The sequence below is a fragment of the Haliotis rubra genome, unplaced genomic scaffold (assembly GCF_003918875.1).
Source record: "Haliotis rubra isolate DU_JTF1 unplaced genomic scaffold, ASM391887v1 Scf115, whole genome shotgun sequence".
NCBI classification, from domain to species: Eukaryota; Metazoa; Mollusca; class Gastropoda; order Lepetellida; family Haliotidae; genus Haliotis; species Haliotis rubra.
In genome coordinates, this window is record NW_025765059.1 from 765,395 (window position 1) to 837,483 (window position 72,089).

General features: G+C 40.3%; 1 protein-coding gene across 2 annotated transcripts; it reads right to left on the reverse strand.

Moving 5' to 3' along the window:
- Positions 1 to 26,261: 26,261 nt before the first annotated feature.
- LOC124254421 (SKI family transcriptional corepressor 1 homolog-B-like) lies at positions 26,262 to 46,093 on the reverse strand. 2 transcript variants are annotated; one of them, XM_046688282.1, is made up of 9 exons: positions 45,739 to 46,093; positions 37,155 to 38,671; positions 35,686 to 35,716; positions 35,181 to 35,231; positions 31,938 to 31,985; positions 31,514 to 31,588; positions 30,540 to 30,614; positions 29,268 to 29,333; positions 26,262 to 26,921 (listed from the first exon to the last, which is right to left on the reverse strand). In XM_046688282.1, the coding sequence occupies exons 1-9, from the start codon at positions 45,770 to 45,772 to the stop codon at positions 26,827 to 26,829; spliced, it is 1,992 nt and encodes a 663-aa protein (XP_046544238.1). In that variant the 5' UTR covers positions 45,773 to 46,093; the 3' UTR covers positions 26,262 to 26,826. The 2 variants fall into 2 exon arrangements, with proteins under 2 accessions (XP_046544238.1, XP_046544237.1); XM_046688281.1 differs by having other exon boundaries at positions 35,172 to 35,231.
- Between the last annotated feature and the right edge of the window lie 25,996 nt (positions 46,094 to 72,089).

The window sequence follows — 72,089 nt, forward strand, 5'->3', positions numbered from 1 at the left end:
AAATTGTGTTTCTATTTTAATCGTTGCCAATAGTAATATCACGATTCACCGATGCCCCAGTGCATCGCCGGCAAGCGTGGCACGACACGATACACGATTCATTTGCTTTATTTTCGATTCCGATTTTGACGTATATCGATAATTATTTTTTTATTTTGCACAAATGGCTCACATAAAAACTTTTATAATCTATTTGGCCATATGACGAATACGACACCTCCCTGATAACGTCTTGCTAGCTTTCCGTTTTTGCCTAAGATAATGCATTGCGCCAAATATGACTGAAATAGGCCAGACCATGCTAGTCGACCATAGCCAATCAGAAACATGTAGGCGTCTTAATACCAAAGTAGTGACATGATTCATGCTGAAGGCGAATTTGAGAACCCGTCTGAGAAAGTAAGACTCCTGTTTGGAAATATTGTAAGTTTCCAGTTTAATATGAAGCTGGCGAGCCATGGAAACAGCATGTGTGATATGCAAAGCCCATGTTTTGTATTCGGGAAATACAACTCATATGAACGCACATTTGAGACGTCATCACTCTCCCACCACGCTCAAGTTACAGCAAAACAACGACTAGACCCAAGTCATAATGACAGCCTGTAAGAGATTTGTATTGGGAAAGAGTACTCTGGGTACATTTGCCAATTTTAATTCTGAACGTCATAAAAATATCACCAGATATGTTGTAAACTTGAGAAAACATTTGATGCTTGTAGTTCATATGCAATGAGACGTTCAAAGTCTTAATCGTATGTTACATTCTGGGGAAAATAAACTGGTGCATGTTAAGGTTTTACGTTATTGGCTAAGTATGTTTTACATGAGTTAGAACAGTTAAATATGAATGATGAGTGAGTGAGTGAGTGAGTTTAGTTTTACGCCGCACTCAGCAATATTCAAGCTATATGGCGGCGGTCTGTAAATAATCGAGTCTGGACCAGACAATCGAGTGATCAACAGCATGAGCATCGATCTGCGCAATTGGGAACCGATGACGTGTCAACCAAGCTAGCGAGCCTGACCACCCAATCCCGTTAGTCGCCTCTTACGACAAGCATGGGTTACTGAAGGTTCATTCTAACCCGGACCTTCACGGGTGTATGAATGATGAGATTTTAAGCTGTAACATTTAAGCAAAAACGTTTTCAACTTTCAAGCTTATTCAACTTGTTGCTTTGGTAATGTAAGTTGTCTACATTAACACTTGTTACAATTATTTGTACTTTGTTGCATTCTAGAGAACATGAGCAAGTTCAAGTTACTCTTTTACTTTATTGGTTAAAAGTTTGCCAAAGAGTTCGCTTACATGGAATTCTGCAATCTGCAAGGTTAACTGAACTGTCAACTGTTTTGGCTTCACTGAATATTTACTAGTGGAAACTGAAGAACGTGTATTTCTTGTAAAACCTAAAGTCGTCCATGAAAATCATCACTAAGAATGGGCGCCCTTACCTTTGCCACCGCAAAGAGCTAGACAGTGTAGTCTAACCATGGCAGAACTCTTGGTCTGTTAAGTCCTTATCAATACCAGAACTGATCCAGAGAAAAGGTGAGTGACCGAGGGTCAAATTGCTAGCAGAAGAAAGTAGCAGAAAGTAGCAGCATCACTGTCTCGTTATGATTTATTTGTGTCTGAATCTGATCAGAAAGGTTCTTGCAACGGTTTGTGACATTAAATGAAACCTCCGTTTACCTCTTCCAACAGCAACAATCAAAACAAAAGAATGAATCCAAGATGCCATTGGGAATGTGGTGAAATAAATGTAGCACATGTCATTGAAGAGGAAAGTGTAATCCTAAATATGTCATATGTTATATTTGACAACTTCCTAAACGGCATTGTGTATTCATAGTTTTCGGTCATGTCGATATACACTTGTCTGACTTCCAATTTGTGGAAGCCCCGGCGTTAGTTCGCTGACTTTGTGTGCTGGCGATCAGGTGCCTGACTCTGAGAGTTTGGGTTCGAATTGCGGAAGGGATTCAACCAAACATATGTATTTAAATCCGTACTGAGAAAGTGTAATCCCAAATATACCATATATAACTACAAGGTAGTCATGGGCAGTCCCATCAGCTATTAAGGGTATGACCTTCGTGTTCTGGGTTTCTGAGAGTGTCATCATGGTGGACTTTCGAAAAACCAGACAATGAACGGAATCTTGACAATGTAATGAAGAATTTAGACGAAATGACCGGAGTAGTTGAGAACAAAGTGTGCTCTCCTATCCTATTATGGCGTCGTGTGTTCCTGTGCGCAGAGCTCAAGTCACAATCAGTTGAAGCATAGTTGGGCGCGTTGAGTCCTGGGTGACGATGTTTGGCAGCTTGACTCCTGAGAGTTGTTTGGACTTCAGTCCTGTCCCACTTCGAAGCACACGTGATACATGTGGTCTCATCTTAGGCAAGTGAGTTTGTTCAAAATTGCCTCTGTCCACCCAGCAGTAAATTGGGTATGATACGATGGTTGTACGATGAATTTGGACCTTGCGCGCCTGATAGGGGACCGGTTGTATTCTCCACAGGGAGTGTTCTGTACTCGTTGACCAGGGTTAATATGTCAGCGCTTTGAGCATGCAATGTGCATGGATAAATGCGCAATATAAATGGACTAATATTATTATCTTCCATCAGTATAGTTTTATCATCACCCAGTTCAGCAACCAGCCCTTTCTGATCTGGTTCCGTCTTAAATCAGTTCCCTACAAAAAGAAGCTCTAGATGGAATCCAGTTCGACCCAAACGATGTAGCAGTGTGGAAGTGAATTATGTGAAACATTTGTGGATAAACAAGGCGTTGAGGTCAAGTCTTCGCTTTGAAACTGGGAGGCACCCACTAACGTATTTTCCACATCATAATTCATGTCACATATATTCTGAAAACTGATAATTTAAAATGTGGGACATATACTATATGCCGTAAGGGGAAGTCAGTCATGACGTGTTCCAAAGACGCCAAAGAATGTAATGGGATCAGAACTTTTGACTCCCAACAATGTCAAACCTTTTTACCTCGTCCATCTATCTTCTTCTTCCTTCTATCCATCTCCTAAATCGTCCTTTCTATCATCTCCTACATCGTCCTTTCAACCCATCTTCTACCTCGTCCTTTCTATCCATCTACTAAATCGTCCTTTCTATCCATTTCCTACCTCGTCGTTTCAACCAATCTTCTACATCGATCTTTCAGCCCATCTTCCACCTTGTCCTTTCAATCCATCTTCTACCTCCTTCCTTCATCCCATCTTCTACCATGTCCTTCCACCCATCTTCTACCTCGTCCTTTCATCCCATCTCCTACCTTGTCCTTTCCACACATCCTCTACCACGTCCTTTCAGCCCAACATCTACCTTGTCCTGTCAACCCATCTTCTACCTTGTCCTTTCAACCCATCTTCTACCTTGTCCTTTCAACCCATCATCTACCTTGTCCGTTCAACCAATCTTCTACCTAGTACTTTCAACCCATCTTCCACCTCATCCTTTCTACCCATGGCATACCTCGTTCTTTCTGTCCATCACTCATTTGGTCCTTTCTATCCATCTCCTATATCGTCCTTTCAACCCTTGTCCATTCTATCCATCTCCTACATCGTCCTTTCTGTCCATCAACTAGCGCGTCCCTTCTGTCTATCTCCTACCTCGTCCTTTCTATCATCTCCTACCCCCTTCTTTCTGACCATCTCCTACCTCGCCATTTCTATCCATCTCCCATTTCGTCCTTTCTTTTACCTCGTCCTTCTATCAACATCCTACCTCGTCCTATCTATCCAATTCCCATTTCGTCCTTTTTGTCCATCTCCTACCTCGTCCTATCTGTACATCTCCCACCTCGTCCTTTCTATCGATAACCTCGTCCTTCTATCAATATCCTACCTTGTCCATTCTATCAATCTCCCATTTCCATCATTTCCATCCCCTACATGATCCTTTCTATCCATCTCCCATTTCGTCCTTTCTGTCCATCTCCCACCTCGTCCTTTCTGTCCATCTCCTACATCGTCATTTCTGTCCATCTCCAACATCGTTCTTTCTGTCCATCTCCTACATCGTCCTTTCTGTCCATCTCCCACCTCGTCCTTTCTGTCCATCTCCCACCTCGTCCTTTCTGTCCATCTCCAACATGATCCTTTCTATCCATCTCCCATTTCGTCCTTTCTGTCCATCTCCAACATCGTCCTTTCTGTCCATCTCCCACCTCGTCCTTTCTGTCCATCTCCTACATCGTCCTTTCTGTCCATCTCCAACATCGTCCTTTCTGTCCATCTCCATCATCGTCCTTTCTATCCATCTCCCACCTCGTCCTTTCTGTCCATCTCCCACCTCGTCCTTTCTGTCCTTCCCCTACATCGTCCTTTTTGTCCATCTCCTACATCGTCCTTTCTGTCCATCTCCCTACTCGTCCTTTCTGTCCATCTCGTACATCGTCCTTTCTGTCCATCTCCTACATCGTCATTTCTTTCCATCTCCCACCTCGTCCTTTCTGTCCATCTCCCACCTCGTCCTTTCTGTCCATCTCCCACCTCGTCCTTTCTGTCCATCTCCTACATCGTCCTTTCTGTCCATCTTCTACCTCGTCCTTCGATCAACATCCTACCTCTTCCTTTCTATCCATCTACCTCGTTCTTACTTTCAGTTTCCTACTTTCCTATCTCATCTCATTTTCCCTTTCCCCTTTCTTTCCATTTCCAACGACTGAAAACAGTCTCCCAAACACTGCATACGTAAGGTCCGAATCCATCGCCATCGAATAATCATTTCTTGTTTGTTTTGGTTTAGCCATAATTAGCCATCAAACATAATAATAATGATAATAGTCCATTTATCATGCGCATTTCTCCATGCAAAATGCATGCTCGAAGCGCCAAAACAATCTGATTATTATTACCCCGGATAACCCAAGCTGCCTGTTAGAGGCTAGAAGGTTATAGCCACATGACTTTATTGCACCGGGTACCCATTTTCTGCTTGGTGAACAGAGGCAATTTTGAACAAACTCACTTGCGTAAGGTGAGACCTCATGGATCACATGTAATTCGTTGTGGGGCAGGACTAAAGTCCTAGAAACTTTTAGGAGTCAAGCTGCCAAACATGGGTGTGCACCTCTTTTCAGTAGAGCTGGGGTAGCCTAATGGTTAAAGCGTCCGCTCGTCACGCTGAAGACCCGGGTTCGATTCCCCACATGGGTACAATGTAAGAAGCGGATTTCTGATGTCTCCCTCCGTGATATTGGGGGAATATTGCTAAAAGCGGCGTAAAACCATACTCACTCACTCAGGTAAAAACATTGACATAACAAATCATTTCTGAAATCACATTTCTTTATAAGCCATTAATTACTGACATACAGATAACTTTATATGAATCTACTTCGGTAACTTAGGTTTTTTATATCTAAAGTCAACCCATTGACAAACTAATTTAACGTCATTTACAAAACCAAAATGTATTGTTCCGTCTATTCAAAAGATGGAGAAATTGAAAAGTGCCTTCAGAATAATGATTCACAAGTTGATTCACTCACACGAACGAATATTTAAACTTTTATCGCATATTTAATTGTTATTAACATAGCAGAATTTGTCGTTCCAATTATTGCGCATCTTGCAGACCTGTAAAGACTTGTTTCCTAGAAAACATCAACCATTTAACTAAATTCCTTAAGAAACTCGTGAATCATTTTGCTCAGTGGCACCTATACTGCACGCAATAGAGCATATATTATTAAATTAGCCTATATAAGTCATATTGTATACAGTCTTTGAATGGTACTAAGAAGTGATATGCATAAAGGGGGAAAAGTATGGATGTCTTCTGTAAGTGCGAAACACAAAGTCCGGAACGACGTCCAAGACATATAAAATTGTATTTAACACATGTTGGATAATACCTGAGACGATAAAACAAGGTTCGTAATTGTGGTAATTCTCATCGCCCCCGACCCGATAATAAAAAAAACAAACTTCTTTTATTTACGCCAACTCGAATTTGGACACTGGTGCAATTGCTTCCTTCCTGTGTCAGTGCTGGAACGATGGATGCAGGTAGAGGTCAAGTGTAAATTTACAAGAAAGCGTTTAACATTCTTCTTGCTTACACTCCATTCATCAATACACCATGTATTAAAGAATAAAAACCTTTAAATGACCGTTGTGTCTAACTATGTGACAGTAACGTCTAATTTAATCTATTTGGATGTTTTCTGCTGCTTTTCTTTGTTGTTCTCTAATGTTTTTGCTTGCAGCACAAATGGTTAAAAAATCTGCAAATTTGGCAACAAATGATCTTTCTGTATGTATTAAGTTTAAGACATGTCTTTTGTATTTGTTCCATGAGCAGATTTCACATAGCCACTCCTAAACAGGCAAATACAGCGGAATCAAAGCTACAGACATTTTTGTCTTCTTTTATTATGTAGATATAAACAAAATTTGATTTTTAAAGTTTTGTTGGGTTTTGTTTATGTTAAACCGATTGTCCGACCCATCTATACACCTCAGTGGATACTTGAAACACATGCTGCCCTAATTGTCGTAAGTGACTATCATCTCTTTCAGTCTCACCATCCTCCTCCCCTCCCAGACCCTCAAGGCGGCTGTCCCTGATGGGTGAGCACATTGCGCCCGCTAGATCACGTCGAATTCTCGGACAACCACGTGACCAGTAATATTCCCGTCTCATCAGCGCGCTACTTGAAAACATTAGCCTAATGCTCCATCCGCAATTGGGTATTATTCTTCATGATCTCCATCTTCATCAGCCCAGTTAAGACTGAACATCACGTGGGAGCGGTGTCCCCTTGTAACTCTTGCCGACCCATCTTCAGCTGATAATCAAACAACGGTCAAATCTCTCGGCCTAATCGGATATATGGTTGTGGGGTGCTTTACCTCTGAGGGTCGAATCCTCTCCCCGGAGGGGTCACCTTTACAGAGGAAGGGTTGAGCGGAAGAGTGCCACAGACCCGAGTGATTAAATATTTATACCAGCGTTATGATTAGCGAAAGAATAGGCGCCAAAAGCTTAATATTCGTGGGAATATCCATTTAGTAAATTAAAATTGATTAAACGTTATGCATTGTCACTTCCCATTGTAACAATCGAGCTAACAAGTACTGTCTGAGAGCCAGTGGCCCGTGACGTCACCGCCACTGGGGGTGCTTTCGGTGCCGACTGAGCAGGGAATCACACCATTGCAATAAATGCGATTGGATCATTTCCCTGGCTTGTAGCCTCGCCTTACATATGTAACAATTGAGTTTCTAAGGCAACGGAAGCGTTGAGAACATTATTTGGCGTTTATCGGTTCAAGTCGCTGCTCTTTAATCAATTAATTGGAGATGTTATCTGACGTATTGGGTGAAAGCTGACGTCCTAGCGTGCGTCTTCATGTGATGGCTACAGTTACACATATAATCATGAATAAATATCTTTCTGCATCGCCATACAGTTACATTTAACTCTTACAGCGTTAACATCGGTGCAGTTTAAGCATGTTAACTAATATTGAGGCAAACATACTGGAACCGTTTTCATTAATTCCGGAACACATGGGAAAACATTTTACACGGCAAATGTGGAGCTGAAACTATTTTGATTAAACAAAACCCTGTTTTGCTTATGCTTTGTAAGTAGCATTCTCACTCAGATCAGTTTCCTTAATTTCTACAGTATTTCAAACTTTAAGAATCATCACGAAATTCTTTCTTGTATTCGAACATCTATTTCGGTGTTTCAGAGGCTGGACCTGACAGCTGGTGACAACTGCAGTACTGGTGGCTGGCCCTGACAGCTGGTGACAAGTGCAATACTGGTGGCTGGACCTGACAGCTGGGGACAACTGCAGTACTGGTGGCTGGCCCTGACAGCTGGTGACAACTGCAGTACTGGTGGCTGGCCCTGACAGCTTGTGACAACTGCAGTACTTGTGGCTGGCCCTGACAGCTGGTGACAACTGCAGTACTGGTGGCTGGCCCTGACAGCTGGTGACAACTGAAGTACTGGTGGCTGGCCCTGACAGCTGGTGACAACTGCAGTACTGGTGGCTGGCCCTGACAGCTGGTGACAAGTGCAGTACTGGTGGCTGGCCATGACAGCTTGTGACAACTGCAGTACTTGTGGCTGGCCCTGACAGCTGGTGACAACTGCAGTACTGGTGGCTGGCCCTGACAGCTGGTGACAACTGAAGTACTGGTGGCTGGCCCTGACAGCTGGTGACAACTGCAGTACTGGTGGCTGGACTTGACAGCTTGTGACAACTGCAGTACTGGTGGCTACCTAGGCTCTTTATATTGTACGCCTACTGACTCTTCTATCATTGACAATAAGAACGTTTGTCAATTATATTATCGCTTCAAATACTGCCCGATACATCGTGATCGGCTTGCTATCAGTTGTGAAACAACTTTGATAACTATGATTTCTGTCGAAGAGTATGCCGAAAAGAACCCGAGCAAAGAATAGTTGTACCTGTTGAATGTTTTTGTTTCAAAGTCAGTTGAATGCACAAGCTTAACACTGAATTTGACTGAATACTTTCGGTCACAGCCAGCTGCCATCCAACGCTCAGCTGCCCTTTATAAATTGTAACTGGTTGTTCCAATTTCCCATGTGTATCACTGCATTAACTGTTTGATCAAAGAACTTGGTATAAAGAACATACGAAATTAACAACGTCCAATGTGCTTTTTCAATGAAGATTTCAAAAAGTGCCTTGCAATTCTTGCTCAAATCTTGTTTGACCATGGCTACAACATTCAAGGCCTAAGCAGACATTTCAAAAGGTTTTATGGTAGACATGTAGGGGAAATTTCCGTGTCTCAGGCAATTCCCAATGTTTTCTTGTACCATAAGCTTCCCTGTTGCTTTGGCAAACAGTTGACTGGCCTGCCCCTGTGTTTGTGACAGGTGCCATCGGTGGGATAAAACACGCTTAACCTTACGGCAAACGTGTTTTCTTCTCTATTTCATGGTGATTTATGTGTGCTTAGGATAGAATCATATAGTGGATCCTGGTTATCGCTTTTATTTACATGAAACAGACCGAACATTCGTTTTGTTTTTGTAAAAAAGTGTTCGCTGATACTATCTAATTTGAGTATTTGTCATGTTATGACGAAAATAATATACATACTGCTTTCATGATTAAATTATGAGGACTTAACTCCAACTTAAAAGGATTAAATTGGACATTATTCATTTAAATTGGCTTTAGATGTAGGCTAATTTATCAAAGGATCCGTTTTCCATATTGTTCAATCTACTTTGGTTAGCATCATCAGTCATAATGTAATTGATAGTGGTACAATGTGTATTATATATTTATTTATTTATTTGCCTAGTCAGTATTTCTGAAAAGCATGGTACTGTCATTCACATATTTTAGACTTTCCTTCAAAGCTGTTTGATACAGTTTATTTCATCGTCACCATATGTTGTGTGCAAAGTTATGAAGGTATAGACCAAGCCGTTTTCAATCGTAGGTATACATATAAATGTTAATGGAAGCTTATATGTAAATATAGGGCGAGCCAGGGCGTCCGCCGTGATGGTGGGATCAGTTTTAAATGTATCATTAATACATTTGTACAAGAAAACAAATTAATATGATAATTGTCGGGGTTTTAACATTACAAGGGCGGTGGGGTAGCCTAGTGGTTAAAGCGTTCGCTCGTCACGCAGAAGACCCGGGTTCGATTCCCCACATGGGTACAATGTGTGAAGCCCATTTATGGTGTCCGCGCCGTGATATTGCTGGAATATTGCAAAAAGCGGCGTAAAACTAAACTCACTCACTCACTCACACTAATATTACAAATTGTCCGTCCTGCATCGTCTCCCTCTCCAACAACAAAGGCATGGCCGCCAGTTTATGCCTATATACAAACAGAGTCAAATAACAACTAACATGCATGTTATTCTCTCTAGGTCACCCTCTCCTGTAGTGACACGTCAGTGAGGACAATGGTTGTCCATAGTGCTGTATCGTACGTAGATGGGAGTTAGTGACTGTTGGTAGGTGACTAGTGACGGATGAACGATGGATAGTGACGGTTTTTAGTGATTGGTGACGGATGGATGGATGGTCGTTAGTGTCGGTTTGTAGGTGACTAGTGACGGGTGGATGGTCGTTAGTGACGGTTTATAGGTGACTAGTGATGGATGGATGGTCGTTAGTGACCGTTTGTAGGTGACTAGTGACAGATGGATGGTCGTTAGTGACCGTTTGTAGGTGACTAGTGATGGTTGGATGGTCGTTAGTGACCGTTTGTAGGTGACTAGTGAAGGATGGATGGTCGTTAGTGTCGGTTTGTAGGTGACTAGTGACGGGTGGATGGTCGTTAGTGACGGTTTATAGGTGACTAGTGATGGATGGATGCTCGTTAGTGACCGTTTATAGGTGACTAGTGATGGATGGATGGTCGTTAGTGACCGTTTGTAGGTGACTAGTGACAGATGGATGGTCGTTAGTGACCGTTTGTAGGTGACTAGTGATGGTTGGATGGTCGTTAGTGACCGTTTGTAGGTGACTAGTGAAGGATGGATGGTCGTTAGTGTCGGTTTGTAGGTGACTAGTGACGGGTGGATGGTCGTTAGTGACGGTTTATAGGTGACTAGTGATGGATGGATGCTCGTTAGTGACCGTTTATAGGTGACTAGTGATGGATGGATGGTCGTTAGTGACGGTTTGTAGGTGACTAGTGACAGATGGATGGTCGTTAGTGACCGTTTGTAGGTGACTAGTGACAGATGGATGGTCGATAGTGACGGTAAATTTGTAGGTGACTAGTGACGGATGGGCGGTGCTTATTGCCGGTTTGTAGGTGACAAGTGATGGATGGATGGTCGTTAGTGACGGTTTGTAGGTGACTAGTGATGGATGGATGGTCGTTAGTGACGGTTTATAGGTGACTAGTGATGGTTGGATGCTCGTTAGTGACGGTTTGTAGGTGACTAGTGAAGGATGGATGCTCGTTAGTGACCGTTTATAGGTGACTAGTGATGGATGGATGCTCGTTAGTGACCGTTTATAGGTGACTAGTGATGGATGGATGGTCGTTAGTGACGGTTTATAGGTGACTAGTGATGGATGGATGGTCGTTAGTGACGGTTTATAGGTGACTAGTGATGGTTGGATGCTCGTTAGTGACGGTTTGTAGGTGACTAGTGAAGGATGGATGGTCGTTAGTGACGGTTTGTAGGTGACTAGTGACAGATGGATGGTCGATAGTGACGGTAAATTTGTAGGTGACTAGTGACGGATGGGCGGTGCTTATTGCCGGTTTGTAGGTGACAAGTGATGGATGGATGGTCGTTAGTGACCGTTTGTAGGTGACTAGTGAAAGATAGATGATTGTTGGTGACGGTTTGTAGGTGATTTGTGAAAGATAGATGATTGTTGGTGACGGTTTGTAGGTGACTAGTGACAGATGGATGGTCGATAGTGACGGTAAATTTGTAGGTGACTAGTGACGGATGGGCGGTGCTTATTGCCGGTTTGTAGGTGACAAGTGATGGATGGATGGTCGTTAGTGACGGTTTATAGGTGACTAGTGATGGATGGATGGTCGTTAGTGACGGTTTATAGGTGACTAGTGATGGTTGGATGCTCGTTAGTGACGGTTTGTAGGTGACTAGTGATGGATGGATGCTCGTTAGTGACCGTTTATAGGTGACTAGTGATGGATGGATGGGAGTTAGTGACTGTTGGTAGGTGACTAGTGACGGATGAACGATGGATAGTGACGGTTTTAGTGAGTGGTGACTAGGATGGATGGATGGTCGTTGCTTGTCGGTTTTAGGTGACTAGTGATGGATGGATGGTCGTTAGTGACGGTTTATAGGTGACTAGTGATGGATGGATGGTCGTTAGTGACGGTTTATAGGTGACTAGTGATGGTTGAATGCTCGTTAGTGACGGTTTGTAGGTGACTAGTGAAGGATGGATGGTCGTTAGTGACGGCTTGTAGGTGACTAGTGACAGATGGATGGATAGTGACGGTAAATTTGTAGGTGACTAGTGACGGATGGGCGGTTTATTGGGTTTGTAGGTGACAAGTGATGGATGGATGGTCGTTAGTGATTTGTAACTAGTGAAAGATAGATGATTGTTGGTGACGGTTTGTAGGTGATTTGTGAAAGATAGATGATTGTTGGACGGTTTGTAGGTGACTAGTCGATGGATGGTCGATAGTGACGGTAAATTAGGTGACGGATGGGCGGTGCTTATTGCCGGTTTGTAGGTGACAAGTGATGGATGGATGGTCGTTAGTGACGGTTTATAGGTGACTAGTGATGGATGGATGGTCGTTAGTGACGGTTTATAGGTGACTAGTGATGGTTGGATGCTCGTTAGTGACGGTTTGTAGGTGACTAGTGAAGGATGGATGGTCGTTAGTGACCGTTTGTAGGTGACTAGTGACAGATGGATGGTCGATAGTGACGGTAAATTTGTAGGTGACTAGTGACGGATGGGCGGTGCTTATTGCCGGTTTGTAGGTGACAAGTGATGGATGGATGGTCGTTAGTGACCGTTTGTAGGTGACTAGTGATGGATGGATGATTGTTAGTGACGGTTTATAGGTGATTAGTGATGGTTGGATGCTCGTTAGTGACGGTTTGTAGGTGACTAGTGAAGGATGGATGGTCGTTAGTGACGGTTTGTAGGTGACTAGTGATGGATGGATGCTCGTTAGTGACCGTTTATTGTAGGTGACTAGTGATGGATGGATGGTCGTTAGTGACGGTTTGTAGGTGACTAGTGATGGATGGATGGTCGTTAGTGACGGTTTATAGGTGACTAGTGATGGTTGGATGCTCGTTAGTGACGGTTTATAGGTGACTAGTGAAGGATGGATGGTCGTTAGTGACGGCTTTAGGTGACTAGTGACTGATGGATGGTGGATGGATGGTCGTTAGTGACCGTTTGCTTATTGCCGGTTTGTAGGTGACTAGTGACAGATGGATGGTCGTTAGTGACCGTTTGTAGGTGACTAGTGACAGATGGATGGTCGATAGTGACGATGGATAAATAAATTTGTAGGTGACTAGTGACGGATGGGCGGTGCTTATTGCCGGTTTTAGGTGACAAGTGATGGATGGATGGTCGTTAGTGACGGTTTATAGGTGACTAGTGATGGATGGATGGTCGTTAGTGACGGTTTATAGGTGACTAGTGATGGTTGGATGCTCGTTAGTGACGGTTTGTAGGTGACTAGTGATGGATGGATGCTCGTTAGTGACCGTTTATAGGTGACTAGTGATGGATGGATGGGAGTTAGTGACTGTTGGTAGGTGACTAGTGACGGATGAACGATGGATAGTGACGGTTTTTAGTGAGTGGTGACGGATGGATGGATGGTCGTTAGTGTCGGTTTGTAGGTGACTAGTGACGGGTGGATGGTCGTTAGTGACGGTTTATAGGTGACTAGTGATGGATGGATGCTCGTTAGTGACGGTTTATAGGTGACTAGTGATGGTTGAATGCTCGTTAGTGACGGTTTGTAGGTGACTAGTGAAGGATGGATGGTCGTTAGTGACGGCTTGTAGGTGACTAGTGACAGATGGATGGTCGATAGTGACGGTAAATTTGTAGGTGACTAGTGACGGATGGGCGGTGCTTATTGCCGGTTTGTAGGTGACAAGTGATGGATGGATGGTCGTTAGTGACCGTTTGTAGGTGACTAGTGAAAGATAGATGATTGTTGGTGACGGTTTGTAGGTGATTTGTGAAAGATAGATGATTGTTGGTGACGGTTTGTAGGTGACTAGTGACAGATGGATGGTCGATAGTGACGGTAAATTTGTAGGTGACTAGTGACGGATGGGCGGTGCTTATTGCCGGTTTGTAGGTGACAAGTGATGGATGGATGGTCGTTAGTGACGGTTTGTAGGTGACTAGTGATGGATGGATGGTCGTTAGTGACGGTTTATAGGTGACTAGTGATGGTTGGATGCTCGTTAGTGACCATTTATAGGTGACTAGTGATGGATGGATGGTCGTTAGTGACCGTTTGTAGGTGACTAGTGACAGATGGATGGTCGTTAGTGACCGTTTGTAGGTGACTAGTGACAGATGGATGGTCGATAGTGACGGTAAATTTGTAGGTGACTAGTGACGGATGGGCGGTGCTTATTGCCGGTTTGTAGGTGACAAGTGATGGATGGATGGTCGTTAGTGACGGTTTATAGGTGACTAGTGATGGATGGATGGTCGTTAGTGACGGTTTATAGGTGACTAGTGATGGTTGGATGCTCGTTAGTGACGGTTTGTAGGTGACTAGTGATGGATGGATGCTCGTTAGTGACCGTTTATAGGTGACTAGTGACAGATGGATGGGAGTTAGTGACTGTTGGTAGGTGACTAGTGACGGATGAACGATGGATAGTGACGGTTTTTAGTGAGTGGTGACGGATGGATGGATGGTCGTTAGTGTCGGTTTGTAGGTGACTAGTGACGGGTGGATGGTCGTTAGTGACGGTTTATAGGTGACTAGTGATGGATGGATGCTCGTTAGTGACCGTTTATAGGTGACTAGTGATGGATCGATGGTCGTTAGTGACGGTTTATAGGTGACTAGTGATGGATGGATGGTCGTTAGTGACGGTTTATAGGTGACTAGTGATGGTTGGATGCTCGTTAGTGACGGTTTGTAGGTGACTAGTGAAGGATGGATGGTCGTTAGTGACGGTTTGTAGGTGACTAGTGACAGATGGATGGTCGATAGTGACGGTAAATTTGTAGGTGACTAGTGACGGATGGGCGGTGCTTATTGCCGGTTTGTAGGTGACAAGTGATGGATGGATGGTCGTTAGTGACCGTTTGTAGGTGATTAGTGAAAGATAGATGATTGTTGGTGACCGTTTGTAGGTGATTAGTGAAAGATAGATGATTGTTGGTGACGGTTTGTAGGTGATTAGTGAAAGATAGATGATTGTTGGTGACGGTTTGTAGGTGATTAGTGAAATATAGATGATTGTTGGTGACGGTCTGTAGGTGATTAGTGAAAGATAAATATTGGTGATGATTTATGACAGGAGCATCAAGAGTATCAGGTGACATTATACAGAGTTGGATGACAAATGTTGTCTGATGATGCGAAGTGGCAGTAGGTGTGTGATATAGGTAAACAGAGACACAGGTGGGTAACTAATAATGACTAGAATATTTGCTTTAGACAATAAGTGGGTGACTAGACAACAAGACGACATATCTATTGCTGGCGGATGTTAAGGAATAGAAGGAACAGCCAGTGATTCTTGTGACATTGGACATGTGCCTGAGGGTGGTGGCATGCAGAGAATATTTAGTGCCAGATGACGAATGACTTAGGATAACTCTGTCCTTTTGTGCAGCAGACATCTTCCTACCATGTTAACACATCCCTTTAATTTTGTCTTCCAAGAGTTTTGTACTTATTTGAATATATTCAGTTCACCCCTACTTCGCCGACATAACATAAGTGTCATTTTTCACTCTCGTCAAGTGCCTGCTCTGACATTAACAATAAGCAATGACTTTAACACAGTGACTTGCTTTTATCTGTTTGAATGTTTGACAGACATAGCTGAGACAGTATACAGTCCAAACCTAGTGATTAAATCCTTACCACCTGCTTGGGTGTTGTCTCACCTATCATATTGTTGATTGACTTCCACGAATTCCGAACGCCGGCTTTACAAATTGTAATCAACGCAACGAGAACTTGCACCTGATGTCAGTGTTGGGTTCTTAACAGGAACATAATGACTCTGCGAACAGGAATTATGTCTATATTTCGGAATATTAAAACGGAATGAAATTTTCTTTTATCAATTAAAAGCACTGCAGTTAAAACTTGAAATACGATCACAGCAAACCGTCCTTGTGTTAAGATGTGATTAGATTTGGAAACCTGATTCTGACATTAGCGCCTGATGGTATCTAACAGTGGTCCACAGCCTTGTGATGTCCGCTTTGATATAAAATATGTTCCCTCTTGTTGCCAGTGATTAAAAGTCTCGCGCTAAAGTGCATATGGTCATAATTCATAACTATGAGAAGTATATTTCATTATTCAGTGAGAAATACAAGCCTCTACGAGGCCGCAGCTCTTCACCAGCAGATATGGGAGCACTGCTCTGTGGAGATCCCTAATATCCAAAGACAAAAGAGACACATTAAGAAAGTGTGAACCTTTTTTTCTCTCATATGGTTTGAATATTAAATTATATTATTGGTATTATTCAAGACATCAATCCCATGTATCATTTATCACTGGCCATTATACAGACGTGCGAATGTTAATTTCAAACATTATAAAAAATAATGGGGTTTTATGTCTAATATTGTATTAAACTGCCGTTCCTGGCATTTATGGCGCCATGGGTGTTTTATTTTGGTCAATAAATATATTAGCTATAATTTCTTTCATCATGTAAACGACTGAGAATGAATAGGAAAATGAATATAGTATATTACACCTCTGCAAATATTTGATGCATTATGGATGAAAAAATACAACTTTAAGCCCAATGTTTCAAATCTATTTTTGGTGACTTTATGCAAATAACAGCTACTTGAAAGTCGCACACAATTATATATTTCTCAAGTACACACTTATATATTTCCCAAGTAGCCAGTAGTCTGTAGGAGAATTTGTTAAGCATGAACCTTGCGTACTGGAATACCCATATAAAGCAATGCTTCACACAACATCTCAAAAGCTATGATCACATGTACAAGTATTGCGAAGGTGCCGAGTACATTGGGGTATATTTTTCACATTTGCATTAAATGTACTACTGTTTTCTGAACTGATGTAAAGACATGAACTAAACATCTTGACATGACAAGACGTAGGCGTTCAGAAAATACACCAAGACATTAATGGTATGCATGATGCAGGGATATCCTGTCACGATATCAGTGATGATAAGCACAGGCAACTTTAGGACATGCCAAAGGGTTCATTGGTCAGAATTCTCTATCCTACACGTTACCGAGGGCCGTTGTCGCGTACAGAGACAAAACGAGGCATATCACCAGAAGATGATACTGTAACATTCAGCTGAACTGTTTGGTGGTGGGGTTTGGTTTTATATGACTGCAAGCTGGATCTCATTACAGGACCCGGGGCACTCAGTGGTCAAAAATATAAAGTACTAGATATCACCATAGAACCAAAGTTTGGTAACCATCCCCTTGCCGATCATATTTATAGAAAACAACACTAGATCGCAACGTTTTCGACTCGTCATTTGCAGAACAACGTCATTACTGCAAGGAGCCCCAAATCTGAACCCTATCAAACATCTTTGGGATTGTTTTGATGGCATATTCCAATCAGTGATCCTCCTGTTCAAAATCTTCAGGCAGGCACTCCGTGAGAAATGGCAGAAGGTTCCGATGCTGAGAATTCGATGTTTGATTGCCAGTATGAGGAGACTGGCGTACCGTATCCGTGAGACTAACGGCTATACCAGGAACTGATGTGATTGCCAGTATGAGGAGACTGGCGTACCGTATCCGTGAGACTAACGGCTATACCAGGAACTGATGTGATTGACAGTATGAGTGCTTCATACAATCACAAACATTTTTTGAGAACTGTGTGACAATCGGATTGGTGATACGCATTCATGGTGACCATAGACCATGTCTGTGAACAGTGGTGGTTCAACAACCGCCAATCAATGGGACACCGAGTCAACAGCTGTACCAACAACAACTAGTTCACTGAGACACAGTAACTAGTTCACTGAGACACAGTAACTACCCAATGAATTGCAACCACCCCACTGACAAACAACAACTACCCACTCAAATGAAGCCACACAACAACTACGCCAATGAATTTGCAAACCACCCAAATGAAAGCACAACAACAACCCTTGAGACACAACAACAACCCCAACCCCTTTGAGACACAACTACTCAATGAGAGCCAACAACAACCCCTTTGAGACACAACTACCCCAATGAGAGCCAATGAGAGCAAACAACCCCTTTGAGACACAACTACCCAAATGAAAGCCAACAACAACCCCTTTGAGACACAACTACCCTAATGAGAGCCAGCAACAACCCGCTTTGAGACACAACTACCCAAATGAGAGCCAACAACAACCCTTTGAGACACAACTACCCAAATGAGAGCCAGCAACAACCCCTTTGAGACACAACTACCCCAATGAGAGCCAACAACAACAACCCCTTTGAGACACAACTACCCCAATGAGAGCCAACAACAACCCCTTTGAGACACAACTACCCGAACCCCAATGAGAGCAAACAACAACAACCCCTTTGAGACACAACTACCTAAATGAGAGCCAACAACAACCCCTTTGAGACACAACTACCCCAATGAGAGCCAACAACAACCCCTTTGAGACACAACTACCCCAATGAGACCCCAATGAGAGCAAACACCCCAATGAACAACAACCCCTTTGAGACACAACTACCCCAATGAGAGCCAGCAACAACAACCCCTTTGAGACACAACTACCCCAATGAGAGCCAACAACAACCCCTTTGAGACACAACTACCCCAATGAGAGCCAACAACAACCCCTTTGAGACACAGCTACCCAACTGAGAGCCAACAACAACCCCTTTGAGACACAACTACCCCAATGAGAGCCAACAACAACCCCTTTGAGACACAACTACCCCAATGAGAGCAACAACAACAACCCTTTGAGACACAACTACCTAAATGAGAGCCAACAACAACAACCCCTTTGAGACACAACTACCCAAATGAGAGCCAACAGCAGCCTCTTTGAACAACAACCCCTTTGAGACACAGCTACCCAACTGAGAGCCAACAACAACAGCCCCTTGAGACGCAACTACAACAACCGCCAACAACACCAACCCCTTTGAGACACAACTACCCAAATGAGAGCCAACAACAACCCCTTTGAGACACAACTACTCAAATGAGAGCCAACAACAACAACCGCTTTGGGACACAACTACCTAAATGAGAGCAAACAATAACCCCATTAAGACACAACTACCCCAATGAGACACAAGTACCCAAAAGAAACACAGCTACTTCACTGACATCAACTATCTCACTAAGACACAACAACTACGTCATATAGATGTCTACCAGTCATACCACCTCACAATGAAATCTCGTAGTTTGTACGATAGTGAATGTATTATGAGGGATTGTTTGTCAATCATTATCAAAACGGGATGGTACCAATTGTGTTTGTAACCACAGACAGACAGGCTGCTGGTAGGGGTGAGGACAGGCTGCTGGTAGGGGTGAGGACAGGCTGCTGGTAGGGGTGAGGACAGGCTGCTGGTAGGGGTGAGGACACGCTGCTGGTAGGGGTGAGGACAGGCTGCTGGTAGGGGTGAGGACACTTTATTATCAGAATGGGCAGATGAATGCAGGATCCACAGCATCCACGAGGAAGTCACCCTGCAACATTTGAAATGTTATAAATGGACAAGAAAAAATCATCCATCCTAGTAAAATGGTTATGTACAATAACAAATAGGTCATAAACATATTTTACTGGCTGCATTCATGAAAATATATTCAATATCACAAACACACGCACCACGGTCGCAACATTCACCACGGTCGCAACACAGCGTACTCCAACAATGAAAACTATCAAACCTTACCCATTTATAGAATGGAGATTTTTAGTATCTACCCTTTTGGCACCTTATAGTGACAGATAACAGTGCCACTGTGTTGTTGTGCTGTCAAAAGGCCGGATGCTAAGTGGCATGTACATTGAGTCTAGGGTTATTAACAATGCCTAAAAATACTTGTACCCAATCAGAGACTAGATCTCTGATCACATTACACACAATGTGAAATTGAGGCCAGAATGAACCACCTCACTTCCTTAGTGATAAAGGGACATAATTCAGATGCACCTCAACCACATTGAATTTTAATAACAAACCTCAACAAAACCTTTTATGCGCTTTGTAAATCTGATTGCAGATAACCACAATGTTTATTGAATAACTCTTCACCAAAAATACCTAAATATATTTTGGAGTTTAGCAGTTTATACTTTTTATTTAATAACTACATAAAACACCGTCACCTGATTACAATAAAATTTGATATGCCTCAATTGACACCCTATATTGTTACATGCGGAAATGGGGCGTACTCTGCCATAATAGTGGTCCCGTTACAAGCAACTGAGAGAAACGTGGAAGAAATGAATCCGACTGATTTGGGAAAGTACCCCGCATGTGTCCTATCAAATTTGGTGAATATTTGTTGTTGTAACGTTGATTAAACAAAGATTAAGAGACGAAGTTAACCAAGAGGCTCATCCATTTCAAAAACGCGATTACTACTTACAATTCTTTTCGAAGACAACGTGCAGGTGTTGAAAAGACCTTTGATAAGTTATTGTTAAATCAAGGCTTACACAGAGATTAAACTCTACAGGGAATCATATTCTAGCCTGAAGTATTTTGAACAAGCTCCTCAGTTTTGTCTGTACAAAAACATCTTCTTAAATGTCAACTCGATTTTGTATATACTGCAAATAAATAACAGAGCCGGCCGACTGCTGAATGATAGGAGGTATAGGATATCATCCTAAACGTTAGCAGTATCCTGGGGGCAATGTCGTTGGTTGAATGACATCTTGGGAATTAAATCTAAGCTTTTTTCATCATCTATGACGAGGAAGTTCTAACTGTCATGGAGGACACTGTGATAAATTAATTCAAATGATCTTTTTTGGCGATAATTATCAAACCGTTCGAGGCAGTTTATCATATGTCAACCTCCAATTAATTAAAATCGATCTACCTGTCTGAAACGTTACTTGTCTACCCAACGATTAGGCAAATTGACAATATTATTTTTTGTATTAATTTCATTACGCGTATGCTCACATTCGACAAGTATCTTTAATACAGGTCATGTCTCTGTGTGGGTTTCTGGGCATGCGGATCAGTCCTTACTGAAACATTATATCCGTAACGAAGTGCACAGATATACTTGAGAAAATATATTTAGACAATGTTCAAATAGTGAGTTGGGTTTTAGCCGCTGTAGGCAATACCCAAACTGGGAACACCAGTTAAAGGCTTCACACACTGGAATCGAACCCAAACCTATGGCGTGAGGAGCAAACCATTTAACCATTCAGCTTCTCCAGCGTCCCTTAGGATAATATAGACAGGTACTGTCAGTTGAGCAAGAGAGGGAGAGAGAGACAGAGAGAAAGAGAGAGAGAGAGAGAGAGAGAGAGAGAGAGAGAGAGAGAGAGAGAGAGAGAGAGAGAGAGAGAGAGAGAGAGAGAGAGAGAGAGAGAGAGAGAGAGAGAGAGAGAGAGAGAGAGAGAGAAAGAGAGAAAGAGACTGAGACTATTGGACGTGTACGATTAAGAAGCGCATGCATAGACAGTGTCGGTGTGAGCATAGACAGTACATTTACTAGTGTTATTAAGGCCCAATTTCATTCAGTATGATTCATGCATACATTTTTCTATTCGTCCAAAGGTCCACAACGCGACAATGCGACAACGCTACAAATGGCCGAAATGTCGCGTTGTCGCATTGTCGCGCTTTGGTTGTCTCTATAAGTACCTGAACCCAGGTATGTATGTGCCCCAGCATGAACATGTGTCTCTATAAGTACCTGAACCAGGTATGCATGTGCCCCAGCATGAATATGTGTCTCTATAAGTACCTGAACCAGGTATGCATGTGCCCCAGCATGAATATGTGTCTCTATAAGTACCTAAGTTTTAATAGGCATTTTAAGAACCATAAGACCGCTTCCAAATATTAGCTTTGACACCTTTTTCAAAATCTTTGACACTAAGATTAGTCCTATTCTACTCTATGGTGCAGAAGTATGGGGCCAAGAAATCTATGACACATTAGAGAAGGTACATCTATATGCGTGCAAAAGATTTTTAGGAGAAAACTCCAACACCCCAAATGTTACAGTTTATGGGGAATGTGGGGGATTCCCTATGTATATATTTAGTTACATAAAAGTAATAAAATATTAGATAAGATTGCTTAAAATGCCAAGCACCAGATTCCCCCCAAAATGTTATAACATGATGATGCTTTACGATGACAGAGGTAAAAATAACTGGACCTCTGGTGTCAGAAAGATACTTCAGTCTTGCGGCTATGATTACATCTGGAGAGAACAAAATGTAACAGCACCAGAGCATTTTTAGATGATTTAACACAAAGTCTAAAAGATATGTATTTTCAAAGGTGGCACTTTTCACTATGTTTACACAATAAGTTAAACCATTACTCGTGTTTTAAATCATTCATTCTCACAGAAAAATATCTTCTAGACATTAACGTTAAGAAATTCAGAACAGCACCAGCCCGTTTCAGATGTAGTTACCATGATCTTCTAATAGAAAAAGGTAGGCATTTAGGGATACAGCGGGAAAAACGATTGTGTAAATATTGTACTTATCAAGAGTTAGAAGATGAATATCATTTCTTGCTTGTTTGTCCATTGTATGCAAATATCAGAAAAGAATACATAAAGAAATATTTTTACTTGAACCCCCGAATAGACAAATTTTATACCCTCATGACATCCCAAAATCAAACAGCCACAAAATACCTTGCAATGTATATATACCATGCCATAAATATGAGACCCTCTGCATTACAGATGTGATATTATTTACTATATATTCATTTATATTGCACCCTCTGCTACTGTATGTTAAATGTACTATAGGCCTACGGCCTCTTCAGTACTGTAAATAAAGATTGCAGTACCTACACTTGGTATGCATGTAACCCAGCATGAACATGGTTCTCTGTAATTACCTGCACCAGGTATGTTTGTGTCTCAGCATGAATATGTATCTCTATAATTACCTGCACCAGGTATGTTTGTGTCCCAGCATGAACATGGTTCTCTATAATTACCTGCACCAGGTATGTTTGTGTCTCAGCATGAATATGTGTCTCTATAATTACCTGCACCAGGTATGTTTCTGTCCCAGCATGAACATGTATCTCTATAATTACCTGCACCAGGTATGTTTGTGTCCCAGCATGAACATGGTTCTCTATAATTACCTGCACCAGGTATGCATCTGTTCCAGCATGAACATGTGTCTCTATAATTACCTGCACCAGGTATGTTTGTGTCCCAGCATGAATATGTGTCTCTATAATTACCTGCACCAGGTATGTTTGTGTCCCAGCATGAACATGGTTCTCTATAATTACCTGCACCAGGTATGTTTGTGTCCCAGCATGAATATGTATCTCTATAATTACCTGCACCAGGTATGTTTGTGTCCCAGCATGAACATGGTTCTCTATAATTACCTGCACCAGGTATGTTTGTGTCTCAGCATGAATATGTATCTCTATAATTACCTGCACCAGGTATGTTTGTGTCCCAGCATGAACATGTATCTCTATAATTACCTGCACCAGGTATGTTTGTGTCCCAGCATGAACATATGTTCTCTCTATAATTACCTGCACCAGGTATGTATGTGTTCCAGCATGAACATGTGTTCTCTATAATTACCTGCACCAGGTATGTTTGTGTCCCAGCATGAACATGTGTCTCTATAATTACCTGCACCAGGTATGTATGTGCCCCAGCATGAATATGTATCTCTATAATTACCTGCACCAGGTATATTTGTGTCCCAGCATGAACATGTGTCTCTATAATTACCTGCACCAGGGTGTATGTGAATATGTCTCATAATTACATGAATATGTGTCCCAGCATGAATATGTGTCTATAATTACCTGCACCAGGTATGTTTGTGTCCCAGCATGAATATGTGTCTCTATAATTACCTGCACCAGGTATGTATGTGTCCCAGCATGAATATGTGTCTCTATAATTACCTGCACCAGGTATGTATGTGTCCCAGCATGAATATGTGTCTCTATAATTACCTGCACCAGGTATGTATGTGTCCCAGCATGAATATGTGTCTCTATAATTACCTGCACCAGGTATGTATGTGTCCCAGCATGAATATGTGTCTCTATAATTACCTGCACCAGGTATGTATGTGTCCCAGCATGAATATGTGTCTCTATAATTACCTGCACTAGGTATGTATGTGTCCCAGCATGAATATGTGTCTCTATAATTACCTGCACCAGGTATGTATGTGTCCCAGCATGAATATGTGTCTCTATAATTACCTGCACTAGGTATGTATGTGTCCCAGCATGAATATGTGTCTCTATAATTACCTGCACCAGGTATGTATGTGTCCCAGCATGAATATGTGTCTCTATAATTACCTGCACCAGGTATGTATGTGTCCCAGCATGAATATGTGTCTCTATAATTACCTGCACCAGGTATGTATGTGTCCCAGCATGAATATGTGTCTCTATAATTACCTGCACCAGGTATGTATGTGTCCCAGCATGAATATGTGTCTCTATAATTACCTGCACCAGGTATGTATGTGTCCCAGCATGAATATGTGTCTCTATAATTACCTGCACCTGGTATGTATGTGTTCCAGCATGAATATGTGTCTCTATAATTACCTGCACCAGGTATGTATGTGTCCCAGCATGAATGTGTGTCTCTATAATTACCTGCACTAGGTATGTATGTGTTCCAGCATGAATATGTATCTCTATAATTACCTGCACCAGGTATGTTTGTGTCCCAGCATGAATATGTGTCTCTATAATTACCTGCAACGGGTATGTATGTGTCCCAGCATCTATAATTACCTGCAATATGTATGTGTCCCAGCATCTCTATAATTACCTGCACCAGGTATGTATGTGTCCCAGCATGAATATGTGTCTCTATAATTACCTGCACCTGGTATGTATGTGTCCCAGCATGAATATGTGTCTCTATAATTACCTGCACCAGGTATGTATGTGTCCCAGCATGAATATGTGTCTCTATAATTACCTGCACCAGGTATGTATGTGTCCCAGCATGAATATGTGTCTCTATAATTACCTGCACCAGGTATGTATGTGTCCCAGCATGAATATGTGTCTCTATAATTACCTGCACCAGGTATGTTTGTGTCCCAGCATGAATATGTGTCTCTATAATTACCTGCACCATGTGTATGTATGTGTCCTGCAGCATGAATATGTGTCTCTATAATTACCTGCACCAGGTATGTTTGTGTCCCAGCATGAATATGTGTCTCTATAATTACCTGCACCAGGCATGTATGTGTCCCAGCATGAATATGTGTCTCTATAAGTACCTGCACCAGGTATGTTTGTGTCCCAGCATGAATATGTGTCTCTATAATTACCTGCACCAGGTATGTTTGTGTCCCAGCATGAATATGTGTCTCTATAATTACCTGCACCAGGTATGTATGTGTCCCAGCATGAATATGTGTCTCTATAATTACCTGCACCAGGTATGTATGTGTCCCAGCATGAATATGTGTCTCTATAATTACCTGCAACGGGTATGTATGTCCGAGCATGAATATGTGTTTCTATAATTACCTGCAACCTGGCAGCATGAATATGTGTTCTCTATAATTACCTGCACCAGGTATGTTTGTGTCCCAGCATGAATATGTGTCTCTATAATTACCTGCACCAGGTATGTATGTGTCCCAGCATGAATATGTGTCTCTATAATTACCTGCACCAGGTATGTTTGTGTCCTAGCATGAATATGTGTCTCTATAATTACCTGCACCAGGCATGTTTGTGTCCCAGCATGAATATGTGTCTCTATAATTACTTGCACCATGTATGTATGTGTCCCAGCATGAACATGTGCCTCTATAATTACCTGCACCAGGTATGTATGTGTTCCGAATGAACATGTGTCTCTATATCTTCTTCCACCAGGTCTGTATACGTGTATACAAGTACACTCGCAACGGGGTGTGTATGTGTCCCCATAAATATGCCTCCCTATAATGTAGTTTTTATATCTTGGTTGGTGCTTGTATTCGGGTGACTATGTGCTACCTTTGACATATGGCGCATTTCATGCAATGCATTTAATGAGTGTTACCATGAGTACATGTTTCCATGACAACTTGTACCTAGGTAGATATGTATTACCATAGATATATTAATTTACCGAGATAGGGGTGTTTGATTACGCGGGTGTCGCTTTACGGGAGTTGATTGAAACTAACGAGCAGCACAGTCCCGCATCTTTGTATCATTTTAACATGATACATGGGATATAGATATACTAGGATATGGAATGTACATGGGATGTGGAAATATAATGTATAAACAATATCATGTAAAACAAAATATAGACTTCAATGTTTGATTTCGAGGGTATGTAGTCAAGTATTTATTAAATCTATTCATTTTACATCAACAAAGATTGTCTGTTACAATAGTTCTTCCTTCTATCACCTGTACATCAGAGCAACCTGGCATGCTCACAACAGCTATATGTACATTATCAATATATTAAGATTTACAATAAATATGACATAATATACACCGGATGACGGCATAGCACTTATACATGGGGCTTTGTACAAATAACATTAATATTCATACGATTTACCGTCACATAACGTAATCGGTGTAGGCTATACTGCTAGAGCATTTACCATTATTTATTACAAGAAAGACGAAACTGTATATGCACGTTATTAGGGAGCCTGAAAGGGAACTCTGTGGTTGTACTTGGTTAAATAATTGACACAAACTGTCTGAAAGTCCCGTTGTCCGTGGTAATGATTAACACAAGATACGGGGATGTGTTTTGTTCTCATCAGCTGATTGGAAATACTGATGGTCAGGCGTTGAGCCAGACAGGCGAAATGCCGTTGTGAGGACGATGCAAGTGATGTCCTAGTCGTCCCCGCCAGAACAGGAGGTTGTCAGCGGGGCAAAGGGGACTCCTTGTATGAACACTCGTCGCACTGTCGAGACGCCAGCATCTTGCAGGAGAAGCTATGGAGAGCATCGTGCGCTTCTGCAATAAAGAACGCACATGTTAAATAACCACCTGAATCGAAATTAGAAAAGGCATGTGTCTGGAAGATGTGTCTGGGTATGTGTCTCCAGTTTATTGCTCAGAACAGTGGCCAGAATATGTCTCTGAAACATGTGTCTAGGTATGTGTCTCCAGTTTATTGCTCAGGAAAGTGTCCAAAACATGTCTCTGAAACATGTGTCTGGAACATGTGTCTCCAGTTTATTCCTCAGAAGAGTGTCCAAAACATGTCTCTGAAACATGTGTCTGGAAGATGTGTCTCCAGTTTATTCTTCAGAAGAGTGTCCAGAATATGTCTCTGAAACATGTGTCTGGAAGATGTGTCTCCAGTTTATTGTTCAGAAGAGTGTCCAGAATATGTCTCTGAAACATGTGTCTGATGCCTTCTAATGATCCTTGAAGATGTGTCTGGTATGTGTCCGGAAGATTTATTTGTGTAACACCTGGTTGTGTCTGTGTCATATCTAGACATATACAGAGTTTGATAATGAAATGGTAATTCTAATAATTTTGAAAATCATTTTTGAAAATGATTGTTTATGTCGTGTCTGTTTCTCATGTACTTGATTGTTCAGTATGACAGGGCATACAATGCTCCACAAGGACAATGCTTTAGTTAACATAACAAATGTTGCTATTTCAAATATTTTATTTGTATTTTATGGATGTTATCGTGAGCATATGAAGGATTTTCCTGTGAAACAACGATACCTTTGCTTCGGGGGCTATAATTACATGAAGTCGTATCACTACAGAGCGTAACATGATAGAACGCCACAAGCAATCGGCGGGACAAGTGCTGCTTTCTAGTTCAATTAATCTCAAAGGTTTTGTGACAATATATTGTTTTGGAAAAAACCTTATGGATGAAATCGCAAGGAAAGCTCAGGTTTCAGGTCATCAAAGTTTAGAAACCAATATTCATACTTTCTATGCGCCATTTTCAGCCTGGGGTAAGAACAGAAAGTCCCTTTACTTTAAAAGTAATTAAAATAATTATTATTTTGTATTTTCAAGATTATCTACGAATGACCATCCTCTGGCAAGCTAGATTTTTCGAGACAATGATACGCCATAATTTCCAAGAACGCTTGTCTCCTCGAATGCTCCCGATAGTATTGTATAGCGTCTGGGATATGTTAAAAATCCCGAATACGGACTGATTTAAATTTCTCGTTTCAAGAATAATAAACATGAAGGGAAATTAAGTTTGATTTATTTCAAACAATTTTCCTTAATCACATGTCCAGGTACTACATGTGCTCTGATCTTGTGTTTTTGTACCAACATTATTCGCAATCTATATTTGTAATGGGATCCAAAGTCATATTGGTTTGGTAAATTATCATTGATAACATTTAAACACAGACAATTCCACTTATTATTGGTGTATAGTTCACAGAGGTAAGTATAACTATAGCCTGAACAAGCATCCAACGCGTCATCACTTCATGCCATTGTTCATATCCCATTGCTACATGGTGCTGCGTTGAATGTGCAATGTGAAGTGTAAAGCGGGAAAGTAAAGCGGGAAGAGTAAAGCGCATTGTATGCTGCGTTGGGTATGCCATGTTTCGTGGTGACTGTAGAATGGCGTTCCTTGTAGCTCAGAGCGTGTGCAGAGTCATGTACTACGTCGAGCGGAGTGAAAGAGTTTTGCAGGAGCTACGTCAAACATAAAGACGGCAGTCCACGTTGGACACGTCACATGGTGCAGTGTGAGTGACGTTCCACGTTGGACACGTTACATAGTGCGGTGTGAGTGACGTTCCACGTTGGACACGTTACATAGTGCGGTGTGAGTGAAAGTCCACCTTGGGCACGTCACATAGTGCGGTGTGAGTGACGTTCCATGTTGGACACGTTACATAGTGCGGTGTGAGTGAAAGTCCACCTTGGGCACGTCACATAGTGCGGTGTGAGTGACGTTCCACGTTGGACACGTCACATAGTGCGGTGTGAGTGACGTTCCACGTTGGGCACGTTACATAGTGCGGTGTGAGTGAAAGTCCACCTTGGGCACGTCACATAGTGCGGTGTGAGTGAAGGTCCACCTTGGGCACGTCACATAGTGCGGTGTGAGTGACGTTCCACGTTGATCACGGTCACAGTGTGGTGTGAGTGAAGGTCCACGTTGGACACGTCACATAGTGCGGTGTGGGTGACGTTCCACACCGCAATTATGATTCCGTTGGAATTATGATTCCGTTGGAATTATGATTCCGTTGGAATTATGAATAATTGCAAGTGAGTTGAATGCATTGTAAATTGTTTTGAAGCATCGGAGACAGAACGATCGAGATGGTACAACAAACACATAGATACCTTTCAGCTTTTGTTGGAGTGCAAAGCGAACTTTCCTTTCCTGTTCCAACTCCGTGGTGAGAGTATCTGCAATAACAAACGTGTATTTTAGCAGCATTTCGACATGTCAGGGTTTTTCAAAGCTATTCCAATGATCTAAAGTTTTCAGTCTATTTGTGTTATCTCATAGTCGGGAAATCACTCTCAGGGTACAGACTTCAATGTTGTTGTTTTTGGTTGTTCCTTTTGTTTGTCATTTTTGCGCAAAACTTTTAGGCGTATATGCTTCCTTAACCGAAAAGACGCTAAACTATTAAGATCTTTCTGTTTCCTGATTGGTTGAAAATAAATTGTGTTGCACTTTTGTACAGAACATCACTTTTTTTTTTATTCTCCACTCTTTTGTATGTAAATGATTTCATACGCAGTCTGTGAAGTTACTAATATTGCTATTTGTTAATAAGAATTCTCTTAAATATGATTTTGCGTTTATCTCGTTATAAACGTAAAACATGTGTGCACACATATTATTAATCCGCTACGTTGACTGGCATAGCAAGACCACCAGACTGAACATTTATACCCTATAAACACAAAAATATCATTAAGTCAGTTCCTAATTAATTTACCCTGAATGTCAATAACCTGTGTGCACATACATCCGCGTTAGTGATTGGCACAGTATAAACACCCGATTGTACATTTATACCCTCCTAAACACAAACAAGTCAATACTTCCATTCGTTACTTTCAGTACATACGTACACTATATAGATATAGGTAAACTGCAAACCCAACTCTAGCCACCTGTAGTTGGTGTGCCATCTTATCATTACTTTCAGTACATGCGTATGTTATATAGATATAGGTAAACTGCAAACCCACCTCAAACAACCTGTAGTTGGTATGCCATCTCATCATTACTTTCAGTACATACGTACACTATATAGATATAGGTAAACTGCAAACCCAACTCTAGCAACCTGTAGTTGGTGTGCCATCTCATCATTACTTTCAGTATATACGTACACTATATAGATATAGGTAAACTGCAAACCCACCTCTAACAACCTGTAGTTGGTGTGCCATCTCATCGTTACTTTCAGTACATACGTACACTATATAGATATAGGTAAACTGCAAACCCACCTCTAGCAACCTGTAGTTGGTGTGCCATCTCATCATTACTTTCAGTATATACGTACATTATATAGATATAGGTAAACTGCAAACCCACCTCTAACTTTCAGTACATACGTACATTATATAGATATAGGTAAACTGCAAACCCACCTCTAACAACCTGTAGTTGGTGTGCCATCTCATCTCGGTACGACTTCTCGCGACTGACCTGTTCGCTGTAAGTCTCTGAAACAATATTACAATAACGGTAACAACAGGCATCCCTATAAGTATGTCTACTGAAGGAGCCGATGGACCCTACGATATTGAATATTAAGGAGTAGAATTGAAATTACCGTATTTCTCTGTTTACAGAAGGTAACAGGTGCACGAGTCAAGACAGAGGCAGTCGTTTTCTACACTGACAAGTGAAATAGATACAGTAACTGTTGAATTAAGTTCACTGGCATGTGCACTTATTACTGTTGTATTCGCCACAGAGACACATGTAATTTTACAGCGATATTCACTACTGTGTTACACATAATTTAACAGCGATATTCCCTACACTGACACCTGTAATTTCTACAACTTTATTACCCACATTAAAAGATGTAATTTTACAGCCCTATATTCTGCCCTGACACATGTAATTGTACAGCTATTTTCCAATACTGACACATGTGATATATGCAGCTATATTCCCTACACTGACACACGTAATTCTACAGTTATATTCTCAATACTGACACATATAATATCTACAGCTATATTCCCAAAACTGACACCCTACACCCTCTTTTCTCCACAGTGACGCATGGAATTTCTACAGAGATATTTGCTGTACTTACACGAATAATTTCTACAAAGATATTTGCTGTACTTACACGAATAATTTCTACAGCTATATATATTCCCTACATTTCCTCACGTAATTTCTACAACTACATTCCCTACACTGACACGTTTAATGTCTACAGCTATAAATCCCTAGTAATTGTTTAATTGGCATTCTAGAAGTTGGTGCGTCAATAATATAGCCTACGACTTGATGGATAACAAATCATAAAGTCGTATGCTTTATTATAATTACAGTTTGTATATTCCCTAAACTGGCAGAGGAACAGCTGCTAGATATGACGTACCTCTCATGGCAGACACCTCCTTTTCTACTCTCCTGCGGTTGTCTGATTCTTTCTTCCACTGCTCATACAGTTCCTCTACAACAAACGGTTAGTCATCCATTAACCCATGACTGAACATGCAACATATGTTGAAAAACAAATTCTATGTTTTATTTACTTTAATGGCTACAGACCACATTAATATAACACTTGTGATCAAGCTGTGTATGTGGGTAGATTACATGGGCGACACTGACAGCCAGCCTAAGTAATATAATGTATTTCAGACACATAAGACACACTGTGTGTCTGTTTAGCAGGCTCTTACACCAGGAATAATGCTTTGGTTCCATTCCCTAGTTGGGTGTTTATATACGCTGCTATGGTCTAGCCTGCTTAATATGTACTAAAGTCACAGTCACAGTTGACGAGGTAGACAACATACCTTTAGTAAAATGAACCAGCTCCTTCTCAGCCTCAGAGTCAGATTGATCTGGAGAAAATAAAACAACTCTTTATTTTACCTTACCATAAATTTTATTTATGACATAACAAACCATTCAACATTTATTCGAACAGTGGATTATATTTCCCAAGTTGATTCGATGCATCATTTATACCGTACGTGTACCATTGCCTGCTTGCACAGAAGCGCAAATACAGTATAAGAAAGGAATGATATTTTATTGATAATAATTAAATATCAAACTGAATATATCAATAGAAAGAAATTTGCGTTAACTGCCAAGTATCATCGTACGTAGCAAATCACCATGACAACCACTATGAACGTATTTGTTGGTACGTCTAGGTCTAATGTCTCCACGAATGTTTGAATGCCAGTACTCTACACACAATCAACAATACTCAAGCCCATATCATGATATGTATTCATAAAGACAAGCGATTTTGCAATAAAGCCGCTGTGACATTTGGTGTATCGGAGTCCCCCTCAGATGTAAATCTTATCAGAACTGATTAATAATTCCCTCATCACACTGACAGATGGGGATGTTTTCCTCACTACAACATCAGTAGCATCGTCAAGAGGTCTCCTATTTCTCCCGAACGTCTCCTCGTCCAAGCAGTCGGTATTTAGCGGTGTTTTATCGAGGTTGGAAATATCAAAAATGTCATTAAGTGCCTCATACATAAATAATTCTCCAATTAAAGTAAATATTTGATCAGTGACGGAGGATAGCCAGATCTACTGTCTCTGAGATGGCTTGCGGGCAATGAGCCATGCATGAGCGGCGTGGTATAGATATTATTGTCATAAATTTCTAAGAGATACTTGTAAGCTGACGAGATTAGATTTATCATTTGTGTATTAAACACACGGGTGTTGATGGATCGGCGGCCGAGGACGTCGTTCGTGGACTGACACTACACCATCGTCACCAAACTCATGAAACTAGTCACGTAACGTCGTTCGTGGACTGACACTACACCATCGTCACAAAACTCATGAAACTAGTCACGTAACGTCGTTCGTGGACTGACACTACACCATCGTCACCAAACTCATGAAACTAGTCACGTAACGTCGTTCGTGGACTGACACTACACCATCGTCACAAAACTCATGAAACTAGACACGAAACGTCGTTCTTGGACTGACACTACACCATCGTCACCAAACTCATGAAACTAGTCACCTAACGTCGTTCTTGGACTGACACTACACCATCGTCACCAAACTCATGAAACTAGTCACCTAACGTCGTTCTTGGACTGACACTACACTATCGTCACCAAACTCATAAATGTAGTCCCGTGACACAGGTAGATTTCATAGGCACCTAGGATCTCCATAGGATCATATAATACGATCACACGACCACATGACACAAGGGTGTTCGACAATACGCATTTAAACATGACATGCTTGAGGTATGTTTAATGATTACGTAACACGGTTAGGAGCGGTGATCATTTGGAAAGGTATGTCCTGATCACATGATACAACATAGTCTACCGATCATATGACAAAAGTAATGAATGTGATAACAGGACACAGATATGCAGAGTATTAAGGTGCTTGTTGCCTTTGCGGACAGAAAACTGCCAAGTAGCGTCTATAGTGAGTGAGTGAGTTTAGTTTTACGCCGCACTCAGCAATATTCCAGCTATATGGCGGCGGTCTGTAAATAATCGAATCTGGACCAGACAACCCAGTGATCAACAGCATGAGCATCGATCTGCGCAATTGGGAACTGATGACATGTGTCAACCAAGCTAGCGAGCCTGACCACCCGATCCCGTTAGTCGCCTCTTACGACAAGCATGGGTTATTGAAGGTACATTCTAACCCGGACCTTCACGGGTCAGCGTCTATAGACTATATACACGTCCACAGTACGCTCTCATCTCACTCGCAGCAGCTACGGTACATCCATACCATTAACATATTGTCAAATACACATCCAACTTGGTGTTACACCCATGCCAATACATCACAAAGTCCCCTGTCCAAACCCTCGTGTGTTAGCTCTACGACATTCTTACAAAAGTGCCCTCGTGCGATTCAGCAGCCTCACCTGCGCGACATTCTAACAATACACCCCCATCTAGAGTCACGTCCATCATATTCTTACAAAAAATCATCTCATCCCACTCTCTGGCACCACAGCCATCACATTCTAACGCAATTTGCCTTATCCCTTTCTCTCACGACACGCCCGTCATATTCGTACAAAACCAATTGTTTCTCTCACCCCAAACGTCACATCCGTCTTCACACCCATCACATTATATCAAAACACATCTTCCATTCACTGGTGCCTCATTACATTCTCTCGCAAACTGCCAAACCGCCATATTCCCGCCATCTGGAGTCACATCACTGACATTCTAACACAACCCACCATCTTCCCGCAGTCTGGCATCTCACCCAACACATCACAAACGTCTCAAATGCCATATTCTGGCGTCATAACATAAATTTGTCATTGTTTTTAGTCATATACTAACACAAAATTAACATTCGCTGGTGTCACATTCTAACACAAACTAGCCGTTCGCTGGTGTCACATTCTAACACAAACTAGCCATTTGCTGGTGTCACATTCTAACACAAACTAGCCATTCGCTAGTGTCTTCTGCCGTTGTCACATTCTAACACAAACTAGCCATTCTCTGGTGGCCATTCGTTGGTCTCACATTCTAACACAAACTAGCCATTCGCTGGTGTCACATTCTAACACAAACTAGCATTCTAACACAAACTAGCCATTCGCTGGTGTCACATTCTAACACAAACTAGCCATTCGCTGGTGTCACATTCTAACACAAACTAGCCATTCTGGTGTCACATTCTAACACAAACTAGCCATTCGCTGGTGTCACATTCTAACACAAACTAGCCGTTCGCTGGTGTCACATTCTAACACAAACTAGCCGTTCGCTGGTGTCACATTCTAACACAAACTAGCCATTCGCTGGTGCCACATTCTAACACAAACAAGCCATTCTCTGGTGTCACATTCTAACACAAACTAGCCATTCTCTGGTGTCACATTCTAACACAAACTAGCCATTCGCTGGTGTCACATTCTAACTCAAACTAGCCATTCGCTGGTGTCAAATTCTAACACAATTCATCAAACTAGCCATTCGCTGGTGTCACATTCTTACACAATTCCCCACCCTAACTCTCTGGTGTCATCTCTCCACTCACCTGACATACCTGAGTCAGCCATTGTCCTCTCGGCAACGTCTTCGAGGGCCTGCACTTCTCCTGCAAGCAACATGCACTACTATGACAATGAGCCCCTGCTGTCGATACACTCGCGTTTGGGCAGTTTCTACATGTGGTCCATCTCTACCGTGCCATATGTATCAAGATAAGTGCGAAATATTTCATGACGTCCTACTGACATTTCTGACTGAGACAATCTCATGTTTATTCACTCATCCGGCACACTTAAAGCATACCATATATATATACGACTGTTATAACGATCCGCATGTTCATTACTTAAACATAATTCTCATCATTCTATGAACGTGCTTATGTCTACGTTCATGTATAGTTGGAATACCACACATGAATTCTTCATAGCGGAATGTCTACCTCCAGCAAATGTTAATCATATGCCCTTGAAGTCAGTATATGTGGGCAGCAAAACAGCTTACTGAGACTACTTCCTCGAAGACGTGAACCAGTTAAACTTGTGAAGGCTGTAACGTACCTTTATTGTTGTTTGTTTCTTCTTTCCGCACCTGAAACATGGCACAGAATATTGATGAAGGATCAAAAGCCTCGTCGTGTCAGAGGCTATTTAAAAAACCCGTCAAACCAATGTCAAAAATACTCGCAGTGTCAGTGAGGACTAAACTCAGTCACGGGTCACATGTCCTGCCGTGATGTTAACACTTCGTGATTCAACAGATATTTAAAGAAGACCTTTTTTATACGTCCCGTCATCTGTTAAAGATCAATATTCTGTACAAGATCAACAACAACCGTTTTATCGTGTTAACAACTAAAAACTGCACGCATGACCCTCCAAGCATCCATCACTGTATGTCAACGGCTTTTTTATTAGATGTGAGAGTGTATGTCTAGTACTGAAGAGGGCATAATGCAAGAGTTGATAAAATGTAAGGATATTAAGGTTTTAAGACTAGCACATGATTAAACACTTCTCGGCACAATGCCACAAGAAAACTCTGTACACGAGGGAGCATTTGCTGCATCTTTCAAAGAGCTGCCAGATCTGACCCACTCCGGTATCACAAAACCATTGACTGAATCTAATCAGCGTTTATTTACTTTATCTTTAAATAATTATGGGATCTACTATAACAGCAGCGTGAGCAGTGCGTTACGTGTGCGATTAATACATTGAGTCAGGATTAGGAGAAATTGTCTGACACCTCAGACATCGACGACAGGGCCGATCATATTCTTGTTACATACAGCGTTGTCTCTGATATAGGAATTGGTGGAACACTAGAAACAGAAGTAGGTAAATGGATGGACGGACGGATGTATGGATGGTTTAAATGAACTGGCGGACAGATGAATGGATGGAGTGCTGGAAGGATGGATGGATGGATGGCGACATGATAGTCCGTGCATTAAATGTACGTGCAGCAATAACACCCGAGAAATCACCGGGGTTGGTAACACTCTCCATCAAATGAAACCGTTAACCCGTTGTGACCAAGGATCGTGCAGCACTTCATCATTGATGAAACTAGCGCAGTGAAATTAACAGCCTGAATCGATTTGTCATTTTGTCCATCAGCAGCTGGTAGATAGCTTGTGATGCTAATTAGATTGGTGTGATATGGGGGGTCCCACAATGACAGCCCCGATGGGAGCTGTACAGGACAGTCAGTAAACACCCATTACACACGATCTCAGATTGAAAGAAACTTAAATGTGGAAACAAAAATCATGTAAGGCCAAACATAAACATGTTTTTTTTACTAACAACACATCTAAAAAAAGATAGGTGTTCTTTTCACTTATACATTTAAAAACGAAAATGTGCAAAACAAACCTACTTAAATGATTACTGGTTATTTATAGTACTAGTGTACGCTAGTGGCATGAAATACGCCCACTGCCGATATATAGACACTCTGATTTTGTTCATTAATGTTTCGATTATGTTTGGCTGTTATACATAGAGATTGGTAGATGTTATACCTCTTGGGGATCGCCCTCCTGTGCTTTGTCCTCTGTGATTTCCTGATTTTCCCCAGTTGCCACGTCATCACATGTATCCTTGGAGATGTCACAATCTGTCTTTGTGACGTCATCGTCCGATCCACTCAAACGTTCATCATCGTCGGTATCATAGGTGACGTCAATCTCTTCATTCTCTTCATCATCGGGACTCGCACAGCTCTCCGCCCGCTCGGATCCTGATTGGTCACCTGACTGCACATGCGCAGTACGACCAACGGGTCGAAAGGCTGAGAGTCGATCAGTGTGGGCCTTGTTGTCATTTATGTCATCTTCTTTGGAAAGTTTCTTATCCGATTGTCCAGTTGCGCGTGCAAAAGAGTCTGTTAACATGTGTTTAGACATGTTAGAGTAGTAACCATTCCGTATGGCCCCTGAACGTGACAGAGCAAGGGTATTTGCCCAAAACATATCATAAGAGGGAAAACCAACATTGCTTTGTGCCGCCCAAGGGGATGGCGACATGACTGATTTGTGGGGATCTCCAGGTTCTTTGTTATGTGGTGGTTGGGTATACCCAAAGGAATTGTTCACAGGGCCATATTGGTATTGTTTACTATGTGGAGAAAACATGCCGAATGTTTGATACTGGTTAGTGAACGGTTTGGCCGACATGTAGGTAGTGTCTGTCGGCATTTTTGCCTTTTTGGTTACAGAGTTAGAGGAGGACGTACTCGCTATTGACGATGAGAGAACACGTTTGCGACTGCCACCATTGAACATGGCCTTGACGTCTTCCCACAGAAACGTTATATCGTCAGCAGCCCCCTCCGTCAGCTTCAAGTGACGCCGCCAGGAGTTGAAGTTTGCTGCATCCGGGTGATTGTACTTGGCGTCAGGAGCCCGATGGAAATGAAATATGAATTTATTTGGGGAGAAATATATATTACAAAATCTACATTTGATGCACTTTGCACGGGAGCTATTATAACGGGACGGCTCGAAGAAGCCGCGGCATCCCCAACCACAATCATGTTGTACATCAAAGCTGAAGTCTTCCGGCAGCTTGGGTGGGGTGTTGTCCTCCAGGAAGGACTTGACAAGTCTTTCAGCCTCCCTCTTGGTGATCATGCCACAACGACGAGATGATACGGGCATGGCCCCGGCTCGCCGGAGGATCTCCAGCTGAACCGGTGTGCATTGTACACAGGTAATGCCCAAGGCGACACGGCGGTTGTGAATCTCATTGTACGAATAACTCTTGAGGTGGGTGTTGGAAATCTGGGCAAGACAGAGACGCTCTTTGCCATCAATGAACAGGGAGACTATTGGGATGCCTACCAGCATGACATTGGTAACATGGTTCTGGCGGGGGTAGTTGAGGCTGGTGTTCACGGGGGCTTTGCTGGTGGAGACTGTGACGGAGGCCGGAGGAGTGGAGCAACTCGAAGCTGGGGACAGGGGACCTGTCTCATTATCAGCGCTCAGCGGTCTGGGGGTGTCTTCCGACTTACTTGTGGGCGACCCAGCACTGACATCTGCGGACGAGAGTAGGGAGGGTTACATATATGACTGAACATTAATGCATTGGGTATCCTCGATATGTAGAAGAGACCAGTGTTACAAATAGGAAACAGTCTGGAATATTAGCACATGCAATGCACCCCAACAAATTGTACTCACACTACCATGTTTGGTTATCTTTGACAAGAGATAGTTATAGTTTTAAATATGTCCATGTTCACTCAGCAGAGAACGGGGCCACCCCCGGTAAAGGGGGACAGCAATGTGCAACGTCCTAGCTCCTCAAATTTAGTTTGTATGCAGCACAGTTCTGAAAAACACTGAGTTAAGAATAATGCAACTCTATAATCATTCATTTGATGAATGGAAACCTGGTGTATTACTTATAGTGGTGCTATTATTATTTTATTATTATTATTATTATTATTATGATTTATTTTGGTAGTAGCAGAAGAAACAGCAACAGTAATAGTATTTAGTTCTTTCCCCTGTGAGGATGAAAATAGGAATAGGGTACAAACACAATGCAAATGATAAACTCAAACCTATACACCTTAATCAACAGACGTAATATCAGAAAGACGTTCGGCACAGTATTAATTTGAATAAAGAGGTTTAATTATTTTAGCGTCTAAAGGATGTTAGTTATTTCCCATTGTTCATTTGATCGTTTGAGTACATTTAATCAGACAAAACACAAAGGTATTAAAATACGTATTTCATGATCAAATATTAATTACTTTTTTTGTGAAATATTATATCTATCTTGGAATGAGTAAACGAATATAACGAACCGGTGCAAAATCCCCGTTCTAACTATCACACTTTTATGTAGAAATATTACAAAATATGTACAGTGGAAGTCACACGTTGGTTATATCACCTGCATGTTGATCACTAGATTGTCTGGTCTAGACTCAATTCTTTACCGACCGCCGCCATATAGCTGGAATATTGCTGAGTGCGGCGTTAAACAACCAACCAACCAACACATGTTAAGTATAGTCTCATCTGAATGTTAGGAATAGCTCATGTCACTGTGTGTAAGGTAAAGGGTATATTCCCCTTTGTAAGGACAATTTCATTTCACTGGAATGTAAGTTAAAGCTCATATCGTGTGTATGTAAGGATTAGTATCTATCCCACGAATGTTAGGAAAATATCTTGTGACTTGTCCGGGATAAAGTTCATATCAACTGTATATTTTCAATAGTTATGCATGCTTTCATATTACCAATGGCTTGAGCGTGAAGATATAGTTGATTGTTATAAAGAGGTATCACACGCATGTTAGGTATCCACATAAATCATTGGAAGAACTCTTTAGGACAATCTGCTTGTTCGACCGAACATTGTACAAATGTATGACTCTCGTGAGGAAGTGGGTGTGTAAGTGAGGCACTGTTCCAGCAATGTGACGTCAGAGTGTTCCACAGATGGGCATCACGCATTCCACCAATGAGGGGAGTCGAACCCTGGCCTTTGGTGTGAAGAGCCAACGCTTTAACCACTTACCCACCACTCGCCTCTCTCCTTCGGTCCCGTTAGGTTCAATATTTGCGAGCATGCTATATAATAAATTGGCTTCACTTGTGTGGAACAAACCAACTCTTTGACAACAAAAAAACATTTACGTGTTTTACTAAAGAGGGATTCAAAATGCCATTTCAGATCTGCGGCCGTATTTATTCAACCTAACTTTGTGTTCGGTATTTAGGAAAAGGAAAGAAAATAACTTGATTATTTAATTCTTCATTGATAATATTTTGTCACAGATTTCCGAATTACTTCTATACAAAGATCCCAAATACGACCATATTACAGAAACTTATGTCCTTTTACAACATCTCTTAAAGATATTTAATGTACCATTTAAAACTCTTTATGTCTATAGCATATCCGAGAAAGAAGCTATTTCCTCCGCCGTATAAATTGTTATTCCAAACTTTGACTGCTATTGAAACTTGCCCAGAGGAATAAATGCTGGCTATTTGACGATTACATTCCGAACACAATTCTGGCAGGGGGTACAACGCCGCAAGGCCAATAATGTCGCTCGTCTCATCTCACTCACATAATGCTCTAATAGAAATTACTTTTTTCACCAATGAAACTACCAGGCCGGTTAAAAACTGGAGCTAATTACAAAGTCTCACCATAATGCTAGAATTTGTACTTTGTCATCAAATATTGATACTGAATCTAAGAAATCTTACATGTTACACTATATCATGGTTATCCTATAAATATGAACAATTCAATATTTTGAATCTATAATTACAGACAGTCAGTGCCATTTGTGATGGCGTTTATCGGTAAAGAACAAATATATTTTCGGATATAGACTTGAAATATCTTATTCTTAATATGCCTGTTTTGAAATTAAGTATTACTGTCCTATTTTCTGATCAAGGACACTATACACGTATTTGATGAAATTATGTTATATTCAGTCATTGTCTATTGCTTTTATCCTGTCCTCACGATAGTGATCCATTATTTTTGTAAAAGTAAAATATAATTATTAATACCAGGGAAGTTCAGTTTCATGTTTGACAGAATTTCAAAGTTTATTAACGGTAAATTGGGACAATATTGAATGATAGTCAATGTAGAAGGGGAAAACGAGGGTATAATTACAAAAAGATTAGGAAATATGATTCATTTAGTTTCATATCTAAAATACAAAGATTCAAGATAAAGGATTAAGTAAATCATTGTGTCGTGTTGATATTTGGAGATGACGGACTGGTTCATAAGTAAGGTAAACTGGACCTTATATGTAATTATACGCTACAGTGGTCAGATTTAGAAATGTATGTTATTTCCGTGCTTCCACCTACATAACGGAACTAGATCAGCAGTCTTCTGTGAGTACGTTAAAGCGAATAGACAAAGGCCAAGTTGGCACGTCGGTAATATCGCTGTATTTACTCTCACAAACACCAGGTAACTTATGAAACATGTAAAACATATGTAATAAATAAAAACTATAATTTTATTCCTCTTAGAAATTTAAAGAGGAATGAAAATTCATTTTCATGCCTCAGCTCTCAATATCCACCTATACACTTCACATCACCAACATACTTTACTAGGGTTACAGACGCATCTTTTATTTCCATTTTTTGGTTTTGACGTCTAAATTCTATTAACATTTGTTTGATTTAAAATTAGTTTTTAAAGTAGTTCTTTTTTATATTTCGTTTCGTTATATCTGTGTGTCAGCTCAGGTGTCCAGTCTTTATATAACATTGTGGCCAGGTGACACGCAGAGTGACCATTACCTGTATTCACCACCCTGTCACGTGACTCCGTACCACACTGGCAACTATTGTGAAAATACGAATATGAAATATTGATTGACAACCGCAGGCGAAGTTACCTGGTGCTAATTAAACATTTACATACAAAAGCAACTGTGACCATTTTGTATCAGTATCTGGAAGCACACAAGGAGGATTCATAGCATCGCTCGGAAAAAAAAGATGTTGAGAACATTGACAATATACACCATAATTTCGGCTGTGTCCGTTGGACAAGGCATATACCTACATCTAAATTAACTAAATTACATTTAGATTAGAGAAGCTGACAGATGTTAACATGTCAGTCGTAACCTTATTATATTGTATCAACAAATTAACTATTATATGAATTATGTGGATTCTCTGGGGTTTTTCGTTGAATTAATGAATGATTCGTTATATGGTAACCTATATGCATATTTCTGCAATTCCATGCCAAAAAGAAACAACAATATAACTATAAACGATTTACTGTTGGAGATTGAAGCGGAAAAGATCAACTTGCATAATTCTTTAATGCGCTGAGACGAAAAACGGTACGTTTGCCATGCATTGTGACAGGCAGACAATGTTCAGTTGGGTTTGTTGTGTTCATTCAGCTCTCTTAGATTAATAATTAACAAGCACAATTTACTGAGAACTATGAGATGGGGGTGTTTGTACCGTGTCGGCACATCTGTGTGTTTCTCTAATCCATTTATGTTTACCGTAACAGTCTATACAACCGTTACAAATAGACCAAACACCGTTAACCCTTAAAGTGCAGCCATGGTAATTAAGACGCCAGCCGGTCGATCAGAACGCAGGCGATCCAAATACTTTATTTAGAACAAAAGAACCATGGGATGTGAAATGTTGAGACAATCCATATTTTTTTCAGATTGGTGACAATGATGAAAATAATTACAGAAGGTCAAATTTCTGTAAATCTGTCGACATATGGTAGCCAGGTCCTGAGAGATGGGTCCTTTGTGGAGACGGGTCGATTCTGTGTTTTCAGATGTGATTAACCACCGCGTCCTCACTTAGCGTTTAATTACGGCTTGTTTCCAACACAGTTAGCATATGGCACCGGCTTCGTCAGAGACGGCCCCCAATACAGGATTACCGTCACCCGCTCTGCCAGGCAAGACCAAACAGTCGCAATGGAAATTAGATGGGTGATAACTCCCCTAGCTTTGTATTCCCATGACGCTAGTGCCATTGTCAACGTCGTTGTCTTCTCTCGTCTCCCCCAGACTCTCAAACTGCGATTACTGGACTTTCCCGCGATTCCATGCTATAGGAAAATGGGCGTTGTTGTGCATGTTTTGCTGCCTCGACAAGTACATACAATACTCCCTCAACGACAACATTCGCCGCATTGTCAGCAGTCGCGTGCACAGATTTGGATGTGTAATAGTGGAATGATGTTTAGAAAAGATGTTTACGGTGTTATGATGTTACTGTACACTAGTACAGAACTGCGTTAACATCTGTCTAACTATACATTAGCACAATCTGGCTTAGCAGGTGAAAACAGTTGACCATTCTGCAGCACAAGGTGTTGTTTGTTTGTTTTTAAAGTATTTGACAAATATTTCAGGCATGTATTACACGTTCATGAAAACAGGAAAGATAACGGGATTCTTCTTAAATGTGAATATTTTTTAAAAAAGGAAAAGGATTATGAAAAGAATATGGAAACGAAATACAAGTCGTAACACTTATTTTTAATGGAGATTAATTTTTCCAGTTCTGTCGTTTTGTAGATGAGCATTTTAATAGCCACGCCTTGACTACTAGAAGTATCATATAAGTAGGTACTGTGTATATATCAGAGGCTTTGTTCCATTGCGAGTATGTATAGACATAGGTAGATGTAGACAGGGAGTGCCAGGGGTGTGTTAGTACTTGGCAGTCAAGGTAAGTTGCATTTGACGCTTTGAAAACAACATTTTCTCAGAGTGTCTAATCATCCATGCTGGCAGAATTTCTGCAGACTTTAACCCACATGTTCTTGGCAATCAATATTCTCATAAAACTACCTCGAGTGATATTCATTTTATGTTACATCAGAAACTGTGATGACAATACAAATAGTTAATGGATGTCTGAAACTTGCATTGATGCTGAGGTTTAGCATACAACCGTTGATGTTGCAACACAAGTGTTCTATATATACTCAATGTAAGTTCATCACTTGCAAGTAACGATGCTGAAGAATTTACCGAAGTTTCACAATGCTGCAATTGATACACATTCAATGGCCAGTTTAAAAGTTATAATGGTAAGTTCTGACTTATTCTCCCCTCTGCACCCACCAATACTAACATCAGTAGCATCAGTAACAGCAAAGTACACGCCGTGAGTCCACATACCACCTCACCCATTTAATGCACACAAATCCGAGCAGATCACAGCTGTTTGAAAGTATAACAGTTTTTTATCTCTCAAAATGTAAAATACTCTAAAAGTCAGGTACAAAATAGAGGTCTGATATTTATTATAACCGTAAATAGAATGTTTTGTCATCTACATATGTATATTCAGCAATGAAATAATACGTGTACATGTATATTACTAACGAATCACATATGATTAATGTCCAATTAAATAAAGACAGTTGCTATATTTGAATTGTTATATTTCAAATTTCACTAAGCTAGATTTTAATACGCGGTTAATTGATATGTCTTATTCGGTTATTTTAATAAAAACGCGCGGAGATAGCGCTTAACTGATTTAACTACACAGAAAATCATAACATGGAAATAAAATTATATTTGTGCAATTAATGTTAACCAGATCACGTGCAACACACAAAAGTGATGGAATATAATGAAGTAATCAGATGAAAACATCAGTGTGATAATCAGTTTGAAATCAGCAATTGATTAATTAAACTGTTTACATGTCAACGTGAGTGGTGGGACTCCAGCATGACGTTTTAAAGTATTTATTACAATAAGTGTTGAGCAACTAGAGCACACATTTTGAGATCAATGAGGCATGCGGATAGGTGTGTATCTGAGAAGGTTTCCAAGAAACATGAAAAGCAAAGCTCATTCTTGTTGTCCACCCCAAATATATATTCGTCTTTGTATTGGAATGACAATAATCATTAGCACAATAAAAATGTTTGGTATGTTATTCCACCTTCTCAGTCGACTGACAGACGAATACTCAGTATGTAGTTTTCAAACTTTCTATTAGTCATATTTGTTACAGAAGCAGGGGTTTATATATGTCCAGCTATATTTGCGCACTTGTTTAATAAAAAACGAAAAAGTATTAAACTGTTTGACATGTAATTGTGTTTTGTATTACAATATATGTAAAATCGTGTATTACGTTTTATCAAAGATATATTTAGAAGCTTCGTAATTCAGTATATATAGCAGGCAATATATCTCTGAAATGATTCGTCAAATACATTTTTAAACAATTTGTAACTGGTTGATGGCGTTCTTGAATAATCCATCGATGACATTCAGTATGTGCCATAATTAACCTAACTCTTCAAAAGCCTGAAATCATTAGGTTTTAATTGTTAATTGATTAAAGCGACGACATTGCAGCTTGCTAAACACCTGCAACTTCGGAGAGTTTTCGAAAAAAATTGAATTACATTATGTTGTGTAAATTAATTACTTAAAGTCGTGCGATTAGGTAACTTAAGGTTGAACAGCTTTCACATGGGATTAGAATTCGTGTACAAAACACAATTGTGATTAACTAATAGGTTCATACATCTGGAGAATAATGACGAAATAAAATACACATCTACTCACTGTTTTCTTCCGAGAATTCTGCCGGCTCACTCATCCTTCAAATATAAATGTCAGAAAATGTAGAAAGTTAGCAGTACTCGCACATTCCCCAATGTTCTAGGAGGAAACCTCACAGATTTGTGATCCCGAAATACAGGTAAGTTGTTAGCAGATTGTCCCTCGCTCGAGCTCACACCTTAGTCTGCCTACCGCCGCTATTGTGACACGTCTGGAGGTGACTGCTTTAATTCAAGAAGAAACAACCGTACTGCAAGTTATCCTTATAACCATCGCCACATAATTAATAATGCACCAGCAAGGCACAAGCATATGGCAAGCGCCAGTCTTATTTTGTTTATGCCAGCGACTGGCTGGCTCATTGACAGATCCAGTCAACCAAGGGAATATTATGATTACAAAAGACTTCCCGCAGCTCCGGTAGGGGGCGTGATTAAGCCCGCATCGATCGTAATTACCACTCTCTCATTGGTTAAAACTGCCGGTGACATTCTGCCAGTTACTTGTACGCTTGATCAAGGGACACCGGGCAGCTTAGATACGTCTGTAATTTAAGAGGCCTTTAACGGGGATTGGGCGGAGGGTTTCCTAATCAACTGTTTATGGGGGACGTGAATGCCAGGGTCTTGATTGCGTACAGTTCATAGCTCACCCAACATGCACCCAAGCAATTATTTTCGGTCGTTCGATTTGTGTTGAGTCCGGCTAAGATTGGGATAATGAACGCGCATGAATAGGCGGAAGGATGTGCAGTAATTGGCCTAAAAAGAAAAAGGCCCTGTCTGCTTGTATGCGCTCAAAGATCACATGAAACAAGGCCGTTATTGTGGCAAACAGTTGCTGAGAATATTTCGCAGTTTTGATGACTTTCCCTGACTAGTTACTTTCCTCGATGCATGTGAGATGACAGGTTACATTTGTAACTTTGTGAAGAACTTGTAATTAATTCCTAATAGTTCAAGCAGAAGTGAAGTCGGTGTGTAGCCATCTAAACCATAGCATTCCCCTGCTAAAGAAAATTTAAATGTGGAATAACTTTACATTATTCTTAAGTCATTTTCTGGGATAACAGAAGCTATCGTATTATAAAAGCATCAAATGTTTGTATATTAGTAAACAGAGTGCACGTCAAGTTTCAGGTGCTTTGGTGTGCACGTGTATGAGAATTTGTTTTGTAGGTAGTAACATAGGTAATCACACTACAAAAATAAGTTGGTTTCAGGAAACCAAGTCATTTCTGTAGTGTCATTTTCTTGTTAAACTTTAATTCAATCGCCCGATACCTTTGATCGTAAAGTTTTGGGCGGAGGTGTGCTCGCTTTTCCCCGAACACCTGGTGTCATCACTATGTCACAGTGATCCATTAACACATGCTCATGGTGTTGTGGGAATGTTGGCAAAGCAATTAATGTAAGGAGGGTTTTGTCGCTTATATTTTCCTACACTTATCGAGAGAACAATAATCCAACAGCTATTATCGTTGATGCGTATAATCTATATTTTTCACAATATATGCCTTCTGACTTCACGTTGCTGTTTGACCATCTGACATGATTGCATATAATGATAATAATTTTAATAATCATTTATAGTTAACAATGATATTTTCTAAAACACAAAAATTAGTTTATGTCTGTATAAAAAAATACCTCACACCTTTCACGTCGAATTAACATTCCTTTTCAAATTTTCTGGGAAAACGGCTAGGTTTTACATTTCATTTTGTTAGTTTAGGTATAGAATGAAAGGTGAAAAAATATTCATGTTAATAGTGTCATAGTTTGACACAAACATCCACTCCTTCACATAGTATTTGAACGAGAATTGTGAAGGCTGATCACGACCAACTCGGCAGACTGATCGCTCGGGCGGCTAAAGGGATAAATAACACGACAGTGTTTGTGGAAGCTCTAAGCATGTCATGCATTTACGGATTGTATATTAACTCTCCGACATTTAAAGTTTATTGAACCATTGATACCCATTCTCCTGTTTACTTTGAGTGATTTTATCGAAATATTACAGAGATCCTTGTGTTGACGGTATATATACGACTACATTGAACAAGGTAGTGGGTGCAGTAGGGACGTGTCGGTATTGCCGAGTAGACCACTTCAAAACAAATAAACATTTACGTGTGGAGGTGATTAGAAAACTGTGGAAATGCTGGAATATGTCGCGTGACGTGTATGTTTCACCACTACAGAAGACTACTGCTAGAGGTGTATTGGGAGAATCGGGCAAACAAAGCATCCTTCTGTGTCTGATGGAGGTTAAACCTGATACAACGGAAAATGGTCTTTCCGAAGGTGATGTATTTGATACGGATATCAACGTTGTGTTTTGTACCTGAACTTTGCAATGTTTCTGTTACTGTTTTCTGCATAGTAATCCTAATGATAGCATTACACTCTTTGTAATTAGTTGGTCAGACACAGTTTCGTTCTTTTATGCTACAGTTTGCATCGCATCACATGTACATGAATTTCTTTGTATATGCTTATGAAAAAATATTTTTTGCAGAAAAGAATATTTCATAAACAATGAAACATATTTTACAAGGTCTGTTGTAACTGATGATAGCTATACTTTATACTATTCTGCATGAAATTTAAGAAAAATACGATGTATTCTTCATAATGGCAGCTTGTATACTCCCCAAGGTGTTGAGAATGAATATCAACTGCACGCTGATTCGTTGACCAGAGTAATAATAATGTAGAGTAATGGGTACTCATTTGAGTGGCAAGGCGCATTATGATGGATTTGTTAGTATTGTAATAGCATTTATAAACAGTAGTACCCAGTGTTATATTTACTAAAATGTTACGTATTTTCGCCTTAACAAAGGAGTATTTGAAAACTATGGTATCGATATACCTTCTTAGGGATTGCCGGATGGAATGGTTTCTTTGTACCTACGTATGAGTCGACGACAGTTAGAGTACGTGGTCAGATTCTGGGACTTGATAATGTACCTTTTTAATATTGAATCTGTGGATTGGTTTACTTGCGTTCATCTCTGGTTTTCCTGATCCAGACTTGACCGGCCGCCGAGTTGAAATAAGGCTGATTTCGACGTCAAATATAATTTACTCTGAGCCAATGTATCTGCCGTTGGATTTGTTATTCATTATAAGTTACATAATCACGTTTGACACATTTAAAAAATTCTTTCCATTTCGTTACACTGTGTAACATTTACCTCCTAGAGGCGTTATTCGACTGTAACTTGTTGTTGTTTTTTCGTCTTGAATGAGTTAGAGTTGTGAATTCGATTTCTAGTGCAATTCAACAGTTTACTTGTACTACATGTTCCCCTGGGGTTTTTCAGGTGTATAGTTGACATGCCTTTGCGTGTGTTTCCTAGGGGCCAACGATGGGACAGGGTACGTTCTCACCTAGTATCATCACTATTTGATAGTGAGTCATGGACACATGATCATGATACTGCCGGAATCATACAATTGACTCGGGTTTTAGAAGCAATGTCTTGTTATTATAGATACGTTTTATTCAGTAGATATATATTTATTTTACTCCAATGCAGTGAGGAATAGTGTTAGTTCAATATAGTCTTTTTAAAGTCGTTTTCCTTATCATTTTAGGACTGTGAAAAAGTCTTAAACTTACTTTTCGATGTCGATAACCATTTTTTCAAAACATTCAACAGAGTTAAAAAATATATATTTACAGGGTAAGTTCCATGAAAATGACATCATTTGTAAAATTAAAGAGATGATGTGGTCTACAGATCCCTGACAAAATACATATCTACAAACAATATTTAACGTTTTTGATGAGAAGTGGCAATTTACGTCTCAAATACACTTACAAAATACAATGTGTATATATGACAATTATTTCGGTAAAATTATTTTCATTAAAAAATATACTTTTAATGAGATGACCAATTGCAAGACCATTATCGTGATTCTGATTTAGAATAGTTGGCCAAACCCTTAGCAAGCTTCAGCAGTGCGGTTTGTTTCTTGGAAACTTTCGAAATAACTCAAGTTATAGTTCCACTTGGAATTTATCGCAAATAAACCAGAATGTCATAAGCTGTCATTTGAAAAGCTTTAGATTGTCTCAGTAGAATTAACGCAGTTTTATCCATGACAGCAGCTGGTAACTAGCTCTAATCGACGCAAAAACGCATATATCTTTAAAATTGCGGGTGTCGACTTGAAATTTAATGTTTCCCATTATTCAAATACTGTCACTTGATAAAGTAGAAACTCTGAAAAAAACGAACTGAAGCTACAATTAAAAACATGTGATAGGGCAGTCTACTGCAATCCAGCTGAAGGGCTGACTCTAGCTTCCCGTGTTAACAATAATATTCTCAATTTATAGGAATTCTTATCAGTCTAAAGAAGTGAATTATTAATATCACTTGTATTTGAATATCATTAACTAAGTGATAGCGCCCGACTAAGGGCCGCGAAAAGAGATTAAAATATGGAAAGTAAAATGTCACATGAAATTTACATAGCATTGAGCGATAGGTTGTCATGTTTATCGCCACTCACAACATACAACCAGAGCCATTGGCTACAACAGGCGGACATAACACAATAGTTAGTGCACTCGTACACCATCATTGTATGCCAAGAGCAGAGTTAACGTTGAGCATTCGTTCTGTGTATGATGAATATGCATAGCATAGCTGCGCTGGACAATATGTTCAATGCAATGGAATGCAACGACTTCTCTAATATAATGAATATATATATATATATATATATATATATATTTTTTTAAATCCTATTCTTAGTATTAAAACTATGCGAGGTTAATTCGTGTTTATTTTTATATCATATAATATATATATATATATATATATATATATATAGCTATTAGGTCTTTGAAATGTGATTTGTATTTGTAAGGGCATATCTAACAACTCAACTGATTCTAGTATTAAATCAACAGTGAATAAGGTTAAGCACGTTAGCGTTAAACAGCATATCTACAAAGGTATTTGATTCTATCATCCTATCACTAAAAGGCATATATATCAAGGTAACTAATGCTAGTATTAAAACTCATATCTTTGAAGGTAATTAATTCAAGTAATATAATGCATATCCTTCCAGGTAATAAATTGTAGCATTAAAATATATAGCTATAAAGGTACTGCATTCTGTTATCAAATGGTATCTGATAAATAAACGCGAAGAAAGATTTTCATTGATCATAAGAAACCTCCATTGTATGATTCAGACTGTAACACGAGCATGTGTTCATGACGGCTTAATATTGAAGTCCGCTACATGCAAATTCAATCAAGTGTTAGAACACCTTTCAAGATAAATTATTGTATCATTAACACTAAAGTGAATCAAGGTATTTTATTCCAGGTTGAAAAAGAAAACACAATTCTATCAAAGTAATACATTCTAGTAGTTAAATGTATATACACCAAGGTAATTCATTCTGGTAATAAAAGGCAACTCCTCTCCACAACTGATTTTAGAATTACATGGCAGCTAACGGCGCCGGTGATTTTACTATTTTTTATTCCAAGCTACTAGCTTGTCCTTTTCTTTCGTCAAAGGGTATAGCTACCAAGCTAATTGATTACAGCTTTCAAAGACATAATTATCAAGGTAATTGGTTCTGGTATTAACATGCATAGCTAGCAAGAAAATTGATTTTAGCATTAAATGGTAAAGATGAGCAATGTAATCGATTCAGGAAATAATTATACTCTAGTCATGCCTTTGGTTCTAACACTTTACAAGAACAGTAATAAAGATGGCATATTAAGCGTCGGAATTACATGATGCTGACCATAACAAAATGCAGGCGTGAATCAGTGTACAGTTGCATTATGTGTCTAAATGTTCTACACCACAAGTAATTTCCGAGCGTGAAATACTCTGGATACACACTGGTTAGTTTATGCTTGGACCGTCGGTGACGTGAAACCTATCAAAACACCACCACGTTGCCGCAGATGCCGTCGGTATGTTGGAGAAGAAGCCGGTAATCTGCAAGCCAGTTGCAAACATCTTGCGTGAATTTGTTTCATTTGTTTGCTTTTGTTGTCGTTGTCGTGTCGTTGTTGTTGCTGCACTCATAAACATTAAAGCCACATGGCAGTCTGTAAATAATCGAGTCGGGACCAGGTAATCCAGTGACAGACATGAAGAGTATCTATCTGCGCAGTTGTGATGACATGTGCATCGACCACGTCAATAAGCCTGACCACCCGATGCCGTTAGTCGCTGCCTTCGGTAAGCTTGTGTTGGTGATGATCAATCGTCACCCGGAATCACAGGATCGATGTTCATGTCAAGGTATCAAGACTACACCGTGATTGCAACAGAGGTGAATATGTCATTGGTTACAGTATCTACAATACTCAGTAGGCAATAGATCTACACAGGTGTATCTACAATACTGAGTAGGCAATGGACCTACACAGTTGTAGCTACACTGGCGACTAGGTACTGAATCTTCATACCCAATGCTACTTGAGTGTATAGGATCTACATCAACAGCAACGGTAGCCACACTGGTGAATACGTTCTAGCCCTACAATGTCTAAGCTACATGATATGTTCTGTGTCTACACCGTCTGGCTTGATTTGTTCTAAACCCGGGGTGGTGGGGTAGCCTAGTGGTTAAAGCGTTGGCTCGTCACGCCGAAGACCCGGGTTCGAATCCCCACATGGGTACAATGTGTGAAGCCCATTTCTGGTGTCCCCCGCCGTGATGTTGCTGGAATATTGCTAAAAGCGGCGTAAAACCAAACTCAGTCAGTCAGTCAGTCAGTCAGTTCTAACCCCATTAAAGCATTATAACTATAGTTAACTATTCTCAATGTTACTGGGATCATCAGTTTAAACATTTAGGCATAGAACATATATAGACTTCCAGCTTCCCAGAGTAACATCTTAATGTATATGTGAATCTTGCATGATCTTTTCATTTACCACTCATATTTCACTCAGGGAAAATACAATTAGCTGACTGATTGTTTTAATCTTCTGTTATCGCTCATTATTCCTCTATTGTGAAGATAATGTGTTATGAAACTTTTTTTTAATTTCCACCGTAGAAAAATAGAAAAAAGACCGTTGCGAAACGAACAGATTCCACTTGATACTGAAATGGCTGTACGTATAAATATCCAGGCTACAGTGAATAGGCTTGCACATTGAGTTTGACATTATTATCCGAGCTAAACAGACATCAGTATCTTGCTTGACCTGGGCAGAATAGATGACACGCCCTCTCTCTGGTTGGCACAAGAAACGGATCAGTCTCAGTTGTCGCCATTCTGTTGCTGGGAGCTCTGACGGAACTAATCTCCATAACGATCCAGTGCTAGTGCTGAAATTCGGTACATTAGATTAGCATATACATGAATCAACGAGACTCAAGCATGTTTACGATTTTAATACCTGATTGTAGGTAAAGGGCAGCGTTAACATGTAGTCGTGTGGCACACTTCAATACATTATATCTTATTTGTTTCATCGACCTTAAATGAACAAACTTCGAAATAGACCGCTCATCATAATAGATGTACAAATGTACAATGTTCCTTGTATTGACTATTTTCTGTCTCATCTTGTGTTGTTTCCTCTCTGATTTGAAATACTTAAATGCTACTTTTATGAAGAAACATAATTATAAAACAATGAATATAGAGTTGCAATAAATAATAGAACGTTCAACAAACACGCCATAAATAATGGAGTAATAGTTACAACAGATACAACCTAAACAACGGATGGAACGTTTTTACAGACAAAATATAAAATACCAGGGAGAGAAAAGATATAACTGACAAAATACATAAAGGACAAATAGATCAAACACTACATTAATAACGGACAAAGAGGAACATAACAACAAATCAAACAATGATCTCAGCACAAGAGAAATGAACTCAAGTATTCAAGTTTGCAACACCTTTGTTATAGTTTTGGAAATGGTAACTTTTCACACTTGTGTTATCGCTTTCATTACATCCAAGCTTGCTTCATTACACGCAAGCCTGTCACACTTTTGTTAACGCTTTCATTACATGCAAGCTTCCGACACTTGTGTTATCGCTTTCATTACATGCAAGCATCCGACACTTGTGTTCTCGCTTTCATTACAAGCAAGCTTCAGACACTTGTGTTATCACTTTTATTACACGCAACCTTGCCACACTCGTGTTATCGCTTTCATTACATGCAAGCTTCCCACACTTGTGTTATCGCTGTCATTGCATCCAAGCTTCCGACACGTGTGTTATCACTTTTTTACACGCACGCTTGTCACGCTCGTGTTATGTCTTTCATTACATGCAAGCTTGTCACACTTGTGTTATCACTTTCATTACACCCAAGCTTGTCACACTTGTGTTATCACTTTCATTACACCCAAGCTTGTCACACTTGAGATATCACTTCCACTACATGCAAACTGGTCACACTTGTGTCATCGCTTTCATCACATGCAAGCTTCCCACGCTCATGTTATCGCTTTCATTACATGCAACCTTCAGACACTTGTGTTATCACTTTTATTACACGCAAGCTTCCCACACTCGTGTTTTCGATTTCATTACATGCAAGCTTCCCACACTTGTGTTATCGCTTTCATTACATGCAAGCTTGCCACACTCGTGTTATTGCTTTCATTACATACAAGCTTCCTTTATTACATACAAACTTCCCATGCTCGTGTTATCGCTTTCATTACATGCAAGCTTCCCTCAATTGTGTTATTGCTTTCATTACATGCAAGCTTCCCTCAGTTGTGTGATTGCGTTCATTACATGCAAGCTTCCCACACTTGTGTTATCGTTTTCATTACATGCAAGCTGGTCACAACTGTGTTACCAATTCCGTTAGATGCAAGCTTCTGACACTTGTGTTATCGCTTTCATTACCTGCAAGCTGGTCACAACTGTGTTACCAATTCCGTTAGATGCAAGCTTCTGACACTTGTGTTATCGCTTTCATTACCTGCAAGCTGGTCACACTTGTGTTATTGCTTTCATTACATGCAAGCTTGTCACACTTGTTTTATCACTTTCATTACAGGCAAGCGGGTCACACTTGTGCCATCGCTTTCATTACATGCAAGCTGGTCACACTTGTGTCATCGTTTTCATCACATGCAAGCTTCCCACGCTCGTGTTATCGCTTTCATTACATGCAACTTTCGACACTTGTGTTATTGCTTTCGTTAGATACAAGCTTGTTACGCTTGTGTTATCGCTTTCATTACATGCAAGCTTGTCACACTTGTGTTATCACTTTCATTACTTGCAAGCCTGCCACACTCGTGTTATTGCTTGCATTACATACAAGCTTCCTTTATTACATACAAACTTCCCATGCTCGTGTTATCGCTTTCATTACATGCAAGCTTCCCTCAATTGTGTTATTGCTTTCATTACATGCAAGCTTCCCTCAATTGTGTTATTGCGTTCATTACATGCAAGCTTCCCACACTTGTGTTATCGCTTTCATTACATGCAAGCTGGTCACAACTGTGTTACCAATTCCGTTAGATGCAAGCTTCTGACACTTGTGTTATCGCTTTCATTACCTGCAAGCTGGTCACACTTGTGTTATTGCTTTCATTACATGCAAGCTTGTCACACTTGTTTTATCACTTTCATTACAGGCAAGCGGGTCACACTTGTGCCATCGCTTTCATTACATGCAAGCTGGTCACACTTGTGTCATCGCTTTCATCACATACAAGCTTCCCACGCTCGTGTTATCGCTTTCATTACATGCAACTTCCGACACTTGTGTTATTGCTTTCGTTAGATACAAGTTTGTTACACTTGTGTTCTCGCTTTCAGTACGTGCAAGCTTCTGACCCTCGTGTTATCACTTTCATTACATGTAAGCTGGTCACACTCGTGTTGTTGCGGTCTGTATTTATCGGTGTCGTAAGATACAAGCTTGCCACAGTTGCCGTACAAGTTTGCCACGGTTCTTTTACTGATGTGAGTTTACAAAACTGCCACGGTCCTGCTGTTTCTACACCTGCACAAGCTCTATGCTTTTTAACGTAAACGGATCTTTTTTTCAAATCGTGCTGGAAGAACCACACGGTAAGTACCGATAACACCACAGTTTAAGATCCAATAAAAAAGAGTAAATAGCTGCATTAGACGAACAATTAACTGAGTTGTTACTGCAAAAGTAAAACCCGTTGTAGGTAAACCTCATCGAGACTATTAAAGCGCGGCATTTCAACAGAGGGGCAGGACGAAGAAGTAAAATAATACCCGGATCAACGTGCTTTCTATGGTGAAAAGCCGTTGTCCGAATGATGGGAAATGTGAATATTAGACTTGACTGGGTCAAATAAAAGGATGAAGAGGGCGTATTTAAGCTGCAATTTCCGTATGTTTGTCTAAGTTATTTAAATCGGATTGTGGCATGTAGCCTCGAGTGTAGGTCAAGTAATGTGTCGTAATAATTACCATTTGCCAGCGAGAATGGAGTAAATAGTGATGGTGGCACAATCAGCGAGAGGAGCGGAGTCCACCCCATGGAGGATATAGAGTAGAAATATAATGAATCAAAACGACAAAAAATAACCTCGGAGTTTGCTGGTGTGTGGTATCACCCGAGCTCATTCAAACAGCATCCGTGATGAATTACAGTAGCAATGGTAATGGGCCGGTCTCTCTGGGTTAGGGACCTGATCTGTCATACTGGGGAAGAGAGAAATAAAATGTGAGAAAGTGATTTAGAAAGCCGGCTACTTGGTCGGTAATAGGGTGTATTTAGAGAGAGCGACTCAAGGGACTCGGCCATTGTAAACAGTGCTAATGAATCGCAGCGGCGGTGAAAGAGGACGTGTCGACAAATGAAATGAACACAATCGCCTCGCGCCAGACCGGACAATGAAACCGCGACTCTCTAAGCTCTCGGCGGCCGCTTGGGCAAAAATTACAGTATCTCGAATATCAATATATCAATTAGACTAATATTAAAGTTTCCAAATGTTGTGTGTGATTGCTACTCTTCGTGCACATGAAATCAATTTGTCTCTCCTGTATCCATCTTGGGTTGGTCGGCGTTTGATCGCCGGGCACAGAGGGGCGCTCTATAAAGACGAACCGGTCTGAAGGGGGACACAAGTCACGTTTTGGGAGTCCGGCAAATTTGGTCTGGGCTGTTCAGCACGAATTTAGCTCCTCCATTTAATATCGTCCTCCCAATGATTGTATAATGTATTAGAGGATGTCTCGGGCCTAGGGGACCACAGCCCTCCGACAGAATATGGTTTTCCTTTCACCAACTGATTAGAGATGCGCCTGTAGAAACAGCTCACTTGGCGTTCTGATCAGACAAACTTCTATAACACGCCATCAAAAAGCGGTCCATCACCAACCGGTCTCAACATATGTTAATAGGGGTTCCAACTGGAAATATAATCACACAGTGACATTAAAACATTTGCAGTTTAGGGGTTGAGGCACAACTGTCGAAACGCTTTGTTTTCGGTCCTAATTTACATAATACTATTTGATTTGTATTTTTCTGGCATATGTTACTTTTAAAATAAAGAGATGTCTTGATTCGAATCAATAACGCCTTCACGGTTATATGACCGTATTATTCCACACTGGCCATTTTATTTTAAGCAGACAATTAAGTGGATGTTCAATGAGGGATATCACTAGTTGTCAGGCTGTGTTGCAGATACAAGACCGGGCATCCCACACGTTGAGGTATATTCATAAAAATATGCATTTCGGGTCTGTTGTACTTGTAAATTGCAGATGTTAGGATTATATGTGATCTTATTGGTTTTAGTTTGTTTTAATATTTCACTTCTTTAGTTTCGAAGTTCATACTCTTTCAATATGACAATTCAACTAATATACTTCCAATCAAAAGTTTAGACTCACTTAGAACACTCACTATATGTTATGTATATATATATATGGTTACATCGAAGATTGATTTCTCCAATAACTTGGGGGAACCAACTGCAAACCTTGTGCAGATGAATTGCTTGAGGATCATGCATCGAATTGCTGAAAAGCATGTGCAAATATCGTGCATGTGAACAGCTGCGTTTTGGTGTAACGTTTTGTTAAGAAATCGCCAGTTTTCACTGAGTTTTATCATTTATTGAACTCATGACAATAATATTTTCAACGTTACGAATTTGTTTTACAATACATTAGTTCGTGTGTAAACAGTACCTTTAACCAGTATGGAATATTTTGCAAAATTTAGTTTAGAGCAGTTGCCTGAAGTAAGTGGCTATATTTACACTATTGAGTCTAAACTTTTGATGGGAAGTATATTTCACCATTTGCCTGTCGAAAAAGGACGATGGAATAGGACATCGATCACTAAATGATAGAAAATGTAAAATATGTTGTACTGGTGACACAGGAGATGAATTTCTCTATGTTTTTAAAAGTACATATTTTACAAAAGAAATTGCATTTACCGGATGCATATTTATTAAAACCAAATATTTTTCAATTTCAAGCTTCTTTTCACGTACAAAACACTTTGCTATGAAACACCTGTGTGAGTTCTGTTGCCTTGTAAATGAAAACTGTAAAATCTTCCGACTGACCCAATATCCACTATCACTCGATATAAGTATATGTGTCAGTTGTATCTCATATGCCAAAGGTTACGGCCTGAGCATAATAGAGTTGTTCTGTCCTGAATAGTGCTATACATATTGTATACGGAAATTCGTGTATTATTTTGTAGTCTCTTCAAACACCAAACACCTGGTTCACGTGATGTTGTAGGTGAATCGAGTAATATGATAATTTGAGATGAAAAGACTCTTATGAAAAAATGCGTTCTGGTTTATAACAGTGTGGTTATCGACCGATATTGTTCTCACAAAATGTATCTTACATTGTAGCAAAGGTTTCCCGTATGGTGGATCATAGGTATAGACGGAGCCACACCACAAAACACAACCTATAAAGAAATAGACCCTAATTTTTGATAATGTTAATACCATTTAGTGGGTGTGTCTGTTTGACTATTCAGCCTCATTGAAGAAATAGATCTACTTTAACGGAGCGCATTAACTAATTGACGTGAATTAACCTGTGGTCAAATAAACATTTCCTCACCATATCTCATTACCAAGGCTCATCAATAGTGGGTAAGTGTGGTGATCGACCTCACAAACACGCCATAATTGGAGAATATGCCATCACCGGCAAACACTTATGGATTATCTGCCCCTGGTGAAATTAGCGTTCACGTTTATCATTGATTTCATCTGGCATCGTGTGTGTGTGCACTTGTACATCTATTACGTTAAATAGAAATACGATAGCAAATTCGACAACAGTTTTCGATCACTGGCGAGATAAAAATACTAAAGTTATTTGGCCTTGTATTTACATCTGCTTCTTCCATGTTTACTAAATATATTGTGAACATCTGTTTGAAATTCCGCCGAAGACGACTAAATTTGAAGCCGATGCTTAAGGACCCCACCCCATGTTGTTTGGGGGGGAGGGGGGGTAATATTTTAATTACAACTGGTCACTGTCTTCCGATGTCCGAAGTTATTGACCCCTGACTTTTGTGGTCTCAGTGACATATGGATCATAGTGGACAGGTTGTCCAGAAATGTGAAGACATGGAGTCTGCACGGGCGTATGAAAGCAAGGCAGGATAAACAAAGGATGATCACACTGTCCCTGAAGCCTTGGTCAAGTTAGAGACCAAGACGATTAGCAGCGATTTGATTGAGGCTAAATTGCCACAAATTGATTTGATTACCGTAAGCCGCTTCCGTGGCCATGTAGTCAAGGCTCGACTGATTCCGTCAAGAAAATCGGATTTCCAACGCGGGGGAAAACAATGGGATGAATTCTGGGGCCCTCCTTATCCCTTTTCACCCATCACCTGGTGGGCCAAGGCTTGATTGATGAAGCGGTAGAACATCAAAGACCTGCATTATTCAAGGTGAGAGAAAGGTGATTGTCTGATTTATTTTAAATCTGAAGTGAAAGTTTTGATCAAGGAGATGTGGTTGCTTTTGTTTCCGCCTAAGACCCGTCAGCTTCCGAGGACAATCCCTTACCTGGTGCTCGGAAACGGGGGAAATTATCTAGTTATAGGATTGCAAGACTCTGGCAAAATAATAAAGACAAAAGAATTTATCCTAAATTAATGGCCAGCATTATCTTTACCTGGCATCTCGTTTATAACCGTTAAATAGCCATGTTGGTTTTTCTGCTAATGCGGCATTATGTTGAAGTTGTTTCTCATGCTAAGCGTGGAAGCTTATAACAAACAACCTCAGCGCCCTCTAGTGGCGGCCCACACAGAACTAAACAGTGGGTGACGAGGGTTGAAGGTCCGTGGCACGTCATGACGCATTGCTCGCGAGAGACCAGTTCAATCTTGCTTTTGTTTCATAGTTCGATAAGACGTATGGTTCCAAGTTAATATGTCTGATGAATTGACTGTCACGTTTTGTGACATGATTAATCAAAGTACCAACGTGGATATAGTATTGTCGCTGTCACATTTGCTTTTTCAATAAAAGTAATTATGTAATTCTGGTGCAATCAGAAGAATATCCATTTCGTTCAATGAATGTTACTTTTCATCGGCTCTTTATAAAACAAACCACGTTTATATTATGTTCATAGATACAAACACTTACATGAATCTCAATGTGTCATCGGCGCACCACGAATCTTATCGCCACGCTAGCCATCATATAAGTGCATTTCACACGCATTTACCAAACGTGTAAAACGTTCTATCCTGAGGATATCTGGTTAATGTTTTATGCAAGTTACTTAAGCAAGCCTTCTCGCTTGTCTAATCAAGTAATTTAGCATTCTTATTTATCGAGTTGTTTAAGTGCTTATTATTCAACTGACTTTTTCAGGGCGACGCTTTTCAAGAAAGAAACATCGATATCACAGTACCTCAATGGCTGCTTTCAAGTTAATGCCTCCTGAACACTTCAACCGACAGTTCTGTTTCTTTCTCCCTTAAATCGATATGTTTAACACACGCCGGCACGGCACGTACTGGTGGCGTACAGATATACGCACAAGTTCGTGCTCAACATACAGAAGAGGTAAAAAACATACATGTTTTATTAATGTATTTTGCGCTGTACAAACGTAATGTATATTACAGTTCATTTAGTATTTAAAAATGCGACTCTTAGCCACCTTGTCTTACGACAAACATAAGCAAGCGGATAAATTACCACAACATGCAAAAAGTAATTCTTACCGTAATCAATTAGGTTTAAAACAAAAACGTTTCAAAACTGACGAACAACATAATAGGCTATACCGGGGATGTCCGCAGCGACCCCGTCAACTCGCTATCAATAAATAACAACGGGGGCTATCAGGTGGTAAACTGTCTTCACCTCGCCAGTTGCGTGACTCTCGCCATCATACGTCACCGGAACAGCTTGGGAGCACGTGACACGTGCACGAGACTTCACGTGGGAAATACTAGTATTTTCCGCACGACTGATTCTGTGTGCAAATCTTTAACGGCACACACACCTGTAAATGACACCAGACTTGGTGTTAACAATGTACATGCAGTTCGTATATTGAAACAAATTCATATTCATTCAAAACACCTATGGATGGTGAGACTTGCTGACCAAATACAACAAACTATCAACAGGCTGAGGCATAACATTGTGAGACCAAGAAAACAACGATGTCTTAATTAATGGTGTTTCGCCGATGATATATAATTTACATGTACGTATGTTTCTTTATTGTTACTCGTCAATATCATAAAGGGAAATGACTGTTAAAAGGTCCAGCAGTATTTTCTATCTATGTCACGACGACTACTAACACTTCCAAATGATGAAAAAACAGAGGTTGTAAACGTAGCAGTAGGGTAAACGTTAAATTCACTTTTAACCCCATATTACTCATTGGATGAACCAGAGACCATATAATCATATGGTCTCTGGCTGAACGTACATGAAGTTTATGCTTAATAGCACTACGTAGGGAAGCTATCCTATGGAACGTTGTATTTATAGCCGGATGTCGTAGCGCGACCTATTGGACGTGTTGGTTGTACGTTAGCGATACCCATGGAGGATCAAGATAGTATCATTGTTACATCCCATTATTACTTTTTTAGTTCAATCATATTGTGGGTACACATGCACATACGTTATTTCAGTGGCATTTGATTTTTCATAAGCCTTATTAGGCAGGCAATTGCTAATTTTACCTCTGAAAATATGATATAATTTCATGCTCTGTTATTGCAAATTAATAGAACAATTTCAATATATCTCATCATCATCTTCGTCTTTATTGAGGGCGTTAGTCGGTGGTTGTACATTTACATGACATCAAGTTACCAAGCATGACCACCCCATCCACATGCATATTAAAATCACCCCTTACGACCAGCAAAAGTTGTTAGGGGTCAATTCTAATTAACCCCAAATCCAAAAAGGTATAACACGGAGATATGGAAAATTGTATCCTTTAATACAATGTACAAAGCATATATTTTATCCAATCAAGAAAACGCAACCTTGGCAGACGTGTACAATTCCTAGAACGGATAATTCATGTGCTTTAGATAATAATTAAGTGTTCAATTGTCAGTGACTTGTAAGATCAGGGATTTTGAATTAGAAATGAATATAGGGTCCATACAGGCACTTTGGATTGGTTGATTTGGAAGGAAGTGGTCACCTTCGACTACTAAACTTTGGTATGTATACGTATACACATTTAGGTAAAATATACATACAATATTTCTTTTTTGGTGGTGAAGACATTTAGAAAATGTTATTTTCGGTTCTTTTTTTTATCTGTATCTGCAAAGTATTCTTGGTGAACTTTCCCATTGTCGGTTCACTAACGATTAATCTACAGAGGTTAATGTATCGGTGCTATCGCTTAAAACCCTAAACGAGATGTGTCTTGCGGTCCTGTGCCCCGTTCCTCAAACGATCGTAGCGCTACGACTCTCGTAACTATGGGAGTTACGATCATCTCAGCGCTACGATCGCTTTGAGAAACGGGGCACTGGGCTGTTAACTTATCAGATTTTCGCAGTCCAGGCCGACACCAACATACACAGTTCGTGGAGTCCGAAGTTAATAGATAGCCAGTCCCTGAACCACATTAGTTTCCCTACTGCCTAGCCCTCCCTACAATGATAAAGCTCTAAATGAAGCAAGTCTAGATGTCCCCAGGTTCAGGCGTGAATCTCCCAACTCACTAGGGCTCCTTTTCAATTTAAATGGGTTTATTTGTTACTACCAAAATTATATATATTCAGGGACTAAGCGTAGTCTGGCCGATAGATTGTGCTCCGATGTTTATAAATGTGTCAAGTTTCACGAAAGCGTAGTAATGGGAGTCAAAGTAACAACAGTATTGGAATTCGTACTTTCCTGATCAAGATTATTCCCAGATACAACATATGTTACAATTATAACTTCATTTAAATAAAAACTAAAGGAAACATAAGCTGAAATTATGAAAACATGGATGCAATAATCAGGACAGTTTGTAATTAGAACGTGGAACTTTTTAATCAATACCTACCGACGTCGCGGAAACAATGAGAAAAACACAAGGAAAATGCTTAATGAGAAGTTTCCACCAGCAGCAGAAATAGTACAAAAGAAGTTGAGCAAAGTAGCCTATCTCTCAGGGCACGTCCGACCACCCCCCTGCCATATGGCTTATTAAGGGTTGCACCCAGCAGTGTGTGGTAGAGGGAGGGGCTAGGGGAGGCGCGACCCTGAGCACCACGGTCGGGCATAACTCCGATATAATCACCCTATAGTGTTACAGTGCGGAGCGCGAGTCGAGGCCGCTCCACTCGCTATTGTCAGGTGATGCTATCTGCTCAGACAGGCAGTTGGTTGGCCAGCGTTCATAACAAGGTGTTAGGCGAGCAGGTTCATTCATTGTGACAGGTGTCATAGATCAGGGAAGCGACAGGCCGACTTCTTGACAGGAACGAACTGTATTGATGCGTAATTACACAGTATACTAGCGAACCAGGCTTGTGCAGTTCAAGGGATTCTATGGGTTATAGATACATGGAAACAAAAAGGCTAACTCTAAGTTATTGTTGAATCATTTGCGGGGAATTATTTCCTAAACGACTTCAGCTTGTTATTTTTGTAATCCAATAACAATCAACGCTTTCTTTTTTACAGATTTATAATTCATAGATTCTGACTCAAGTGCGCATGGGACGTGTTAACAAGTTCAAATACGTGTAAATATGGAACATACATGTTAAACTATATGATAAAATGAAACAGACTTGTAAACACTTCCTTCATAATCCTAGACTCCGTTTTCATCAGGCGTTACAGGCAAGTCATTGGGTAACTTCTTTGAGTGGTATTGTTTAGAGGTTGGAGAGTAATATAGAGACAAACTTTATGGATAAACAACTTCTTCGGACGATGTCATACTTGCTGACAACCATACAAGAATCTGTATCGAAACGTCGCATCATCCGAATAAAGAAGTTGTTTATCCATAAAGTTTGTCTGTATATAACTCATTGGGCGCATTCGTTATATAGCTGCCGGTGTGTGGGACAATGTCCTAAGTGTAAAAGTACGTGTCCAGTAAAACAGGTTATACCCAACAGAACTCTTAAGAACTATAAACGTTAACATTTGATCGTTATAACTGTTACCTGATCCGCCAATGCGGATTACACATTCGCACGCACATAATTACCTTAACGTTGATGTATTCTTTGGATGTTTTTCGTCTCAATTTCATATCAACTTCACCCTTGTTCGAATTTTGCTGGAAATCTACATTATGAAGTCTTTTTCGGCTACCAAATATCTACCTGAGTTGCCAAGTCTCAGAAGTCCTCGCTTTTTGATAGGATATTATATAACTAAAGCAGTGTAGGCGTTTGGAAAACCAATTGTACGATACAGCATCCCTGCCTAATTGAATATGGGTACATCTGTATGCAGTTGGATCCACAGAAAGGAAGCAGACAGCTCGCTGAAAAATGATGACGTTAGATCGTTACAGAGAAATTCAGATTCACACACAGGAAGAACTTAGATCCATGCACACGCGCAGTCAGACCTTCACAAGAACGCAGTCAGATTCACACTCAGGACGAGTGTGAGAGAGAGAGAGAGAGAGAGAGAGAGAGAGAGAGAGAGAGAGAGAGAGAGAGAGAGAGAGAGAGAGAGAGAGAGAGAGAGAGAGAGAGAGGGAGAGACAGACACAGACACACAAATTATACTTTGAATCGCTATATTTTTTTCCATTGGACACAAGTCGCCCTGAAAACAACATATAGCGATTCAAATTTAATTTCATAGTGCTCATTGTGTTTAAAGACTATTGCTAATGGGGATTTGGGTCGTTTTGATTAAATATCTCATTCCTATAGAGAGACGGAAACGAGCCTCTTGTGCCGTTGGGCAGGAGCAAAGTGACATTTAACTCCATAAGCCTGGACTTAGACATAGCTGGAGGAAGGAGGCACTTCGCAACGCTTCCAGACTACCAAAAGATACCCCAAAACAACAAGAGAACATCGAAGACATTAACTTAACCGACTAATACACATTACATCTCACAATTCATCAACATCAATTTATGCAGGTTTGTGTAATGTTCGATTTTAGACAAGCTTTATGCTCGAATTTGTCAAAACTGTCATAAAGATGACCATTGACATATTTCTGTCTCGTGCAAAGATCAAGAGCGTAGATTAATCAAATATACTAGCGATATGAGCGCCCCGCCTTGTCTTCAAAACACCTGCGGCTCCCTCCATCTCCACAGATCTGGAATCAGTTTCAATTTTTTGATTATAGGAAAATTGATATTCTATATGTGTCTATGAAAACGTTCATTTGAAGCGAAACCTGCATGGATGAGATCTCAACTGCCTATCATTTCGCCATTAGAAAGTTGACATTCAACCTGCCAGACAGTCAGTTAATAACGTTCTCTCTCTCCACAGGAAAATCAGGCATACATCATCAAATGCATTTTCATTACCCTGAGGTCGTTAGGTAGCTGTTTTACGTTGCAGTCAAAGTATCGTAGCTCTTCATGCGTGGGTCAATTTACGGTCCATCTCTCAACAAATAAAGAAAGGCGAGCGTGCTTGTCAGCGACTGGTTTCCTGACGGGGCACAGTCTATATTTACAGAATCGTTGTGTTTAACTGTCGCCAATTGCTCTTGGGTAAGCACCGTTATTAGTGAACAATTGCACCCGAGTTTTCGCAGCTGAGTCCAAGAGATTTTCAGGTAAAAAGCGAGACTTTTAGTTTGCCACATTGATTACCATTTGGGCCCAGGTGTTAGGGGAGGGACTGCTACCGTTGATTCTTTCTTGCCTTACCTGTCGCGCACAGGAACAAACAGAAGTACGGGAGAAAATTGTAAATCAAAGGTATTCTCTGCAGTATTAATTGCTAGTAATCACTACTTCTTTGGCTGTATAACACAGCGCTAATCGCTAGGTGTAGTGCAGACTTCTGGTGTTTAGTGACGGAGCTTCAAGAAGCACTAAGTGGGGGGTTAGTGTGTTATAGATCAATATGCTGGCCGCTGTGATTACTGCGGGCGACTTGTATCGCCGAATAGAAGGTATATTTCATGAATAAATCATCGACTACTCGTCATTTGGAATGACGGATGTATCTGGCTTTCCACAGCCTTAATAACTATTAATTACGCAAAGTTTTTAGTTAGCACAAACTTGGCATTTTATTGTCTCTCACTCGGCCCGAGGTGAAGCTGATTAATGAAACAAATCTGCTGTGTGACGCAGAATCAATTCTTACTCCCATAAACATACAGGATATGCATCCTTCACCGGCGCATATTTATTTATCTATTTCGTCAATAATCCTAATTCATAACTCTTGTGGTTTTATAATCCAGTGCAGCCTACAGTGACGATAATTTCATGATAATTCCTACCTATACATCCCCTTAAGAATGGTAAGATACTTTACGGATGACAACGTTTTTAGTATAGTATGATGCTGAAGCTAATATCATTATATTACGAGGTATCATAATATTATGAAAACGTTGGCATCCATAAACTATCTTACCTTTCTTATTATTCATCAACTTCTAAAACCAGATTATACACTAACTTCCTGTATATGTACGCCTTGAAAACACACTTGTGTAAAACGTGTTTCTTTTTCTCGTGCATAAACCTTGAACATTAATTTTGTATGGCGAATTAGAGAAGACGAAAACACGAAGGTTCCGATATATCATCCCGGTTGTAAATGACCCGAAATTGGGACTATATGAGTGATTTGCTGCACTGCAGGGCGACAATGACACCAAACGTTCCATCGGTTGTGCGGTTCCTTTACCACAAGAACACAATCCGTGGTCCAAATGCCACGTCAATTTCACCCCGTCGTGGTAACTCATCAAAAACATGTCACAATTCTGTAGGAGATTTCTACAAATTAAACAAACGTTCCTTTCCTGATTACCTCTGGCTATGAAGCAGATTAGCCCGACTTCGTGTGGTAAATGCATTTATCTCTGACATGTAAATCAGTACCAAGCAAAGTACAGTTTACTGCAAAATGAATCGCCATCGCGGGTAATTACCCGTTGATGAAGGAGCCAGAGCCCTAATATGAAGTGCCGCCGCCGGCGATGTTGTGTTGGGCCAGTGACGCTGACGGCAGTGGAATGATTAAATCTGTGTGTTCATGGGGAACTAGTTTATCTAAGTTTAATTCACGCATTTGTCAGAGCTTCGATAGGCTAGGATGCGAGGCAGCTTGGTGAAGTTGTTGAACTAATATGAACTGGGGGGATCTGATAGATTGCACATCGTGTTCGCTTGGGCTACAGTGAAGCACGGTGATTCAGTTTGGATTGATATAACTCATTTGTGGAATCGCTGCCACTATTGGGCTGCTGAATCAGCTTCGGGCTAAATAACGGGATATTACCGCCATGTCTTTTTTTACAGGGTGACAAATAGACCTTCGTGAAATAAAAAACAACACAAATACCAGTCGGTTCTGTAGCGTGATGAACCAAATCTGTGGTAATAGCGATATTAGAGCAGGGTGGTAATACGCGATGCTTCAGGGGTCGGGAAGTCAAGTTTCTTTTACTGATGTTTTAACAGGGTCGAGTACCTCATTTTGACCGACACGGGTGCATTAAAAGTAATCTGTAATTTTGAGTAAGGACGAGGGTAGGGAGGTTTACAAAGAATCTGTGAAACAGAGTATGGAAAAGGTACATCATCGAACACTTGCTGTGTGATAGTAAGAGCCAGAAACTGTTTCCCAGACTTGGATCGCTTCACACTTTCATGTCGCTTTTTCTAATGCATTTAATCAATATCATTTTATCATCAGTGCATTATTTGACTTCAGTTCACATACTAGTATATAGATTGTATATATTATACTTTTTTCAGTTGAAGGACAGACTGACTGACTGAGTTTGGTTTTACGCCGCTTTTAGCAATATTCCAGCAATATCACGGCGGGGGACACCAGAAATGAGCTTCAGTCATTGTATCCATGTGGGGATTCGAACCCGGGTCTTCGGCGTGACGCAGTTGACGGATGTTCTATAGGTGTCAATGTGTACATTGTTTTATAGTCTTTTGTAATCCTAAATTTCATTTTTGTATTAATATTTGTAATATTATTTATTAATGGAATGTATTAATGGACTGGGATAAAACATCTGTGCTAGATGAGGATTTGGTCAAAATGTACACTCCGTCTTCTTGGCACTTCAGCACTATAGCCACTCGTGGGTTTCGGTGAAGACCAGCTACAACTCACCCCACTTCTGGTCTATCTCCCTCATTAACTGTCTCTCTATGCTATAAATATTATTAATAATGTGCATATTTATAATGCGCCTACTTCACGCCCTACAGGTGCTGCAAACACCACGTTATTATAGCGGTCAATGGATCACGTGAGTGTTTCATTCGAAGTATGACTGAAATATTGTGCAGAGGCGCTGTACCAAATTCCCCGTCCTCCGACTCTCACACCGGCTTTGTATGAACTACGATTCTATAGCCGTGTTACCCAAGGGAAACTATACAGAGGATGATATTCCCAGTCTGATACAGCCGTTTCGTTTTTGACATCCGCTACAAGATTCTGACAAGGTTTGATTGTTCTCGTTGGGATCGCAACATTTATCGAAAGTTGGTAGCATCTTCTGTATGAACTTGCATGTGCACACATGACAGTAATATAGCATTGAAGTCAATGAAATATCGCTAATTACTCCCCCCAGACTGGTCTTCACATCAGCTTAACCATGCACACAATGATCCCAGCTCTACGTCACTGATGTGAAATAACATGTTTGTTCGTTTCTTATACAATGAAACAACGTTCATTAATTGGAAATCTAACCCAATCTCATGAAGTATTAGTTTTTCCTTACAATGATTAAATTCTAAAATGTTCTTTAAAAAGGTGAACCGATCTTTCTGGCCTGCGGTTACAAGTCTAGATTGTCCGTTATCGTCCGATATCACATATCTAATTGACTTTTGTACAGAAAGCTTATTTTTAAAGATGTTTAAACCAGTTCTAATGGTGAAAGGCTGCTATATGATATATTTGAAGCCATTTCTCTGGAGTTGCAAGTGTCTTGTCCAGAAATAACCTTCGAGAATTTGCGCATACTGTGTCGCAGAACACAGATCTTAATTATACTTTCGGAAATAATATTTTGTGTTTATTATATTTCGTTTTAAAACATCATCCTACTTGTATACTGTGTAGAGGACTGGGTATTCGATGTTGAACAGATGAATAACATTTCTTGTATATAACTCCTTGTTGTACGAACTGATTTTATCCGATAAGTATGTGCTTCGCACTTGTATGGTGGAACAACACGAAGGATTTCATGTTATCCGTTTCATGTGGAACGCTAATACTATTCAAGTATCTCTTCTACATCGTCTAGGAATTACTACCATTATTATGTTTGTGATATTGTAAATGTATTTATACTTTTGTTCTGATAATGTTTTAGCATAAACATAATTGTATAATTAGTATAATGAAATCTGACAAAATGAAAACAAAGTGGAGGAAATTGTTCATCTTTTTTATCCGGATTATCTGGGAAAGTGAAGTAGGTGAGCGTAATATAATATATTTTTATAATTCTCTATATCTTGTTCTGTTTAAACAGATAATTGTTTAGTTAGAGTGTGATGTTTCGTTAGAAAATAACTGATTTCACACATGCTCTTGAAGTATTGTAATCGTACAACAGACGCTACTCAAGCAGAGATTTCTTATGAATATGGAAAGGGGTTTTGTCGTTTTTTTTTACTGACATCACGTCTTGTTCATAACCTAGGAACGAACACAATAACTGACTTTAAGTAGGGTTTAGGAACAGATGGGTCAAGAAAGACGACGGCATCGGCTCTGACGGACGGCATGTACAGAAGCCATGAAGGTCGTCCGTGATTCCTCCCACACGACCACATAATACCGGGGTTTAAATGCTGGGATAACATTAACTGTTTCGTTGTCAAAACCCTACGCTTCCGCAGCGGTTGTCATAAATATGGCACGGTCCATTAGGTCGCAGCGATGTCGCGAAAGGTCGCTGATGTCAAGGAGGGGACAGTCTGAATGTCACCGAGGCACACGGCTCGTGCATGTCCCGGCAGATAAACAATTAAGGCTGATGTTCTCATGTTAAGAGTTTATCCCTATCATTTGAGTGTCTAGATGACCGGTAGCCTTTGTACAACGCCTGGCGCTTCGAGTCCGCCATTTGTAGAGGGCGGCCATTTTGCCCGTTTAATCTTCTGATTGCAATCAAAATTAACTTTCATGGCGTGGTCTGAACCCTCCGGTGCATTTACCCTGAGTTCCGACACGTGCGTCTGCGCATGCCGTATTGAGAGCTCCGGCGCTCGCGCATCTGTTTCACGTGCATGGCCGAGTCTGACGGGGTTGTGATAACATTTCTGCAGTCGCGTACACGGATTACCAGATGCCGTTTGTCCCTCGGCTGCCTTCGTTTCAAACAGCCACGTATTAAACTGCATCAATTTACACACCCGCCATGTTACCGATGCTTGTCATAGTGTCAGCTACGGTGTTGCAACTCAACCGTTTTATCGCTGAATAAGATGGAAATTAAGTTAAGCATATTGGTTTGAATTTTGTAATAAAAACCATGGTTTGTGTTCATTACACGCTTAAACTGCTCGATTGAATGGTGGTAAAATCGGTTTGGTGTTAGTGACATAGTTACAGGACTGACGTGATTGTTATCCCTGGGCTCAATATGAGTTAATCCGCGAAACCATACTTCACAGGGGCGCATCAAAATGATTTCCAGTCAGACGGATAAGTGTATTCCTCAAGTAACACTAGTTAGATATTACCCCGATTTTGTTTTAAATGCTGACAATAATATCTCGTACTTGAACTAAAGATTGTATTGATATTCACATCGTTGTAATGTTGTGAGCTTGTTTGCTATATCCTTTATCGTTACTATATAGAAATATAACTTATGGTCGGCTATATACGAACAGATTTAAGTAACCAATCTGGGACAGGTTTACATTGGCTGCCTTCAATCTCTGATCACAGATGGCGACATCAGGTACTCACGTGTGACGCGTGGCATTGCGAGAGTTGGCGAGATGTGACACGTGCAGCTCGACTGCGCACTCCTCGAGAGTTATTCTGTCTCCGCCTCGTTCTTAATCTCAATTACACATCAGCAATTGACCTTAAAAATTGATACTCTAGACAAAATATTGATTAAAACTAGTTCTCCCTGGGCAAACAACGACCCTCTCAAAGAAATTCAAATTTAACGTGCCTCAAACGACAGGCCACTAATGCTAGTCTTTGTACAACCAGGACTGCTACTGTTGCTATGAAAGCGGCAATGTAAGATTAAGTCTCCAAAGTCAATCAAAGTGACATTATGATAGCTTTTAAGATTGAAATTATGTTTTCTCAGTCGTTGCGTAAGCAAAATCTCACAATAAGACCAGCGGTGTATGGGATACTCTCAAAGCCAGCGCCAGATCTCGGATCTGTGAAATGTATAGCTACAATAGAGCATACGGAATGCATATAATTACAGTCTGTACTACACGTATATAATGCATTCACACTGCTATAGACGTATCAATGTAACGAGTAGAGGCTTGCCTCTTGATGACTCGATTTTATGGGGAATTGTACCTGCTGCAATGACACTTAAAACAGTATTGCGATCGTTATACTAGTTGATGTAAACATATGTTCACCTTCTCGATATATTCGTACGGAACATGAGAAGAACAAACATGTCACTATATGTTT

What these genes read in the sequence shown, in the direction of transcription:
- LOC124254421 (XM_046688281.1), bottom strand. Translation starts at nt 45,772, where the DNA reads ATGAGTGAGCCGGCAGAATTCTCGGAAGAAAACA. An exon ending in AGGAGGGCGATCCCCAAGAG is followed by an intron (nt 35,717 to 37,154) that starts GTATAACATCTA and finishes GCCATGTTTCAG; the next exon opens with GTGCGGAAAGAAGAAACAAA. An exon ending in ACTCCAACAAAAGCTGAAAG is followed by an intron (nt 26,922 to 29,267) that starts GTATCTATGTGT and finishes TCTTTATTGCAG; the next exon opens with AAGCGCACGATGCTCTCCAT.